The following is a 72089-nucleotide window of genomic DNA, read 5'->3' as shown; positions in this document are numbered from 1 at the left end:
GGTAAACGTAAATAGTATGGTGGTTTTATTTTATATTTTCTTCACTAAAATTCTAAGATCTTAAAACGAAAGCTTATAATGTTCAATATAAAGTCAAAAGTAGAGGTAGACGTATATATTGAATGTTTAGAACCTGTAATTTACTAGAACTTAAATTTCATTTTCTGTTTTTTTAGCCAATGGTAAGTTACATCTAAACACTTTTTAAATTGAATAAGAATGACTAAAATTTTAGTGTTGTCTGCAAAGAGATTAAATTTGCTAAAAACATCAACTCCACTTGTGATCATTTCATTTGAAAAAATTATAAATAAAAGTGGCCAATAACCCTTCCTTGAGGCAATAGGTAAAATAGGTAAAAATTCTAATAATGTGTTACCAATTACTACTTTTTGGTTTCTATCGTGAAGAATTTATTTTTAACCAACTTACTAGACCACTATAAATTTTTTATTGCAAAAAGTTTTAATGAAGTAAAAAAAAAGAAAATAGATTAAAAGCCTATTTGACATGCGTACAAATTACTTTAGTAAACTTTTTGCAACAAAAAAATGCATAAAAAATTCGATAGAGTTTTTATGAGCTTCTGCTTAAGTTATTTATTTAACTATATCTCCTTTTTAAATGTTTTATTTCAGTTCTTATTTCGTTTTTACTTACGTTATTTCGATTCTTCTTACTGAAGTAGATTTTACAAAAAACATTTTTCAGCTAAAGTACTAATTCAAGTCGTAATTAAAACATTTTGGATATAATATAAACTTAAGTAAAAGACTACGTTTACGCAAGACTTACAATGCACTTTATAGGCCGTAATATAAAAACTTTTGTATCTCAATGTTACATTTGTAAAGGATTAATTTTTAAAATTTACTTTTGTAAATATTATTCTAGCTACGTAAGTTACAAAAAAATCCAACTTAGATATAACTATAACTGCTTACTTTAAAAATTCGACTAAAAAAAGTTCAAAATACTGTCAAACGATTTAGTAAGTTGCATATAATTAAAGAATAATGTCTTTTAAAGTAGATTGAAAAACCAAAAAAAATTATGAAGTAATATTAATTAATTAAAATTATGTTAAGTTAATACTAATTAATGCTAAAACTGTATTTTATGTAACACAATAAAATCCGTATGTTTAAAAATAAAAGTTAAAAAAACTTTATTATATTAACAACTTTGTAAAACTAGTTTGTTTTTGAATTGAATCTCGAACGAAAATAATAAAAATAAACATATTCTTACTGATTAGGTTAGAAACGATCGGGTTAGAAATGATTGGGTTAGAAATGATCAAGTTAAATCGGGTTAAAAATGATCGGGTTAGAAATGATCGGGTTTGAAATGATCGGGATAGAAGTAACTGGATTAGAAGTGATCGAGGCCACAATAGATCGGGTTAGAAATGATCAGGTTAGAAATGATCAAGTTAGAAATGATCGGGTTAGAAATGATCTGCTCCTACTTTAAAGTAATAAATCTGTGGATAAAAATGTAAGAAAGTATTACCTTATCTGCTTAAAATTTATTTTCATATTTAGGTAATGAGTATTGTGCAATTTAAAGTTTTAATAAGCAAAAAAATCCCTCACAGTAAACAATAAAACAACAAAATTTATTTGATAAAGATTTTTTTTTATTACTTACTACTATTATTATTAAATAGAATCAAACTAGTTATTCAAATATCTTATAAAAACAGTTGCTATTTTGTCTACATAGGAACGAAACAGATAAAACGAAAAAAAAAAGTTTGTTTTAAGAAGTTAAAAAACAAGATGAAAGTAATATTTGGCAAAAATCAACAAGTTTTATTTTTTTCTAAATGATTTACATAAATTTAGTAGGTAAGATTAATCGTAAATTAAAAAACTTAAGGTAAATAATTTTGAAATAATTAAGTATGATTTGTGTGGTTTTTATGAGCAGTGGACATAAATGTGAAACAATAACTATTTTTACAAATTGTAAATAAAATAAAACTTGTCAAGATTTATAAGCTTGTTTAATTAAGACTTTTTTTTTAGCTTAAAACTGTACATTAAGCATAAAAAACAAAACTAATTCTTATAATTTGATAGTTATTTAGTTAAATATGAAATTAAGTTTTAGATTGTTTTCTCCTTAAATTGTTAACTTAAGTGTAAAACTTTATTCTAAAAGTTTCAAAATGTTCAAGTAAAATCGCAGTAAAATCATTATTATAATTAAAATCCCACACGTAAAAGTTTAAGTGTGGGTTTTGGTTTAAACAAACTAAGCAGTTGATAAATAAAATTTACTTTTCATACAACTTGTTTTCTTTTAATTTTCAATTTATTAATATTGTATGAGTTACTTTTTATGTTTATACAAAAAAGTGTTGAAGTTAAATACTATAGTAAAGTGAATTCATGGAACACAAAACAAAAATCAAAGCTCAAAAATATGGACATAGAACCCCTGGTGTATAGAAAGACTTTTAGGTCATCAGTGTATAAAATTATTGTCCTATTTTTAATAACTTTGTGTCTAAATCAGATACTTATTTAAATAAAGATACAAAACAATGATTTATTTACTTAGAAAACTGTTTAAGTTTTTTGCAGCTGAACATTTTTAGTACAAAGACTAACACTTATGATGTTTTAGTTTCAATGTTTGTTCTGAAAATATTCTTCACACTTGTAGTACTAGTTCAAGAACGCTAATTATTTTTTTTCATTTGAAGCTTCTTTAATTTATGTGATTTTTTTGTAAGAATGAGGTTTCAAATTATTTTGTAACTATTTTTTTGTAAACTTTAAACGACAACTTATTGATTACAAAAACAGAATGTAATTGGCTTGTGCTACTTTTGTCGCAATTCTATATTTTATAAAAATTGTAACAATTGACCGAAAAACACTTAAGTTTATTATCAAATATTCACTACTTTGTGAGGCGCTTATATCAGAAAATTATGTTGTGTGACTACTTTATTCAACAAAATTTTTTTTTATGCAAAAACCAAACTTTAGTTTTTAGATAATAATATGACACAGCTTTGTTTTATAAGCTACTAAGGAAGGAATTTACTGGAAAATTAAAAGATGCTTCAAACTGTAGTCGGTATAAAAAAGTTGTTAAAATCTCCTTTTCATAAAGAAGTGTTTGTCAGTAAAAATGAGCCCAAAAATTTAAACGGTTCTCTTGAAAATGAGAGTCTAAACTTAAGAAAGTCAAAGCAAGAAACCTTTAGGAAAGTGACACTACATCAAGTAAGAATTATAACGTTTTTAAATGAAAATCAATTTATCTAATTAAAAAAGAATTAAGCAAAAAATGTTACAAATAATTGAGATGATTAATAGAAACAATTTATTTTAATAAAGTTTTATTTAACTAGAAGATAATTTATGTTACGAATTTACTTTTTACAACGTCTTAAAAAATAACTAGGTATAGAAAAAAACATTCATAAATATTTAAAAACGTCATTAAAACATCAAGGATCTTTAACCAAGTGGTAAAATTTTGTTAAGGTAACAACAAGATAACATTTTGTAAAATAAGTGAAACTTTAATAATAAGGAAATATTAAACGATCATTATAGGTCTTAAAAAAAACTAAAACATTTTATTATATAAATTTGTCGTAAAAAATTTAGACTTAAGCAATAACCTGTTTTTGTAGATTATGAGTCGCTTTCTGTTAGACAAAATTAAAATTTTCAAAACTAACTTTCACTAATTTTTGTTAGATACAAACTTTTGGTCAAAACATACTAAGTTATTACTTATAATGTTATCAACTTTAGCAAAAAAATTATTTGTATTATTTGTTGATCGACAAAAAAAAGTATCTTGATTTAAAAACATTTTTTTTTATACGTACAGGCAGCTAATGAAGGCGATGTAGATGTGATTGATTTTATACTGCAGGATGTTTCTCAAGAAGCTAGAACTAAAAAATTAAAGCAAACTAACGAAAGTGGGGCGACTCCACTTCATATTGCTTGCAAAAATTATCATTATGATGTAATGAAAACACTGATAAAATATGAAGCAGGTTTAGAAAAGCAATATTTATACTTGATAAACTTACAATATTTCAATTAAAAATATAACTAAACATATTTTTATGTCTTAATCTATTGGAAATATGCTTTCGTTTTTTAAACTTTATTGCTTAAGGTAAAAATTAGTACATCTTGTAGTAAGGAAAAACTAAGCTTAAAAATGATGTTTTTTCATATTATCTTATAAAAACAGCAAATACTAGAATTACTTATAAGTTTTAGATAGCTAACTGACTAAAACACATGAAAGTGACTCAAGCAGTAAATAATTTTCAGTTAATGTATCTTGCCTAGTTATTGTTTGCGATTAGCTGCTTGTCTAGTATAGACTGAATTTTTATTGCAGCTATTAATGCACAAGACGAAGATGGACTGTCACCACTACACTATATTGCTAAAAACAAACCAAAACTAAAAGAAAACTTAACTAATGTAAGAAAAAATATATAATGGAAGTAATAGCCAATAAATGTTGAGTATAAACTTAATACACCAAAACAGAAAGATTCAGAAGACCAAAGTGACGGCGTAGAAAATAAGATTTGTAAAGAAAACAAGAATTGCTTACAGCTTTTGGTTGATAACGGAGCAGATTTATGGATAAACGATTTTGCAGGAAGGACTCCTCTCCACTGGGCGTGTAGTCGAGGAAATTTTGAAATAGCAGAAGAAATACTAAATTTAGATACTAAAAAAGTCATAGATGTAAGTTTTAAAAGTTAACAGTTTTCTAAATGCTTAAAAACGAAAGTTTTAGGGTAGATAAAATTGTTTTATGTTAAATAACCAAAATTAACTATTTATGATTTAAGAAAACTCTAAAAAGAAAAACTAAACTTTTTAAGACAATCAAAAAAAAGATACACTAAAAAGTTATATGTTTCATAAAACATTATTTTTATTTTACGTTTTTTGAGTTTAACTAAAGTTTTAATTGATATTTAATTTTAGATTACTGACAATCAAGGAATGTCTCCTCTTCATGTCGCTTGTTTTAACAACAACCTTAAAACATGCGATTTGCTAATAAAACACGGAGCTAATTTACAGCTAAAAGACAACGATCTATCAACTCCACTTCACTTAGCTTGTAATGTTGGAAGCCTAGAGGTAAACCATATAAAAGTTTGCTTTATTTTTTTAAATTGATAACTAACTAGACTAAAACAGAGGTTTGAAAAAGTTTACGAGAGTTATTGCAACAGTATAATTACTTTTTATATAAACGTTTAAGCTTTAAAACGCGTTTTATATGTCTCAAAGTAATTTAGTATATCTTCTAAAATCTTAATTATTTTAAACACTATTTTGTTGGAACAATTTTTAATTTATTTTTTCTTAGAAATAACATACTTAAAAATTACAGATAGTTAAGTTTCTAGCAAAGGTAAGTTACAAAAAGAAACAAGCGGTTTTTAGTACCATAGCAGCAAGTAAGAAATACTTTAATACTTTTCTTCAAGTTTTCATTGTTTTAATTTTCAAATCATTCTAATTGAAATTGACAAAACTAGCAGTATAAGAAAATATACATTACAGGGGTTGGCAAACTGCGGTCCGCGATGTACTTTTTATCTAAAAAAAACATCTGAAGCATAGTAGAAACGTTTTTGCTGTAAAAAATTAACATTGTGCTTTATAATTGTTAATTGCTAATCACGATACTATATTGTGGCTTTTTTTTGTCAAATTTCTGGTTTAATTAGTATTTTTGCATTGATCACTAAAAATATTTTAAATAAGTGCAGTTCTCAGAAAACTTTTTCTTTATACTGCGGCCCGCGACTTATAAAAGGCTACCGACCCCTCTATTATAACCTTTACTTAAATAAAATAAGTTTTAAAAATGTACTAAAAAGTTTAAGTAAAATAACTCTTTAATTGTACAGCAAGTTAAGTGTGGATAAATGATGAATTTGAAATTTAAAATATTTACCTTTAATTTTAGAAATCCAAACAGTTGATCACATGGTTTAAATGTTTATATTAAGTTTTTAAAATCTAAACTATCAGTCTTTGAGTAACACAAAAAAAAAACAACCTACTTTCAGGACAGCAAAAAAGTTCTTTTAAGAAGCTTTTCTGTCAGTCAGACAAGAACAAAAGCTTACCTCTCCACATTGCAATTGAAAATTCACATTTACATATTGTTAAGTTTATAGTAGAACTTTCAGAAAAAGAAGGTAATTTTATGTTTATATTAAAACAAAGTTTAAATAACCACTAGAAGATAAAAACATTTTTGCACTTACTAGTAAAAGTTTTTTTTTAAAAACGGTTTTGTTGTTGAATCGTCAAATAAAAATGAATATCACTAGGTTTAAGTTTTGTACAATTTCAGTATAACAAACTAGCTAACACAGAGGAAATAAAAGTACTACACTCTTTAGGAATATCAGAAATGTTGAACAGTTGCAAAGAAAACCTAATGTCTTGTTTGCACCTAGCTGTGATTTCAGATAACCAACAAATGGTTGAGTACATAATCAAAAAAGGATCAAATATAAATGCAACTGATGAAAACCTTTTTACTCCTTTAATGCTTGCTTGTAAACAGAAATTGGATAAAGTTGTCGAAATTTTAATTGGCCAGTAAGCAACATAGTACTATTCATTTTAATATTAATTTAGAATGGTTTAGTATACAATGTACATATTGAGGTTTTGACAGTAAAAACAACTTGTAAAAATATTTTATTACAATTTAATTTAGATTTTTGTTTGTACTTCGTTAGTTCCGATAAGTGGTAATAAAAATATTGCATAAACAGTTAAATCTGATAAAAGGTATATAAGCATATTAAAGTAATAAAAAAGAATTGTTTACTTACAATAACCAACTAAAATAAGTTTTATAATTACCTTTTTCTTATAAAAGTTGTCTATCTGCAGTGGAGCAGATTTAGAAAAGAGGGATAACAAGAATATGAGCGCTTTTCTGATAACCTGCAAACAAGGGAGCATCGAAGTTCTGAGGAAGTTGATACGAGCTGGTGCAAGGTCGGACAGTGTCGACAAAGACGATAAAAACTGTGTGATGATAGCTGCAGAAAACAATAAAGTCGCAATGTTAAAGGTAAAAGTTTTGTGATGTAAAACTAGTTTTGATGAAAATTTTACTGACTAAATGGTTAACCAAAGGTCTAAAAATTTTTTTATAACTAATCAATTGGAAGTATAATAACGTTTAAAGTATGATCATCGTTTAGTGTTATGCTTTTATTTTTAATTTTTATTATATTATAGCTATATTTACTTTTCATGATAAATGTATGATATCTTATTCTAAATGGGTAAGTATTTTTTTAATATTTAAGGTAAGTTATTAAAAATTTTAATTACATTAGAATATTCACATGTATAAAGCAGTGGTCTATAAAAATTTCGATAAAATGCATAGTTAATAATTACTGATGGTTCAAATGTGAAAACTATTAAAGTATTTGTAACATTTTACATTCAAAGTTAACTTTTTCTATCAGTTTAAATTCGTTTTTATGGTCTTTAAAAAAGTATAGTTTTTTTTTTTTAATGAACTAATAAAAAAAAAAGATTAGAAAAACGTTTGCTATTTATAAAATTATTTTTTCTTGCAAATGCAGCTCAAGAACTAAACTGATCTCTAGGCGAAATGAAAGCATAACAAATTTTTGTTAGATCAGAAACAAATAATATTAATCAAAACTTTTAAAGTTTTAACTACAAGTTTTATAACAATACAAAAACTAATATTTAGTTGCTGCTTAACCAACCAGAGGTTAATTCTATGATAGAAAACAAAGATAGATTCAACAACACAGCCTTGCATTTAGCTTCTGTCAGGGGTAATGAAGAAAGTGTACAGGTAAGAAGTATCTAATAAAAAGTTTGAAAATAAATTATTTTGGAAATATTAATTACTAAACATGAATGTGTTTTCAATTTTTAAATTAAAATCACTGCAATAAACTAAACTTATGTTTAAAAAAAAATTAGTATAGAAAGCTTTTTTCCAGCTTTTGCTTTCTCAACACGGAGCGCACCCGTACGCAAGAAACAACTGCGATCGCACGACGCTCCACGTGGCCGCGCTGGAAGGTCACGAGGTGATAATAGATGAGTTGCTGTCACGTGACAAAACGATCGTCAATTCGTTGGACGAGGAAGCCAACACTCCGCTCCACCTTGCGGCCACTGGCGGAAGTTTCAAGAGCGTCATCAGGTGCATTTTATTTCTGTTAAATTTATACTTTACTAGTTATGCTTTTAAAACTTTTATTGTTTACATAGATTTGTTCATGCAAACTAATGTTAACTTTTAAAACAAGCATGTTAAATGAATTTTTGATAATCAGTCTGTTTAGTAAACTTATTCAAGATGTAAAACTTTTCCAACCTAAAATGTCTAGTTTGCAGTTTTTTGTGTTGATAATTGAGCTGTTTAAAGGCTGATAGAAATGGGAGCAAGCCTAGAAGCAAGGAACAGCAGACAGTGGACCCCGCTTGACTGTGCAGCAGCGTTTGGGTTTGAAAAAGCTGCCGTTGTGCTGCTTGAAGCTGGTGCAAGCATACAACCTGCTTCAAAGTTTAAGGTTTTGCTTTTTGAGTAGTTATGACTATGAATTAAAGTCAGTTTGAGCTATTTTTAAGAAAGTTTTTTGGTGTTAAAAAAAGTAGCAGTAACTTTATAAAAATGAGTTAAATTTGAAATAAAAGATAAAACAAAGTTACAAAAATTTTACTTCACAAATTTTAAGAATCAAACTCAACGAATTTTATTAAAATTTCCCTAAATAATTATACACGTTATCATCTTGACTGACTTTAGCGAAACCTTTTATTGATTCATAGACTGACGAGAACAATTTTTTCTTACAAAACCTGCAGGTTTCAGCATTGCATTTGGCTTGTAAGCGAGGTCATGTTGGCATCGTGAAGATATTACTCGAATGGAAGGCGGATGTGAGCTTCACAGGTGCTGACGGAAAGAACTCTTTGGACTACAGCATTGATTTCAACAACAAAGAATGTGCTAGGTTACTCATAAAAAATTCTAGCTGGGAGCGTAGTTTGAAAAACGCAGTTTTCAACAACAAAACAGGTGAGAGTTTTTTGTAATATTTGAAATAAGTTTTTTAGGCTCATTAGAGAAAAAGTAAATATAAGTAATCTGTTTTTAATATAGTAATTATAAGTTTTTTATGTACAAAAATGCGAAAGAATACATTAGTAATGCACAAAGTGTCACTATAGTGCAATGATTTTTTTACTAAAATTTCATACTAACATAGAAATTAAATTTTAATTAGAATTATGGATATTATATTTCTGCCTTTTTTTTGGTTATCATAAAAGCATTTTATGAAGTACCTTTACAAGTTGCTGAAAACTAAAAAAAAATAAAAAAATACAATTAAAACATTCTTTTTTTTGTCAGTTAGATTTTTATTTCTGTTTCAACTTATATTAACTAAATGAAGTTACAAAGTATTTAGTGGTTAGATTTATAATAACTTATCCTAACTGATTGTGTCGTGACTGCACTCTGATAAATTTAGAGTGTAGTATTAGTCACTATAAGTGAAAAGAAAATCTGTACCATGTCTACAGAGACAAAATCTATGCTATTCTAATCGACTCTTTAGTACACAATACTGCATTTATGGTCACGAGCTAATGTGTATGATATATAATTTTTTTTTCAGATTTAGGTACTTCAAGTTTATTGCTTTTTATATTGTTAAACATTTAAAGACTATGTAGCAAGTACATTACTAGTTAACTAAAACAACAAAGGTTTATGCGGCTATATAAAATGTTACATTAGTTATATTAAGACAAGCAACACAACCAATTTCTATAACTACATACTCAAAACAAAAATAATTGCAATAAACAAAATTTAACTAAAATATTTGAAATTAAGTTGTAAGTAATCATAATTTTATAAAACAATCCGTACTTTAGTGTTCGCTAAGTAAAAGTATCCAGCAAAACTGTCAATAAAGTATAACAATTACACTAAAATACTTTTTTTTTAGTATAATACTTTTTAATCTATTAAAAGAAAGATTTACTTTTATTTCTATAAGGTGTAACTGATACCCCTATGCGCAAGTTGATCAGGAAAATGCCTGAAATAGCCGAAATGGTGCTGAACAACTGTTTCACCGATAACGGAAAGCCAAGCGGAGATGAAAATTTCTCTGTAAGTTTAAGCATTTATTTAGTAAATATTCATCTATTTCACTTACGTTTATTAAAAAATTGGAAAACTTTGTAAGTTAAAAAAATTTAAGCCTTACTTCTGGTTATTAGTATTCATACATAAATAATTAAAAGTCAAAAGTGCAATGATAAGTTGGTTAGAACATTTAGGTAACTAAAAGAAATCGACTGGTCTTAACCGGTTTACTCAAATATTATATACTTATACTTAAAAAATATAAAACACTAGTTAATAAAAATTAAAATTTAAAAAACTTTAGCTTTAATTATTGTGTTAAAATAAACTTTTTCTTTGTTTTTAAAGACATAACTTTAAAAACAATAAGACTTTTTTCTCTGCATTTTTTTTTTGTAATTACTTATGAATATATTATAATATTTTTAATAGCAAAATTAAAAACAGTTATAATAAGTAGACTAGATATTTATAACTAGAAATATAAAACAAACAGTTTGCTAAAAAAAATTTTTTTTTGGTGAAAGTAAAAATACTTAAAGATAATTATATGTTTCGTCTTTTGATAAAATTTAATTGTATATGGTAACTAGATTATTATTTTATTAGTTGCATTATTTATAAAGATGATAGAAAATCTTAAGAAAACAAAATATCATATAAAAGTTGATAACATATATATGTATCTTTATAGATATAAATATCGTATATATATAGGTTAAAATAAACTACGAGTTCATAGATGATACATACTTTTGTACACATTGGAAAAGTTGCAACATTCAAAGTTACAGTAGCTTATCTTCAATACCAGTAGATCAAAACTATGATGTATGCAAATTAGTTAGAATATTTTAGAGTAAAGTATGATACTTATTTTACATCTAGAGCTACAAGGAAGACAAAGATCTCAATGAAGCCTCAGAGTCGTACTGTGATTCTTCTAAAGTTTTAAAACAAAACCATCCTCTAAATATTATGGCAAGTTACACACTAGCATAGTTAAAAATAGTTTTTGTAATTAGTGGTTAAGTTTTTGTTTTCTTTGAAATCTAGCAAAAATATAAACATGTTTATAGTTTAGTTTAGAAAAGAAACTTGATGCATGACTAAACTTTTAAACTTACTTTTCGTATAGGCTAATGCAAAGACTGAAAATTTGCTAATACACCCGGTTGTAACATCTCTACTGAACTACAAGTGGAAACAATGCGGCAGGACTATCTATTTTTTCAGCTTGATCCTTTTTTTACTGTTCCGTATTCTCCTTAACATATATCTTATTAATAGTCCTAAATTTTACCAGATTGATTGGAACCGCACAATTTACTATCGAACAAGTTTTTTATTTACCTTGTCTTACTTCTAAAGTTAATTAAAAAAAAAAAAAATTTTTTAAAGCTTTTCACTTTATACCATTCTTATATTAAAGTATTTAATGTTTGAGTTTTTCTAAAAGTAAACGCATAATAATACTTTTTCTCAAATTACTTTTAACTTATAGAGAAAACTAAACGTTAAAAATGAAAAAAGTTTTCTGCTCACTCTTTAAAGTTTAAACTGTTTAGACACTGACCAAAACTAACGTTTTACAGACTCATTCAAGTTAGATAGCGATTTAAAGTAAGTTTAATTATTTTTTCTTATAAAATAAATTCTTAAACATATTAACTTTATTCAAGTGTTGTAAAAGAAAAATTAAGTAAATATGAAAAATTTAATATTTTGTAAACAGTTGAAATTATTTATTTTTAGACATACGTCATCGGCAAAAAATCTTGTAGACTCAAGCACTTTTATTAAGTTTAAATTAATCATCTGGAAATGCAGCTTAAACAACTTTCTGTTCACTAAGAAATATTTTTAGATAAAAACATATTTGTATACATATAATGATCTGTAGTTACTCTAAAAATTTTACAAACGGTTTTTTTTTGAACTCCGGTCTAGAAAAAACAGTGTTAAATTACACAGCACATCATGTTTCTATTATCGAAAAGAAGTTCGGCCTGTTACTTACACTGAATGCCAAGTACTACCTTCATACATGGATTGGATGAGGATAATGTTGATTCTTTTATCGTACGTGCAGCTTGTCATTGAGGTTGTTTTGCAATTGTACTGAGTGTTTGCAAAGTAACTCTATTGCTGAAGTACATTGCAGGTTTGTTTTGTTCTGCCGAGAAGAAGAACAGTGACAAAAGCGAAAACACTAGAAGTCTTGTTGCTTATCACATGCATTCTGGTCTGTGTCAACTTTTACGAGTATAAGTTAGAAGGGAAAGTGCTATTCCAGATGACTGGATTGAATAACTTGACAACTGGCTCCTTAGACAACTTGCAATCTGAAACTGGTCTAAGACAGGTTGTAGGTTTTATATTTGTAATACTGTAACAAATAAAATTATATTTCTTTAAAAAAATCCTTGGGTTGATTTTTATACTTTTTGTTGCAGGACTGGCAATTAAAGTTAGCAGCTTTTGCCATACTGAATTCTTGGGTAGGAGTTTTGTATATGCTGCAGGACCAACCTGTGATACCAAGTGTTGCAATTTATGTGACAATGTTCAGCAATATTTTCTATACTTTTTATCAGTTTTTAATTGTGTTTGTGTTCTTCATACTAGGATTTGCCACCTCATTTTTTATTCTTATGTCAAATCAGGTAAAATTTTTCAATAAACATAACTTAATTTTAATATTAAATTACCAAAATAACATAAACTATGTATGTGTTACTAAAGAAAAGCTAAAGTTAACTAAAATATTTTCTTAGTTTAAGAAAACTAATTAAGTATTTTTATTCATTAATTGTTGAACTTTGACATTATCTTATAAAACTTTTATTACAACATAAAGTTAGACTCATTTAGTCTAAAAATAGCCCAAGAGATCTTAATTTATATTTCAAATACCAACTTATAAGGTTAAATTAATATATTACTTATTATATTTTACTATTTTGAAGAGGTTTTTAAACATTATGCTAGTCATAATTTTTTACTAGTAAAAATGTTTTATTTAGATTAAGTAATAAAAACTTAGCATTGAACAAAGCTACAAAAACACCGGTAATAATCTATTGTTTAAAAAAATGCACTATAGAATATAAAATAAATGTAACAAAGTAGTATAAACTAATTAAAGATCATAACAAAGAATTTTTTATGTAAAGTAAATAAAAACAAAACAACTATTAGTAAATAGTTCAATGTATATTGATGATATCAGACTTGAGTTTTAAGAACATTCTATATTTTCGCGATACTATCAAATACAAGTTTAAATTGACTTCTATGATTAGTTTCATTTTAATCATTATAAAAACTAGCCAGTTTTTCATACCTTCGGAGAATCAATAGTGACTGTAGTTTCAATGATGATGGGTGAACTCGATTACTCTGATAAGTTTTATAACTCCAGCACTTCATACACAGATCAGGTTTTTAAGATAATTAACCAAGTTAATCTTTTACTTTTGTTTACTTACTTTTGTAATAAATATTTTAAGTTAACTTAATGTAATGCATTTTGCTACTTGAGCTAGCTTAGGTTTTAAATTTAGAAAACTTATTGTATAACCTCGTCAAAAACTGAAAAAGGTACAATAAAATTCGTTTAAATTAAAAAATTTACGTGAAATAACTTTATTTGAAACTTATCCATAATTAAGTAATAGTTTTATTAAACGGTTTTTCTTAATAAAAAGGTTACTATTTTTTCAGAACTACAATCGCACATCAGGATATATACTGTATCTTATGTTTGCTACTATCATGACCATTATAGTCATGAACCTTTTGGTTTGTTATTATTGATGAAAATATACTTTAAAAGTATAGTACAAACTTTAACTACCAGCTTCTTGTAGGTCGGATTGGCTGTTGGAGATATAATTGAAATCCAGCAAGGTGCTGCCATAAAAAGTATAGGAAAGCAAGTTTGCAACAATATTTTGTACTATCTTTATTTTAAAATAGTTTGTTTAAACTGCAGAGAAAATGAAATTCATAAAATAGTCATACAAAAAACAGTTTTGAATCACTTAATTTTATTTGATAATAAATAGAGATCTTCACCACACGACCAACAACAACAGCATTCTAGACAACCTACGAGACCGATTTCGTATTTATTTGGACTCGTCTTGCAGGCATAGTCGCGAAAAATCGCTAATGAGTTCTAAACATGCGGGATTAAGTAAAAAGTACTGAAGCGACTGTTATGGGTAAAGTTAAAAAATTGTTTAGCTAATTTATTCACAGCTTACGTCTAAGACATTGTCAGCTTATTGTGAGATTATTGTCTCTGCTCGTTTGATCAGTTTTAACCAGTATTTATTCGGGCCATCATCAACAAAGTTGAGATTAAATATCAACAGCAGTTTCTCGCGACTATGCCTGCCTGATGAGTCCTCATAAAAACGAAACCCTCGTAGGTTGTCTCGGATACTTTTGTTGTTGGTCGTGTGGTGAAGCTCATTATTTATTATTGATGTCGCGAAACATCTTAAATTTTTTAATGATGACCGAAACAAATACTAATTAATTTTATTTGGTAAGTTTTTATTTCAGATTAAGTCTTCATTGGATACAGAATACTTACTACCAATATACTTTCGAAGAAAGCTTTGCAAAAAACAAGATGTAATTAAAAAAGAATTAACTAAAACCCAGCAGTTTTTTGTAAAATATCTAAAAATACAGAAAAATTATTTTGTACCTAGAATATTAAAAAAATATCAAGAAAATAAAAATGATGACACTGACGTTGAAAAAAATGTAAGTAATAACATTTATATGGAATAATAATACTATTCATTTTATTATACCAAAAAAGACATTATTTATACTAAACTTCTAAAAAACTTATTCAATGTTGAAATGCATTCATATGTAAAGTTGAGCACTGACATAAGTTGTTACCAATTTGAACTTTTGTATTGTATTAATACCTCTAAATCTTATTGAATACTTAGTCTTGAAGCCGGTACTCATTTTCTAACTATAATCCAAATTTGTAACAATAACAATTTTTTTTTGATTTTTACAGGCATCTTTTAATTATTTCTTACTATAATTCAAAGTTTTTAAAAAGCGAGTTTTTTGATTTTTTTTCTAAATCAATTGCATTGAAAAAGTAAAAAGTTTGAGACTTAACTTAACATTTCCAAAGGACATTGAAGATGATGTCATATCACCAAACGACCAGATAAACTCATCACTGACTGCGTTGAAGTCGCGATTCGGTGACTTGCTTGACGAGCAAACGGACATCAAGCAGCTAGTAACAAGCGTCAACAAGTTGGTTGCTAGCGTCCAAAACGAAGCTGTCGCTCATACCGAAGTTTGTTACTTTTTATTAATAGTTGCATGTAGTTTCAGTTTATACCTTTAAAAATGTGATCAAAACAGCTTTGATAGTAACCTTTTTGAAGTGTTTAAATCTTTTTATACAGTTTTAGAAAGCTTGTAAGATTAAAAAAAAGTTATAAAAAAGCCGTTTGAAACAGCTTGTTGATTATCGAAAATATATAAATAGTTAGACTTTCTTAAAATCTAAACTTGAAGATATGTTAAAACGGTTTTAGATTTAAAAAATTCTTGAAACAATTAGTAGATCTAGACTAAACTGAAAACGAAGCAATTTTCATTAGAAATATTTAGATAAAAGTTTTATCAAAGGTTAAACAAAAAAAAATATAAAAGTAATCAAAAATACACTTAAAGGACGTAAAAACTATTAAGAGTTTTAATAATAAAAGAAATAAGCATGTTAATTTGTGCTTAAACAACTTTTACCACAAATTTGTAGTTTTATGTATACTTTCATTTTAAAGTTATACTTCTGTAGTATTTACAAATAACTGTTTTTAAACAAGGCTTGTTGAGAATATTTTTTAACTTAAATTCTTAACAGCAACTAAAACTATCATTAAGTACTGCTTCAATTGAATTTTCAAATGATATAACCGATACACAAAGTTTGCTCAAAAATACTACTGAATATTTGCAAAAAGTAAGTCTAAAAAGAATAAACGAGGTAGATGAATCAATAACTACACAAACAGAAAAACAGCTGATAAATTTACAAGATGAAATAAAAAAATGTCTTGAAAATTTTTTTACTGTTAGTTACGTGTTTTTTTTTGGTAGTCCGTTTTGATAAAGCATAAAAAATATTAATGAATCTTTTCAATTTAAGTGTTTAACTTTTTTTTTTTTTTTTTTAAACTATGTAAAAGAACCTTAGTATTGTGTTCATTAAAATTACGTTTTTGTTTGCTAGACTTATTGACTTTCTAGAAACAAACTGTTTTTTAACCTTCATATGTACAGGTAGTTCTTTTTACTTCTTTAAAGTAATAACGATAGTTAATAATTTACACAGAAAACTAAACCAATACTGACGTATATTGAAAACACTGAACATACAATTAAGAAACAAGTTTTATTGTTGAAAAATATTAAGGATGAGACAGAGTCTTGTACAAAAAATATAGAAAGCAACAGTCAAAAATTTCAAAAATTGTTTGTAAACTTGTTAAATGAAAGTGAAAATAAGTTAACCGAAAAGTTTGAAAACATATCAAGAGATATTATGTTACAGTTTGAAAATAGAGTTAACATTTCAACATTAATAGGCAATACATTAAACGATAAAAAGACAATAAGAGTAACAAAAAATAAACTCAAAAAAAGTTCAGGTAAAAGAAAGTCTAGAAATCTTTCAGGTTCCACCAAAGATCTTTCTGTAAATCAAGCTTTATCTTCATCAAGCAGATTTACAAGGTCTAGTACAAAACAGAAAAAAACTGAGCAAAAAAGTAACGAAAAGAACATAAAAAAGTTGACAAAGCACAAGGAAAGAGGCTCTGCAAGTGTTTTTCACAACACCACAGAAACTAAGAGTGAACTTGGTACATCGAATATAGAGGATAATAACTCAGAAGACCTCAAAAACAAAGATCTAATCAAAGCACCTCCTTCATCGCCAACTAAATGATTTGTAGTTTTACTTTGTTTAGCTTTTAGAAAGGTTTAAAAGGGTTTTAGAAAGGAGGTTTAAAACGAATAAAAAATACCCACTTAAAAACTTAGTCTAACTTTTGTATTTTTTAATACATTTTTTTTCAAATGTTTCTTAGTTTATTTTAATTAATTTATAACAGTTATATGTAAAAACAACATTTTTAAGATGAGAAGATAAAACTATAACAACTCTTTTTTTTGTATTATATCTCTTGCGTGAACAATTTGTAGTAGTGTTACATTACAATAGAAGCTTTTTTGAATATAAAAGATTTTATTACTTATTTACTAATTTTAAATTCCAAAATGCATACTTCAGAAATAGACCATTTTAGTTTCGATTGTTTGTCTGTAATCTTTATAAGAAGCATGAAGTAAAATAATTTTTAAAATTTTACATATGATAATTCTACATGACTTTAAGTAAAAATTTTTAAGTAAAATAAAACAAGTATTATTATAAATTTTTACTAGTCCTTTGACGCCAAAGTAATATGCTTTTGCCAACTTATATTTCTTGTCAACAAATTGTTACAAGATAGCTTGCGCATTAGTTAAAAAAAGAAGGTCTACTACATTTGTCTTGCTTGCTTTTAGACCTTTATAAAACTTGAAAAATAATTATTAGTTTTGGTGTTTAATTTCTTTTAATTGTAATAAATAGTCTTATTTTGTTTACTTCTACTGATCCCGTACGACTTAGAAGAAGTTATTATTAATATTTTCTAATAAGAATAACCTTTTTAGTTCAGTGTGTATAGAATTAATTTCCTAGTAATCTGCTGTGCACAGCATTTAAATTAAAAGAACTACTGCTTTAAAAAAAAATTGTTATTTTTTCTAAATCTAGCTTCTTATAAACTATCTTAAAACTATCATTGAAAATTAAGCTATTTAACTTTATAACCAGTTTCCAAAAATTTAGTTGCTTTATTAAAAAAACCGCTGTTAAAAATTCCCTTTTTTAAAGTTTATAAACTTCTTCAAAACTCTTATATATCTGCTGTTGAAATTTACAAAGTACTTTTATTATTAATTTTATTTAGGCCAATAGTTCGTTCATTTCTTTACTAAAGATTATACCATTAAATTTACATTAGAAAATATAATGCAATAGACTCGTTATAATTTTTAGAAACGGTAATTTTATATATATCAAATAAATTTTAATTTTGTATTTGTAATCATGTTATCACTAAATCAAAGTATTATTGATACTTGTACAAGCAATTGAAGAATATTTACGATTAACTTTTTATAAAAGTTAGATATACTCTCAACGTAGCGAAAAAGGTTTTGATTCAAATAAATAGGTTCAGTTATATACGGTAGTTAATATTTATTATCAATTTTAACAAGTACTTAAAGCAATAGTTTAGTTTATTAAAAATATAAAAACAAGATTCGTCATCTATTTAAAAACAATAAAATCTAATGAACAATGTAAAACTAGAAAGTTTTTACATTCTTGTCTAATAAAAATAAAGTTTAAAAAGGTTAAAGATACAGTAATCTTTTGATAAGTTTGCATAAACTAGAAACCACGACCTGCAAACTTTTACAGTTACTTCGTAGAAGCAAGGCAGTAAAATATTTAATTAAAAATGTTTTTTAACAAAAAAGTTTTTTTCTAAATATTAATACTCAGAGCTGTCAATACAATCTAGGCAAAATTAAGAGTTTTAAGCTTAATATTTTTGTAAAAAAAATGAGTATAAGTTTTATAGAAAAGTTCTAAAGACACAAAATCACGAAAAAAATTAAAGTTTACTATACCTATCAAAAGCAGCTTATAAGATTCACTATAAATAAGCTAAATTACTTTCAGATAATTGTCATTTTCCATAAACTTTTACCAGAACAAGATTGCTTGAAAAAAATTATTACTAAACTATTTCAAAACCTGAGAATCTTTAGTATTAGGAAACTGCATACAAGTTTAGCTTTGTTTTGGCTTTTAGTCTAGTATGTATGTTTTGGGTGCACGACCATTCAAATTCGGACAATTAAAATTCTTAAAAAAATGTTCAAAGGGCCACAACTCAAAAAGTAATGTACATATTTTCAAATTTATAAATAGGTATTTAGGTCTTTTTAATATCTACCAGCCATTTATTCTTTTTTTGCAAAGTCTTAAACATTTTTGTTTTATGGTTGAAGTAAGTTTTAATAGTTATTTTTAGTAATTTTAAAACTTTTCTAAAAATATTTAAAATTTTACAAAAAAGAAGATATGGTTAATAGATTAATAAGATCTACATACCTATTTTTAAATTTTTAAAAATGCATTTTTTACTTTTGAGATATGGTCTCTTAAATATTTTTTTAAGAATTATATTGGTCAGAATGTGAATTGTCCAAATTTCAATTGTCATGTAACCGTATGTTGTGCTGTAGTAAAGCGTTTTTAATATATAGAAAAAAAAATCGTTATAAATGTTTCATCTAGAACAGACTACTTATCTTTTAAGTTTTAAAATTTTTAGTTTTTAAAATATTAAACTATATGAAAATTGAACTTAAATGCATTCTTATAAAAAACTACAGTAACAACAAAGGTTTTGTGTTTGAGCTTTCAAAAAAACTCCGTATACTTTTTCAAAACTACAGACGCCTGTTTAGCATGAGATATTGGTTATGTAAAATTTTTCGATCTAGGTATAATATATTAGAAGATTTTAATAGCAATTTTTGGACTTTATAGTTTGATCTTAGAAAAAATTCTAACCTATCAATTTGTATAATTAACGTAGTTTTAGCTTTTTTTTGTACAAAAGTTACTTAAAAATACTTTGCAGTCATACATTGCTGGTTAGTTACGAGAAAACACTTTCTTAAAGAAGATTAAAATTCCAAAAACTTTTTATACTATTTAAGACGCCCGTATTAAATCATAATATTAAAACATACTAGTAGCAACAAGAAGTAAAGCTATCAAAAAAAAAAAAAACTGTAGAATGTTAAAAATCAAGTTCTTCTAACTGTGCTGAAAGATCATCGAACAAGCTGGTGATATTATCTATAAATTTCGTCGTTGATTCTTTATCGTTTTCACCTGAAACGATATACATTAAACTGATTTAACTAAGCAAGAAAAAGCTACTAATGCATTTCAATTTTACAAATGCGTGGATGAAAGCATTAGTTTGAATTTTGTCATTAAATCGTTTTTAGCCGTTACAAATTTTTAAATATTTTATTAACAAAATAAAACTGATATTTTTAATCTAATTGTTCTGTGATACTACAATTTCAAAAAAACACAAAACAGTTTTTAAACTACTGAATTACTATTTTTTGCTAAATTAGTAAACAACTTTTAAAGTTATGGTTTTAGAAAAGTATATACAAAATTAACTAATTGCCAAAAAACAAATAAGAGTCTAAGTATAATATTTTTTTTACACCAACTGTTCGCGTCGAAGTCGTTTATTTCAGCGTCAATTTTCTCCGTCGTCTTCTCAACTTCACTCGACGTCGAAACGTTGAAACCGTTTGAAGAAACTTCACCGCTTGTAGGCGCCTTCGAGCTCGGCTTTCTCTTTACGGTGCCGGTGAGGCCGTCGTCTTCGAAGCAAGTCGATTTTAACTCCTCTTCCTCTTTCGCCTTGAACACGTCGTCGTCGCCTGCAGCAGGCGGCGGAGGAGGGAGATTGACTTGCGGCGGAGGAGGAAGATCGAACACTTCGTCCAGGTGGGGTTGCGACGGCGGCAACGGAAGAACAGCAGACTCGTCCTCGTTGGAGACGAGCTCGTCCATTTCGTCGTCGCAAGGTGGCAGTGTTGTGGGCTGCGGAGGGGGAACTCCCTCCAAGAAACACGAGGGAGGAGGCGGCAGGTCTATTGCACTTAAGTCAAAGTGCGGGCCGCTGGCTGCGGTTTCAGGTTTTTGAATGTTTTTCGGTTTCGGGGGCACCTTGGGAGGGGGCACCGGCTTCAGTGACTTGTGCGGGACCGGAGGCTTCTTTTTGAGCTGAGGTTTTGAGTTTTGTTGTCTGTTCGGTTGAGCTGAAAGAACTTTTGATGGAGAGGATCGGTTAGTTATTTCAGGTTTAGGTTGAGCTGATTTAGTTGGCGTGTTTCTGTTTTTATTTTTAATTATATATAAATATAGCGTTTATCGTTTATAAACTAAAAATAAATAATTTCTGAATTTTGTAAAAATGCTAAAAAAAAATATAAAATTTTGAAAAATAAATTTTTTAGCATAAAGTGTTTATGTTTGTTTAAAAATACTACCATTTGTTTATATTTAAGCAACCACGACAGTTCGAAAAGATAGTAAGTTTATAGAATAAAAACTATGTTTAAACATACTCTGCTGTTATAATCTACATATGTTGCAAAAGGCAGAAAGGCATTTTTAAAAATTGTTTGTACACGGAACAGTATTTACGTTTTTGTTGACAAACTAGTCGACGGTTTTCTCGGAGGAGTCGGGGGAGGCGGCCCTCTCGACCTTCGTCTCTTTGAACCGCTTTCTGAACTCTGTTAAAATTCGTTCAATTTAATGTTTTTGAAAGTGTATCTGAAAAAACAAATAACTAATAAGGGTAATACAAGCTGAAAAGTTTTTTAGATTTAATAAGTTTAAAAAATCGAAAACATTTTTTTAAATATCTAAATTTTGTACAAATAAAATTGTTTTAAAAAAGATTTAAGTACAGTAACCTCTCGCATCTTTACGCACTTGTGACGTTAGGCACTCTCGTTTAGTTAAGTATTTTAGAATTCTAAAAAATTCAAAAAAAAAATTAAAGTTTTCATTAATATTGCACAAATTAGGTTTATTGTATATTTTTTATTTAAATAAGTTTTTAAATGCTGAGTCACCTCTCTATAACTTTAGACTTTTTCCTTGACTAATTGATAAGCATTTAGTTGTACCTCAGTATATCAGAAATTTTGTTAGCAATAAGATATTAAATTAAAACTTTGAAAGAAGTAGGACTGTATCAAATAATGAAAGTAGAAAGAAATAATGAGAGTTTAAAACACAAAGAAAGCACTCTTGCCCTATATATGAATAAACATCTAAAAAAGAAAACTAATGAAAGTTCCTAGCAAAAAGTAGCAGTGATACTTAATAAATATAGAGTTTAGACTTAACACAAATCTCAATTGTTTTTTTTTAGTAAATATATCACTAATTTTCATTTGACGTTTTTTTTCTAGTTTAAGTTTTTCTTCTGTAACACAATATATGTTTAATACAATGCAAGACAATTTTATCCTTATGTGGGCAAAGGTCAAATTAAAAAAGTTGTAGTAACATAAACAATTTTTATTAAACATTTTTCTTGTATTTTATATATTTTTGTTCAAAAGAAGAAATCCAGTACAGCACCAAATGTATATTTTTGTAAAAGGCTATAGAAACAAATTTTTAAATAGACACCACACCATTTCTTATTTGTAAACAAATGCTTTATTACAAATTGCATTTGCTAGGTAGAATAGTATATAAATGTTAAGTTTCAAATAAGTCACATACAAATAAAGATTAAGATAATATCTACTTATTATTAAAGTTAGTAAAATTTTTCTATAAGTTTTATTATTTTATATAAATTTAAATCTTTTTTTTAATATATGTAAAGAGTTATCTTTTGTTCTTATATTTATAAGTAAAGTTAACAAATTGTTAAAAGTAGGAAAGTCCTCAGTGTGCTTTTAACTAGAAGCAATATCAAAAAACCAGCCATTATAATAAGTATATTTGGTACATCTCGTATCTTTACGATATCTCATATCTTTACGCACTTTTTCTGTGGACACAATGTGCGTAAATAAGCGAGAGGTTACTGTACTTTGAGTTCTTTTACACACTATAAAACATTTATGTTTGTTAGAAATAATTTTACAACTGAAAATTAATAACCGAAATTTTTTTCTAAAAAAATGCTACAACTTAAAGTAAATATATGTTTTTTTTTGATACTTACATATTTACATACAGTTTGTAAAAACTGTCATAGATAAATTTTACGTAAACAGTTAGCAATACATGACTTTCTATTATTTTAGTTAGTTTTTGTATGACTAATACATAGAAAAGTGATTAAGCAAACATAAAACATTAATTATTTTCTTTTAAAAGTTTTAAAACTGAAAAAATTAAGAAAAAACATTGCTGAAAGTTTACAGACCTTTTATAATATCGGTAGATTACTTTAAATAAAAATTAAAAAATTATCTTGGTAACAACCCACTAACAACATAATTTTTGATAGAAAAACATTAAATTTATCATAAAGAAGTTTGTTTAGGTTTAAAAAATTACCTGAGATCCACTTGACGATTTTCTCACCTGCGAAGGCATAAGTGGCAAGGGTCGTCGACTTGGGCTCGTATCCGACCCCGAGCTCCTGCTTCGATTTCGCATAGTTACAGGCTTCACAGGAACTTTAGGTGGCTCACCTTTTTGGTTTTGTGCGCCGGAACTTATTTTACGTTGTCGCTTGTTCAAGGCGGCCATCAGTTCCGGGCAGATCTCAGTTCCAAAAGTGCTCGTTCTGTTTTCAGGCTCTTTCTTCTCTGGCGACATTGACCTCCTGTGAACCGGGCTGTGGTTCGGAGGTCTCAAGGCTACTTTTGGATAATTTGAAGGCGGGGAAAGTTGGGGTTTGTTTTGGCGTAGCGGAGGGGGAGGGGGTGTTTTTTTTTTAGACACCCTATGCTGTACTTTAAGGCGTATTTTGTCGATGTGAAAAGAGAGCTTTTTCAAGTGGCCAAGCTTCGTTATGTTCATTTCCTGTAGAAAAAATGGCATTTAAATATAGTTCAAATCCCCAAAGAGACAACTTTGTTTTAGAAAAACACACGTAAATGTCTTATTTATTTTACTTAACCATAATACCTTAATTAAGATAATTGTAGTGTTTAATAATCACTGTGTAAATTATACTATACTTTGTTTTTATGCTCTTTATAAGAGTTACATGTTAAATACAAAGCTCTGAATATTTCTTTTCTGCTAAACATAAACAAGTTTTAAAAATGTTTGCTACAACACGGTGAAGTCAACAACATACCGTCACATTTAAGTTTGGCTAGGACTTCAGTTTTTAATAAATTTAAAGTTTCAGTTTATTTGTTTTTACAGTTAAGGTATTGTTTTTCAAATAGTACAATACAAGTTACTTTTAAATTTAACTTTAACAAACTTAAAATTCTAAATAAAATCAGTTAGAAACTAGTTAGAAAAAATAAAAAATATTTATAGACTATAAATGGAGGAATTATTACCTAAAGTAAAAACCAAGTATTAAATATAAGTACAACAACGGTTTGTTTTGCACTAAAAAAGTCAAAATAGTGTTATTTGAAATAGCAAGTATCACACTTTTAGGGATTTGGTTCGATATATGTTTTGATAAAAGCCTAATATTAAATGTAAACCTAATGATTGAATTAAAAAAAAGAAAATTAGAATGAACTATAAAATATTTCCAATTAAAATAAAGTGTGTAAGCAAAACGTTTTTGTATTATTTAAACAAAAGCAATTGTTAACATTGTCTTGTGACTCATATTGTTTAAGCTTAAAGTTTTCTTGTTATGCTTTCTTATATTAAATGCAAAAATTTTACTTATGTTGTTTATTAATAATCAGCGTCTGTTTTACAAATAAACACTTTTATAAGTAAGGTTTAAATTTTGAAAACAAAACACGACTATAAGTAAATTAAGTAAAATAAAGTAGTTCTACAACAAATATCAGTGTTTTCATATTTTTATTAAAATTAAAATTGAGTTTAATATTATTTTAATACAACATTAATCACTTTGGTTGAAAACTTATCTTTAGCTTTCAAAATCAATAAGTATAGGTAACCCTGTACTAACTGCTGATAAAAGAAGATTATGGACAGGTTACAAGTTTAAAAAAAATTAAGTATTAAAAACTAGAAAAACTTTGGAACTATAATTTTTGACTTCTTAATATAAACTAGTTATTGACTAAATTAGAAACAAACTAACTAACTTAGATACAAATTTTGTATAAAGTTTTAGTTGCAAGCTACTTACCAGACACAATATTGGAATTTACAAACAAAACATAAATAATATATGATTTGAATTTAGATAAAGAAACAAGGTGACGCTAACTAAAAAGAGGTAGGTGTAGGTTGTATTGTTTATCGATAAAAACAGCAAGTTGTAAAAATTAAGTGTGGTAATAAAGAAACCGTTTCTAATCAAAAATACCAGAATAAAACTAAATATTGTTTTCTTCTCAAACAGATGGTGTTTTTAGATAACAGCACAAATACTATACAGTCCATTTTTAAATAATATTGAAATAAGTTATTTTTATATGTTTTCGACGCATGCTTTTCTATATTAGTCTTGCTTAAATGATCATTTATCATCTTATCATTTTATAACTATTAGCTTGCTTAATTTTAAAACATATTGTAAAAACACCACACACTACAGTTTATTTTTCAGATAGAGTAGAATAAGTTAAATTTAATTTATTCATTTTTAAAACATTTTATGAATTAAAAAAATTTGAATGAAAATCGACGATCGCTTGACTTATTTTATATAGATTATTTATTTAATTATACAATTTTTTAGAAAGTATAAACCGTTTTTTAATAATTTAATATGTAAATGTACGTATCTCATTTCAAAAAACTTGTAAAATACGTAGTTTGCCTATTCACTTACTTTGAAATATTTATTTTGAATAAAGGTTGTTACATAAAATAAAAATTATAAACTACTTTATTAGTTTTTTTTTAGGAATAAGTTGTTATAATGATATTAAACAGTAAATTTTACAACAAAAAGTGTGTAAACTGACTTTAAATTTAATGATGTTAAATAAAAAAAATATTATTTTAAATAAATTGCATTTTTTTTATAACCTTACAGAAAATTGTGTAGATTATAATTAAATCAATAGTACTTTTACTTTTTCAATTTACTAACTTAAATTTTCTGTTCAATTATGGAAAATATATAAAGTCTCAACAACTTAAAAACTACTTACCTGTAAGTTTTCCCAGCTTATTTCAATTACTTTTTCTATGCTGGATATATCATGTTGGATAAAGTTTTGTAAATAATATTCCATTTCTAAAAACTGAAGCAGCTCATTTACAGAAGTCGGTGTTGTATTGAGTGGTTTGATTGGATTCGTTTCCTAATGTATGTTTATGAAATTTAGTCAGCTCATACTCTTTATCATCGATAAATTATATTTCATAGGTAACGAATAGAATAATATTACAATATAACAGTAATATTTACAGTTTCAGTAGAAATTCAGAAATGATAGTAATAAAAAATATCTTGAATACGACATTAAAGTATATTAATGAAATTCTACTTTTCTTACTAAAAGCGCTGCAAAAATTAATTAAATGAGTTTCGTTTAATAAAAAGTACGTATAAAGTATGATGTGCGATAGTATTATATTACTAATGGCTTTAAGGTTAATTTAGTTATGTCTTTTAGTTATCTTTAAAAATTGTAATAAAAATTGAGTAGAAATGATACATTTTAAGATTTATTTTCTGTATCTTTAAATTTTATATTTAGTATTTCGATAGAGCACATACTGTTAAGTTGAAAAACAAACGTTTAAATATAAGTTATAAAACTTAGTTAAAAAACTGAATATCTTTAAAAAAAAAAACTAAAGTAAAATCCATTTTTTACGGAAAAGAGTAAGCAATATAATTTTAGATTTGAATTAACTGTTTCCAAAGAAAAGTTCTTGTAATTAATAATTTGTAGTTGTTTTTTTTAAGCAATAAAAAAAGATTAACTTTATTGTTTTGATGCAGTAACTTTTAATAAGGAATAAGGAAATTTGAAAACGTTTTGACACTATAACGTTTAAAGTTTTTTATCAACATCAAAATAAAGCTTTACTAAACTTATGACAATTACACATATAATATTCTCTGTTTCTATCGTTTCTACACAAAACATAGTTTAAAAATAGTCTAAAAAAGCTTCAATAAGCATTATTTTGTAAAAGTGATTAATACAATGACTAATATTTTTAGTTTAATTCACAACGAATTTACTTTTAATTTTGAAATGCTTTTAGAAATAAGCTTTCTATCCGCTGGGTTGTCTATTTCTACAGCAATCAGGTCGTCGTTGGTCGCCAACGAAAGCGTAGACAACTCGTAACCGTTTTCAATTAAGTTGTGGGAATACTTTTCCATTGAAAAATCCGATAACCACTTGTAAATAGGGTTATCCCTGTATTTCTGTTTTGATAAAGTGATTGTTAGTATTTAAGTTCTGTTAGTTGGTGTTATACACCTAGTACAAAAAACTTTAATAAAATTAAATGTTTATAAACATTAAGAACGATATTTACATTAATAGTTTAATCTAAACAAAACTGTAATTATGTATTCAGAATTAGAAATATATAATTTTTCAGCTGGTTTTAGTACAAGATATTTCAAAAACCTTACTCAAAAAAAAAACAATTAAGATGCTATACTCATTGTTGCTTTTAAAAAGTAATTAACTTTTTATTAATTAAAAGAAAAATAAATAATTCTAAACAGACTTGAAAATATTGCACTTGCATATTACAAAAATAGTACTTTGCTTTCTAAAATTGTTAAAAAAAAAAAATTATAAATACTCTAAACAAGAAAAGTTAAAAGGTAAACTTGAAGTTTGAATTTTTTTGTTTTATATCGACACCATTTTAAATGTTAAAAGAATATTATATATCGTAGCCTTACTTACTTTGTTGTCAACTTTTTTTCTAGAAAAGAACATATCCGTTTCTTTTAAGCAGTTGTCTGTCGAAACAAAAAACGTTTAGCGGGAAACAAATTATTAAAAAAAATTCTGAAGAAAAAAAAAACATGAAAAAAGTTATTTTTTTTTTTAACTTTTTTATATACTATTTCAATATTAATGACCACATTAGTATCCTGTAAGAATATTATTAAACAACAGATGCTGACTGTATTAAACAGATGGTGTGCACTTGACCATGTTATGCAAAAGCGTTAATTCGAACAAATGTTAATCTTAAACTTACTCACTTCAAATTTTTTGAAACTAATTTATAAAAGATTACAAAGGAGAAATTACAAAGGAGAAATTATAAGTTCAGTTGTATAATACTCTATAAAGTTTTAAAGCTTACATAAAACCTTTATTTAAACTGCAGATAGAGAAAAAGCTTTGACTAAAGTTGTTGTATGTAAAATTGCTATAAAAACAATATCAACGAAACAGTCGAGCCACACAACAAGTTAATACCACCAGTTTAACTAATTAAATATTCATAACTTCAGCTTGCATTTAAATTACTAATACTAATACGAAAGAAAAACACTTTAGTGTTTAATAAAAATTACAGGTTTATTAATTGATACGAAATATAAATAAATATTATAACTTTGACTTTTCCACCTGTAAATCTGTAGAATGAACTTATTTTATCGCTTTTTAAGGTATTTTTAAGTGCAGTTTAGTGATGCCGTTGTTTATTGACGATGAAAAGTTTTCAAATACTTCAGTAAGTGCAATGCACGTTTATAGCAAAGGTATAAGAAAAACCGGCACGACAAAACGGGTCAATTAGAAAAAAACTTTGATGTTTTTTTTGTTTGGAAACACCTTTTTTTACTGCTAGATGTGGTTTTGTATATTTAAAAATTTATAATGTTGCTTTGACGTCATAAATCATCAATTCATTGATTATAAAGGCACAAACAAAAAATCATATTAACATAAATGAACATATCTCTATCAAAAAAATTTCCAACTTTTAAAACGATTTTTTTAACATTTTAGTAAACTAATCGTAAAAAATGTAATTTTTTAATTAAGTTTATCTGAAAAATTAAGTAAACACACATTGTAATAAGCTACTTTTAGGAAGAAAAAAATAGACAAACTTAGATAAAAATTAAATTAAAACAACAGTTAAACTACTAATAAGTTAATATTATACATTTTGTTCTGAAAACAACTCTAGTTGAGTTAACTGTTTTTATTAATCATTCAATCTAAATAAACAATATTTTTAAACAAAACTTTACATAAAAGCCAAAAATAGAACATACAACAGCGTAGACAACAGGAACAATATAATAAAAATGTTTGAGTTAAAATTGAAAAAAATACATTCTAATTTCAACTGCTTATAAAATCTTATAATACAAAAACATTAAATTAGAACGAATTATAACTAATGAAAAACTATATAACTGTTCTTAATTTGTTAAAACAACAAGCAAAATGTAACTTAATTATAAAAATTTCTCTTCAATTTATTTAGTTATTACAGTCTAATGTAGCTAATGACCAAGTACTTTTTAATGTTTTATAATGAATGACAATATATAAAAAATAATTCAAATTAATTTGTTCCTTATAACTTATTGGTATAACTTAGTATTTTAAATTATTCATTATTCAAGAAAAAATTTCTTAAAACTCCTAAAAATTATTTTTTTATTTCCAAGTTAAGCCGTTTCGCTCAAAACTTTTGTTTGAACTTTCTACTTAAACCATTTTTTCCCAGTAAAGAAAAGTAAAGCAACACTCTTTATAAATTTTAAATGAACTAGCATTTTTTTAAACTTCTAGCAAACACAGATACGGCATTCTATGAAAAACGTTTTATGACAAAGAGCTCAATGAATTGTTAGTAATAACAAAAAAAGTTTAATACTGGTTATAAAACTATAATGTAATAATTGAAAAGTCTATAATTAATATTTTTTTAGTAAATATCAGTAAAATAAAGATAGAGTATTAACGCTCAAAGTTCAAAGCTTTTACAATAGTTTATTGTTAACTAAAAAATGTTCCAAAATTTCTAGTTAAACAAGTATTTTCCTAAATTTTCTTTTGAATTTAATTCAGATTTATATGTGTGTATATTTTTTAGTTTTACATACAAAACATAAGGCTAAAAACTTTAATAATATTCTAACTAATATTATAGCCAGCAGTCTAGTAAGGGACTACTAAGCTTCAATCTGATTTTTAAGCTGACATGTTAAGTGATAATAAAAAAAGAGATGATTTTGGCCCGCATAGCATAAATTTAAGCTATGATAAATTATAGTGTTTCTACTTTCTGTAAAAATGAGAAATAATTTTGGTTTTACCCTAAAAAGCAATGCTAGTTGTTTGTTATTATTATTGACTGCCTGCTACAAAAATTTATTTACTAAAAACTAATTATTAAATTTTTGCTAACTTAATAGTCTAAACAACAAACTCTTGCGAAAAAACTAAACATATTTAGAAATTTAAAACATTTACTGCTTTTCTATTTTAAATTTAAAATAGTAACTAACTTTGAAGTTTTTAAATAAAATTCTACCCAACAATTATTTTTCATCGTATTAAAATATCAAAACACTTGACACTTTAATTACCTAGTAGCTAATTCCTCGCTCAATTTAATAGGTTTATCTAGTTAGTATCTGTTCTCAATGAAGTGCCAACAGAGTGCGCGAAGTAAAGGAAACTATTTGATCACGTGACCCCATACAAATGTGCAGACGTCTAACTCTAGCTAGTGTATAAAATTGTACTCAAACTTTTTTTGATTTTCTAAACTAAAAACGCATTTATTCTTAAACACTTTCTGTTATAAATAGTATACTGTTATGTGAAAATAACTTATCATAGCTTTGTTTATTTTGTTAATACCTATAACTTTAACACCCAAAGAAGCGAACTTCTTGAAATCTTTTTTTACGTATAAGTACTTCCTTAACTCTAGGAAAAACTACTGTTAACTTTAACTTATAGTTAGTTTTAATCTTATAAGGAAGTAAGTTTATTGAATTTAAACGTTAAGCTAACGCAAACATTATATGATTAAGTTATAATTTCTTAAGATTAAGTGTTTTAAAAGTTTTCTTTTAAACGCAAACAATATAGATTAGTTACTTATATGCTTAATTAACTAATTGCTTAGAAGGAAATTAATTATTTTGTATGCTTTTATAGTTTTTTTTGGTATAAAAAGCTTTTGACATCTTTATATGGGTAGCTGTCAAATTTGCACGAGCGTACAAATTTGAACGAGGGGACAAAATTGCACGAAGAGACTTTTGCACGAGGGGATAAAATTGCACGAAGATAAAATTACACAAAAACTATTTTGCACGAGCAGACAATTTTGCACGGTGACATTTTTGCACGAGTTGATTTTTATTATTATTTTATTTTAATAACAATTTATTATTATTTTTTTACTATCACTGTTACCCCTAACCCTTACCCTCGGTCGGTAACTTATTTAATTTTTAATTTTTGTTTTTTAATCTTTGTGTGCACACTGCACAACCATACTTTCTTAGAAGCTTATCAATATTACCTTAAGTAATTTATTTTAGTTGAAGCCCGATATTCATTATATAATAAATTTGAGTTTTAAAAACGTCAAAATATCTGTTTTTTTGATTCTATATGTTAGTTTATTGCATATTTTATATGGTCGGTAGTTTTAATATATATGCATTTTAGTGTAAAATAAAATAAATTTGATTTCTTATGATCACAAATACTTTTATATACTTCAAAAACTTTCAAAATTCAAATATTTTATTGCCGTAGAGAGTTCTGTAAAAACTTAAAAACTAACAATTTTCTCAACAAAAACTCTTTTAATAAATTATATCGTCTGTCTTATTTTTCATTTTTTTATAACTTATAAAAATTTATTTGCCCATCAAATATTTTGTCACGCATTCTACTGTACATTGCACTGAGAAAAGATAAATTAAACCATAAATGTGAACAAACTTGGTATATTAGAAAATCAATATTTTTACTTAAAACCTCCTTTTTTTTAGAACTATATTTCTAATATTTTGAAAAGTTATGTATGAAAAATATTTCAGGTAATAAGACAAAAAAAATTACAATCAAATATATTTAGTTATATATTTTTTATGATCTACTTCTCGATACAAATTAGTTGTTCTTTTAGACTTTCTTAAAAAGACATCTATTATTAAGTAGAAATTTGATTAAATATTTTTATCTTTAAAGTAATATGAAAAATATAAGAAACGTTTATAGAAATCGTTTATTGGGTAATAAATGTTATAGACAATTTATTCTGTAAATACAAACCACCTACATGCGATTAGAATTACGTATTCTATTTAGTTTTAATTTACTCTTGCCTACCATCTTGCGATCTTTATTTGTTTATTCTTAATATTTACATTTAATTTTTTGTAAGGAAACTATACAGGTTAATAGGTGTTGATTAAAAATATGAAGTATAAAACATTTAGTTCAAAATATAATGAAGTATCTTGCAATTAGTTTAGATGTTGAACTATAAATGTTAGGTACCTACAATTTGTTTGTTAAAATGCTTTTTACGTACTTTTAAGTAGTTTGCTTATTTACAACAGTACTTTACACACTACTTCTAAATTTGAATATATATATTTTTTGAATTAGATACCATTTAACTATAAAAGTTAAAGTTAGGTAATTAAATACAACTGCTACATACTGAACAACTTGTATATTATTAGAACTGTTGTAAAAAAAGTTCGGAAACTGTACCAGATTTATAATAACTTTTTCAAACTGTACTTGCATAAAAAATCTAAACTACATTTAACATTATTTATGTTTTTGATAGAAGTTTAAAGCAATAGTTTTGTTTCAAAATTATATTCAAAACCTGATGAAGTTGAGTCAGCATTTGAAAAATAGTTTTAAACAAATGTTTTTAAGTCAGAATGTATTAAGGAGTACGTACATAAGTGAGTAATTTAATTAGGCGTAATTTTCTTACTGATTTTACTCGTTTTCGAATTCAAAATGTTTTATTTTTTCGGATCGTTTAGTTGTTCAAATATTTGTTCAACAACTAAATGTTTTTCAGAACTTTATCGACATACTTTTATGACTCTGTATTAGTAAAAACTGCTTCGATTCATTGTTTTTAAATTTTACAGTACAGTTTTTACAAAAAACTATCTAAAAAATCTAAGTAAACTTAAAAAACATTATCTATATTAAAATATGTTTTGAGTAAAACTAAATATGCAAAGCTATTTTTTACATTTTGGCCAATAATAACAACCTTTTTAATAACTATTTAAGTAGATGTAGAGAGTTAGTAAATAAAATGTAAATTAAAAGCAACTATCAAAAAATTATAATTAAAAAATTAAGTTTAAGTAATTATAAAATTAATTTATACTTTTCAAAGTCTATGTTCTGTACATTAACACTAAAAAACAGTTTTAGTCGTAAGATATTAGAAAATCAGAACTAAAGCGATCATAGAAAAAATTTGTTAAATTCTAATATTAATCAAACCTCTTAGTAACTTGTTATTATTGCTGTTGTTCAGTTGTGTTGTAAAGTTTGAACAATTCATGATATTTGGCGATTCATTAATCCGCTTGTCTAAGATAACGTCTTCGTATCTGCAAATATTTTTTTTTAATTCTTGCAATTTTTTATACTTTGTGTTAGTTTAATATACCTAATAACAGAAAAAACTTGTCTTTCAATTTTTTTATTGCTTACTAATATTTGTTCTTATATACTTTGTTCATGAACCTGTTGAACTCTAAGAACATGTAAGACATTTAGCTTGCTTTTAATTCATCTTAAAATAAAGAAATACTGTATATTACTATATAAACTAACTAAGTTATATGAGGTTTATTAAACAAAAACAAAAAAGTGTTCAATTTTTTTTTGTTCAGGGACCTGGACGCACAAAAAGACCTCTCGGTCATCGAGTTGCATACCCAACTTTAATCAAATTTACAATGAGCTAATAAATAAAAAAATAAAAATTTTAAAGTCAAAATTTAAACTCTAAAACGAAAAGCTCTATCGAATAGTTAAAGTAAGTCCTATATCTAAAGATGTTATGAACTCCTGATCAACAACTTTTCCTTTTGAAACTACTTCATAATACAAACAAAAGTTTTCACTGCGGAATTCTCAGTTGTTTTAAATAAGCCTCGGTGATCATAAAATCCATCAGAAATAGAGCATAATGTAATGAAATGTTCACAGTGAAGTCGCATTGAAAGACAAGATAAAATGTGATGATACGACTTGGCGGCAAACAATGGAGTTGTGGATAATGGCAGGCATACTTTCAATTGTGTGTGAATATATAAACTAAACAGTTTTTCATAAAAGGCTACTCAAAAATGTTTGCTTATACTTGCTTTGGAATTTTTAAGGTAGATCTAATAAAATAAAGTATAAGGTCAGAGTTTATATGAAAAATTAATGACATACACTTTCTTTTAAAATATTTTAGTTTAGAAATACTAATATTGTTTTTTTTTTAATAAATATTATTTTTCACAAATTCGGTTTAATAAAGCAGTTTGTTTTTACTTTAAATAAATTTCAACTCGTGAGTAACATGTTTTTCATTAGTTTGAAATTTTTACGATGAAAACACTTAATCTTAAAAAAGAAAACAGATCACCCTAATTAGCGATTTCGAAAAACGTTGCTGTAATTCAATGCTATAAACGCCTCATTTAGCTTGCTTAAAATAATCAGTAACTAATTTATGTTGGTAAAACCATGATTACTTTTTTGTTACGCTTTACCTACAAAAAATATAAAATACATTGATTCAAAGCATTTTGATTGTTAATTATAAACTTATAACTAATTGCATTTACAATCGAGAGTATGGTAATTATTTATAAGTTTCTCTTATAAATATTTATACACTCGCAAAAAAAAACTGCTAAATTTTAGAAGTATTATTTATTTTAGAAAGTAAAGAAGAAAAACAAAATATAACCCAGGATTGTTGAACTGATGGCAAACGGATGGACTACCTCGATTTCGAAATCGATTTACAACTTTTTTTGACTCTGGAGTTTTTCTTGTTGTTTTTTCACAACCTTTTACGTGATTTATACTTGATTGTGCATTGTATTTAATGACTGAACTATCTTCATAGCTTGGATTGACAACGTGTTTTTCCCCTTCACAAGACTTTAAACAAAAATAATTTTTCAAAAAGTTTGTTTTTAATATGCTGTTTATATTTAATAAAACATGCTCGAAAACTAATTCTTAAAACAAAAGCTGATAGTATTTTATCTAATGGAAAATTAACTTTTTGCCGCCAGTGTTTATAAAAAATTCAAAAAATTAAAAAAGAATCTGATTTAGCTTTTAAATTTATTTAGTTGCTTTTTTGTACAAAAATTAAAAAAAAAAACTATTATTATATTTAAAAAATTACTAGTTTTAAAAATGGAAAATGTACATATCTGCTAAATGAAAGTTAGTAAAATATTTTTTTGCTAGATTTAAACATGTTTAAAAAAAAGTTTAGCATGTATTTAATTAGTAGTTGTTATGTTACTGTTTGAAATATAAAGTTAAATAAGTGTAATAGCATTTAAATTTTTATGTATGTTGCAGTATAAATTGGCTGTTGTTCAAACACTTTTTGCTAAAACTGATAACTTCGTGACTAGCTGACTAACTTAGTATTATGCATTATCACTAAAACTTTAAAGTCGAAACTTTTATTTTAAAAAAGCATATATACCATTAAAAGCTTTTGATTCTTACTTTAGAGTAAAAACTACTATAATAAAACTTTTATAACGATAATTATCATAGCTTTCATCTAGTAAATCGCGACAGTTTAATACTTTATGTTTAATTTATATTTAGATTCTTAAGGTAACTAGTTTAGCATGCCTGAAAGAGCTTTATTGGCATTTAGATTATAAATGAACAAAACGGTGTAGCTCTTTAGTACTATTTTCTTTAAAAACAAACTTTCATAAAAATCTAGTTTAGTCAAAAAAGTGTGTTGTACAATGTTTATTCCAAACCATACTAAATTATTTTATAGTATTTCAATTACTCTGAGAATTAGTTGCAAAAAATCTTACTGAAGGTTTTGGCGAGCTCGCTTGGCTTGATCTGGCCAGCATTTTAGTCTTAGAAGACTTCTTTGTCAGAATTGGTAAGTTTTGAGGTCTTTGCGCTGGAGGTTGAACAAAAGGAAGAGAAACATTAACATACGAAGATAGACTGTTTTTTAATATGACGTCACAGTCAAAAGAAGATCGTGTGGAGTTTGGAGACGTCTCATCGTCGTTTTGATGTATACCACTATCATCAGAGTCTAAAAAACGCTTGTAAAAATAAACAGAAATATTTTCAAAATTAAAATGTTTTGGTAAACAGATAAAAAAGTTTAACTAATAAAGTATTTAAAATCTTAGTTTTTAAAACAAGTTAAAATTAAGTAAAAGCTGAAAGAAATTAAAAAAAAATTAAGAAAAAAATGGTAATTGGATGTTAATTTGCTACAAACATTTTTACAAGCCCAGAAAGATACGGGAGTTTTGTAACATATCTCCCATTTGTTTATATGGGTTTTAACAAATACTTTAAGGTATTATCATCAAAACAATGAAATTTTTGTTGCTTGAATAAATACGAAGGCTATTTAAATGACGAGGACATTTACTCGGCGCCTGTTACGTCAGAATGTAAGTAACTCTTAAGTGCTTAAAAATCGTTCGAGTTTTAAAAAAGTACAGCATGTAATTAGAATGTAAACCTAAGCTGACAGAGTAAATTAAATCAAATTGTTTAAGGTAAATGCATAAAATACTTAATACAAACTACTTGGTATTAGTCAAAAAACTCGACTTATATAATAATTTTCGAACACACTTTATTAACAGAAAATGGTTGGATGCAGTTTTAAATGAATAAAAATAAGCTTTTATTTATTTTTTATAACCATAAAAAAAGTTTTAATTTTGAGTTGTGTTTACAAGTGTTTTAAAATACAGCTTTATAAGTTTATGTGTAAAAGTATTTTGGGTAAATAAGTTGTATCATTTTATAATAAAAACAATTTTGTACAGTACTTTTTCTTTAGTGAACTGAAAAGTTACTGTGAAACTTGTTGTTATTATATATTTCAGCAAATTTGCTTGGCTAGGATCTGTATTTACAAATAATTAGCTTAAAATTTTCAATATTTATACATTTTATAGCCTTTTTTTATTTCTATAAGTAAATTTACAATCAAAAGTTATATAAGTTCAATTTCAACGTATATAAAGTTTTTGAAACTCATTATAAGCTTTTATTGCGCTTTTCGTTGTACTGACAACTTTTAACAACTTGAACTTTACATCATGTGCTTTTAAACTTTACACTTTTGAAACTACCATTTTGCTTTAAGTTTGATTGATATACTATGATTTTAAATAAAAACGTAACAAAGTGACTGATTTTTGAAATTTTATTGAGGTTTTTTATTCAAACGATACGTTCTAATTATTATACTACTATATATCTTTCTTTTTGGAATTAGGTTATTTTGGAGATTGTTAGGATAATTTTTGATTGATACTTTACTACTTTAAGGAGCGCTGTTTATTTTCTTTTAAAGAACACTTTTAAGTTCATGTCAAAGAAATGTTTTTAGTAAAGAATTCGAAGTTAAAAAAAATACGTAGTTAAAAAGGCCAAATAAAAAAAAAACATTCATCGGTACTTAAGCTTTGTTTTTACCAAAAGAGTTGTATATATATTGTTCTAAATGTTGTATACTATAATTAAAAATACAAACTAACCCGCGTTTGTAATTCTATTGTCGACATCATCCCTTATTACTTTTATGTATGACTGCGGAAAACTTCCTAAAACAGAATTCCCATTTCTTTCTGAATCTTCTTCTCTTGAAGATGTTGCAAGCACTGTTAGCGCATCGCTTCTATTAAAACTCAGTGGTGAAGGATCCAAAGATTTGTTACATTCTTTAAGCTCATTAACCTGATTTAGGGGACATAATAAGTATTATGCTAAAACTTCTATTTTGTAGTATTCTATTAACAGTGTTTAAGTTTTAATGTAGGATTGTATACTTTATGAAAATTTTAAGCATGCTGAATTTTACGTTTTAAACATTAAGCTTTTAAGTGCAAACATTTTCATTATTGCATGACATAATTTAATTGTTCTCTTTACATAATTTTTTTGTGAAAGTCAAAGTAATCTTTTAAAGAATTTTATGTTTTTTACGCCTTGTCTTTTAACACTAGACCGTTCAATCAAGTTTTTATTGTGCTCAACTTAAACCTTTAACAATTACACGATGATAAATTTAAGTTAAAATGTGTTTAAAAGATCTATAGTTTGAAATATGTAAAGTAACCTGCTATTGCTAATAATCAGTTTGATACAATTTAAAATAAAAGACTTAAGGTTATTAAAAAAGTAAGAAACCTTTTATTCAGTAAGTTTCAGGTAGTAGAAATTAGAAAAATAACAAACATGATCAAACTAGAAAATTTATTTGATTAAACAGAGTAAGCAACAATTATTTAAAAGTACTACGATTAAAAATAAATTTTTTAAGGTAAAATAAAGTATACTTTTTTTTAAATTTATAAGTATCCATGGTTGAGAGCTTTTTCAAACCAGCTTATAACTGTAAAACTTATAATGAAAGCTTTTATAATAACCGGTTTTAAGATTTAGAAAACATAAGTTTAATACTAGCCTAGCTTATTAATTTTAATTAAAAATTTAATATATATTTTTTTATTACAACAAGCTTAAGTAAACTTTATTTGTTTGCACAAATTTAAGTAAACAAACAAACTCAGTATAAAAATTTAATAAAGCACGAAAAACTTAAAAGAATACTTTTTAATAATCGTAGGTACTACATTTGACAAAAAAAAATAAAACAAAAACTGAAAAGTTTATTTATTTAATGTTTATCACAACAAAACGTAAACGGCAACAAAGTAAATGATTGTTATTCTAACTGCTAGCTCGCCGCTTTTTAACAATAAAGCAAGTCAAACTCAAAATAATTTTTTACTTTCAGAAATGGTGTCGTACACTGAAGTGACTGGACAATTTTGACAATAGGAGGGGTTTGAAGCATGGATTTCGCAAACTCCAGCGGGTCTAACCCATATGGATTCTCGGTTAAGTCAATTCCAAGCTTAATTAAAACATCAACCACCTGCAAAAAAGTGTTTTCCACCAAAATGAGCAGTTAAACTAAAACTTTGAGAATTAAAGCTAAATGAAATTTTAACTTTATAAATTAGTGAATTTTTACGTGGGTCTTTATTTTAATCAGCAAGTACAATTGAATTTAATCAAAGTATTTATTTTGTTAGTTAATATTAGTTTTAATTTTGTAATATTCTGATTAAATAGAAACTAGCTGTTGTCAAATTACTTATTCCGATAACTAAAAATAAATAGTAGAAGTTAAAAAGATACGCAATTAAACATATCAATAATTTTCACAAAAAAAAAGTACTTCTCAATTTTTGGAAATTTTTTTACAGTTTTTTTTACAGTAAATTTTGGAAATACAGTTGTGTGTAAAATATTACTTCTTATAAAGTCACACCACGACAATTTGTTCTATATTTAACAAAAAAAGAAACTTGAGCTTGGTTGTTGACGATGGCCTCGTAGATGCAAGTTCCGTACTCGCTAGTGATCCAGTTCACGTCCATGCCTTGTTGCACGAGCAGCTTCAGCACCTCGCAATGTCCGTTTCTGGCGGCAAGGTGCAGCGGGCACACGAGGTTGCTGTGGTGGTGGTTTCCGTGGTTGTTGGTGGGCAGAAACCGGTTTATTATCGACCTGCCGTGCTTGCTGCTGATCATGTCTTCCAAAATCTGTAGTTTTAAATTGAACTCAAATATGAATAAAAAAAAAATTGACTTGATTAAATAAAACGGTTAAAAATTTAAGTCTTTACTGCAAATGTTTGGCAAAATTAGTTTGTTTTTCATTATTACATTTTTTATAAATTTAAACTAACATTATACAAACTATACTTAATTTAAAAAATACTACCTGCTTTAAAACTATACTTAATGTTAAAGCTTTGTTTATCTTTCTAGATATTGAATTTATTATTCACCTAGGAGACAAAATATTTATAACTTTAATGAAAACACGCCAAAAAGTCTGCGCCGAATGCCATTACCACTTCCAGAAGCCCAGTGTAATAACAACATGCCAAACAAAACTGGCTTTCAATGCGTTCTTTTCCTTAAAACTGTTTGTCTAGGGTTTAATTATAACTTTTAAAACAAACATGACATGGAGTGTTAATAACGTTTTCGAAAAAATTAATAAATTTAGACAGAGTTTTAATTAACAAAATTAGTTAAGTGTTTTGTAGAACTTTGAATAAACAAGAAATTTTAAAGCAATAACAACGATTCGTTTAGGTATGTTAGCTTTCATTTTGCCAGTTTTGAATACCTTTAAAATTTAACACCTAAGTTTTCACGAGATATTTTTTGAAAACAACGCGTCACCAAAAGCTTCCGGATTTTGCTCATTCATATTTATGCACACATATATTTCTGTTTAAGGAAGTTTTTAACTTATTAAGCATTTAAGTTTGTTGAAAGAATATTTTTTTCAGCAAGTTTCTAGCTATAACCTAAAAATTTTCTGAAAATCGTTAACTTAATAGCTAGTAGCGCAAATGTTTTGCAATATTGAGAATTGGATTTGTGTATAATTTTCTTGGTCTCGTGATAGCAATGCTTTTTTTCTATTATTTCATGGTTGCCTTAACTTTCAATAGCAGGGATTATTCGCGTGGGAAAACATATAATATAATAAGGAAAAACTGCTGACTAAAAAAAAACTCCGAAATTTTTTTTTTTTTTAAGTTTAAGAATTAAATAAAATAGTTGGCGTACTTCTTATCTTTTTTGCTTATAGTTAATAAATTTTGGTAACCTAAAATTTAACTAATTTTTTTTAAATTCAAGCTAACGAGTAATAGAACCTATAAGTCAAACTTAAGAACAAGCAAACTCTATTATATTTAATAAAAAAACTTTTTACTGTGTATGAATAGCTAACTTACTAAGCTTTTAGTTTACAAGAAAAAAATAGTTTAAAAACTACTTTGTCTAGTCAATTGATAAATGAACAAACTTTAAATTGTTGCATACACTATTTTATAGCATGTTAAAAAAATAAACTAACAGGTCACACAAAATTAGGTTTTTAATGATTTACCTTAACACTTTTTTTTTCTTGAGAAATTATCAACAGCTTTTAGGTAAAAATATTACAAACAGAAAGTACTTCCAGTCGACTAATGGAAAAATTATTGTATGAATAGTCTCATTGTTATTTATAAGGTCATCAAATACATACTAGCACCAATTTGTAGTCTCGACGTTCTTAGTCATTTAATATCATTACAAGTATAATAAATTTCAAAAGAAGTTTTGAATAACATCTGTTTAAAAGAAAAAAAAATCGGTCGTAAAAGTTACTACGCGCATCACAATACAAGGAGTTTAATCTGTGAGAACGCTTGTACTTGAGCAAATTTCCTTAACTATTATTGACGATTAAACTCATAATGCTACTTCTGTTCAATTCAATAAACACTGATAAAGCACTTGAAAGTACAGAAATTTTCTAATTTTAACATTACATACGAGAAAAGAATAGACGCTGAACTTTATTGTAAACAGCATTATGGACATTGCTAAAAAACAATAATTAAAAAATACTTTTTCAACGCAATATTTTAACCTTTTTCCTGCCGTTCTCGGCAGCCACGTCGAACGCAGACTTGCCGCTCTCGCACCTGATGGAGGGATCTCCGTCGTAGAAGAGGACCATCCTGCTCACGTCTACGTGTCCCTCCTCCGTGGAGTAGTGAAGAGGGGTTTTTCCCTCTGTGGTTTGCACGTTGGGCAGGGCTCGGTTCTGCAGCAGGAGTTCCACTGGCGGCAGTGTTTCCTGGTAAACGGTTTTAATGTTCTTTAAATATTTTTTAGTTCTTGGTGCCGCTTTTGGTTATGTTTTTTGGTGTTTGATGTTTTTAAAGGTTACTAGAAAAATATTTATTATTTTATTTTAGTATGCTTAAAACTTTTTAGAACATCCAATAAAAGTTTGGTTTAAATTAAAAAAAAAGTTTATGAAAATTTTAAGAATAAAAAGGTGTTTCAATAAATTAGTGACTGTAATCTACATTAAGATACTTAATAACTAAAATAGCAGTTTTTTGTTGCCTTTTTAAAATTAAAACTTAAAAAAAAATTAGGTTTTTATAACTTTTGTAAAGTGTAGTTTTGTTATTACTGTTTATAAACATAACTTAAAAAGTTCTTGTTTGATTTGATTTCTGCCAAACATTTTTTAAGAATAAAATAGTTTAACTTTGTTTTATATTTTTATAACTTTATTTTCAAACGATTATCAATACTAAAGCAAGTTTGATGCCAATTTAGCTTGGAATTAAAATTAGTTAAAAATAGCCAGTGTTTGGGTATGCGTAATTACCAGATGAAATTACACGCGACTAAATAGGGCAAGGTTAAACGATAATCGAGCAAATTACTCATGAGAAACATAAACGCAAAAACTCGTGCTGAATATGTGTCTAAGCAGCCCTCGAGATAGCGTTATACTTACAGATAACAAAACAACCAGTTGCAGTGAAACCAAGCACCAAACCAAACAAGCTAGCTCGCTTGTTTTTGTAGCAGGCCACATTTTTCTAGTAACGTTATTATCATTAGAAATGTTATCAAAGGACGCTAATACTTGAAATCCATTGATGTTTAAGAGGTCGTTATCTTACTGCAAGTTGTTTTTTTTAAACAGCTTGTTGTTTAATTATTTCGTTTTTACTAATAGGTTGTTTGTACTAATGTCATTACATGCAACGCGAGTACAAATGTAAATTGAATATAAATTACTTAGGATTTAAAACTTTGACCTTAATTGTAAAACAAAGTGACTTGTTTATAAGTTAGTAAGTAATAAAAAAGTTAAAATAAAAATTAATCTACTTCAAATTAATCCTTTCAGTAGTAACCTGAGTTTGACTCATGTAAATTAAATTAAACTGCATGTAAATAGCTAAAGGCGTTTTGTTAAATTTAAAAGAATGCATTTGCCCTGCAACTTTAGCAGGCGTTCGTTTTTGTAAACATTCTAATCTTGCACAAATGAAAATCTATCTACAGGAAGATTAATTACTGACAGAAACGAGATACACTTTCACCTTTTAAAAAAAAAATATATTTAGTTTAATCGAAATACTTCGAAATTAGTTTGAATGTTTAAATTAGTTAACTTAAGTAATTAAGTTACATTGGATACGTTTTTAACTTTAAGCTATAAAAAGCTTAACACTTTTTAGGACTTTGTTACAGTTTTTAAACTTTATAAAAGCTTAAGTTTTTATTTGACATACAAAGAAAATATAACAACAGCTGTTTATTTTTATTTTTACATTTTACTTTAAAATTATAGATTTCAACCTGTTGACAAGCATAATGTAATGGAGTCATTCCACTGATGTCCCGAGTGTTTACATTGCAATTGAACTGGAGTAGCAAACGCAGTATATCAGTGTTAGATACAATAGAAGCCTGGTGCAAAGCTGTTGTTCCGTTGCTTGTCTGATTAATAACAACACTATTAGTTTAAGTTTATTACTAACATAATACTTTTACTTTTTCTATCGTACTTTTAATTGGAGCCGAATGAATTACATTTGTTTTGTAGTTTTCAAAAAATAACTTCTGTCTATTTTTTAGTTTTATTTTTTTAAAGTTTCGATAAGCATTAAACTAATAACAGTTAAAAAAAACTTTAATTTAAGATATGGCAGTAAAATCATTTTAGGATAACTTTTAATAACACTAATTATGATTGAATTTTGCAAAAAATAAAATTTTTACAAAAAAAAAAACTTTTTCAAGCTAAAAAGAACTTAAAATTTTTGATAAGTTAGTAACTTTGTAAAATCTAATGGCAATTAAAATTAAAGATTTTATTCTGTCGCTACTTTGGAGTAAAATAGAAAAATAAAGTGTTTTTTAATTTTATTTAAATTATTTGTAAACACCGAAGTGGATGTTAAAGTCAAGACAAAAAAATTAAAAACATTAAAAACGAAATACTCACCTGATAGTTTATGTTTAACTTTTTACTGCTAAATAAACCACTTTTTTGACTTTTTTGCAGAAGCTTCTTGACATTTTCATAACATTCATTTGCTACTGCATTTATCAAGTCATCGTTTTTACCCATTTAGGTTTTTAATTAACAGATTAAAAAAATTCTTAAAATATAAACTAGATCAAGAACTTTTTTTTGTTGTTTAACATAAATTTAAAGTTTAAACAAACGTTTAGTAAGCATAAATAATAAGAATATGCAAAAAAAACTCTGATGTAAGTAACTTAAACTGCTTATAATTCTAAAAGATCGTAAATTTTTCATTACTTTACAAACTAATTACACTTTAAAACATATTTATATTTAAAACAAATATTATATTTATTTCTAAATTAATACGTTTGCTTGTAGTTCTTCAGAAAAACGAGGTAAAAATAGTTAAATACATGAAAAACAGTTAGCTTAATATAAACTAAAATGGTTAAATTTTTCTAAACACAACTATCCTAAAATCTGAAAACTGTTATAAAGTTTTTTATTAGAGTTGTAGATTTTCTAAGTCACACACCTTCATTTTAAGTATAAAATTGTTTTGAGTGTTACAACTAGTTTTAGTACAAATAAACTTCACGCATCAAAAACCTCTGTATTTTTTCCTTGTCAAATCGCGCCAATACTTTCGCACCACTCTTAAACATCACCTTGCGGTAACCATAAAAAAAAATTGACTGAATTCTTAAAAAAATATTATTTTGCTACATAAAAGCCGCTTAGCTATACCACTAATGAAGAAAGTAAAAAATGTTTTGCTGCCTACAAATGCTTGTTGTAATTAATTAATGGTTTTTTGTTGTCGGTTTAATTGTTAATAAAGGGATAAGCAAATTTTAAAAAACTATTTAAAACAGCAAAAATATTTTTTGATATTTATATTCAAAATAACAGTTTTAACGTTTAGGTTGGTATCATTACTGATATACTTTCATATTTATCATTTTTAATTACATAAATCAAATTCTTGAAACTTGTTTCCTTTTTAAATATATACAAGTTTAAGAAATTATTTCTGTAACACGAGACAAAGAACTTATCGTAGTTAAGAAAAGTAAACAAGTGTTAAAAAGCGTAAATTTTAGTATAATTTGTCTTGTATAATAAACTTGACTAATAGCAAACTTGCTTAAAAGAACATTTAGAATTTGACTTTTTATCATATGGCTGCAAATAAAAATAGTCTACTAATACTATTTAAGCTAAGGTTCAAGTTAAGCATTTTCAAATTACCAAAAATAAGATAATTTATTGAACAAGAAAAGTTATAGTATAGAGTAGGGGTTGAAAAGTTTTTGATTTGCAAGCTATACTTACCACAAAAAACCGAACTATTAAAAAAAGTCTAATTTCAAATAGTATTTATAAATAGTTTAAATTTTTCCGTTAGTTTGATACACGTTTTCTTTTTAACTACTAAGTTCTAATGCTATTTCAATACTTGAAAAATAGGCATATAAATTACATGTATCAAGAACTTCTAAAAAAAAATATATATACACTTAAGTTTTTAATATTAATATTTTATTGTATTAGTTTCGTTCATTTTTTTTATTAATAGCTTCCTTATAATGCATAAAAATAATAGTCATCTACCAGTTTGTACGAAAATAAAAGTATATAAGATCGAAAGTAAAGTATTATAATGCTTAATATATAAAACGTTAAATCCAGAACTTTTAAAAGAAGCATCTTTATCAAAGTTTGTAGTAGTTTTTATCCAGCTGTAAACGCCTGTCACTCTAGTCCAAACTCCTGGACTTTTAGCCAAAGCGCACTTTCCAAATGATGTGATTCCAACTAAATACCAAGTGTTGTCATTGTGTGTACAAACCAACGGACCACCAGAATCTCCAACACATGTCCCTTTGCCGTCAGTTGTTAAACTTCCAGCACACAAGTGTATACTTTCTTGAATATGGTAAGATGACAAAAGCGCGGAGCAATGTTCAAAATTTATTAACGGAAGCTCAACTTCTAGTAAAGTGTCAGACAAACTTCCCTGACTGCTAACTTTCCCCCAACCTGTTGCTACGCATTTTTTCCCTTCCGTTCCTTTTTTTGTAGTGTCAATACCTGTCATTTCGGGCGTTGCTAAACAAACCGGCCTAACATAATCACTAAACTCAATGAGTTTATTTGTTTGAATAACCCTTACATCGTAATAAGTTGCTGTTGAATGGAGGTACTCCGGGTGAATGATTGTTTTATTCATTTTATAAAATTTAACATTTTTATTATAATAGTCCGTTCTACCTTGTAGTCCGGCAAAAATTTGTGTTCCAGGGTACTTGTCAACAAAACAATGTCCTGCTGTTACTATCCACCTTGACGAAATTATACTTCCACCACACTGCTCCTTTCCATTTTCCTTTGTAAAAACTATTTGAACTTGCCACGGCCAAGATCCGTAAACAACCTCTTTTCCGCCTACTACTCTAGGTAAAAGTCTTTTGTTGAGTTTGGATCCTATAACTGGGTTTCCGCATTGATTTTCAGCATAAACAACAGCAATAAAAAGTACAGTTTTAAAAGTCAGAGACAGATAGCTATTCATTTTGGTTTTATAAAAGTATTGTTTTCATATCCAAATTGAGTAATTACATAAAAATTGTATTTAATTTAATTTCTATTTAGCATGACTAAGGGCTTTATGACGTTTGTTTTGTTCCTCAAAATTCAAATTTTTGACAGTCTCCTATTTTATTTTTATTTTTCGACTACAAAAAATGCTAGACTAACTGAAGATTATAATTCCTTCCCATTTAAATGATATGTCAACTTATGCTTTTTTCATTATATTTACTAAAAATAGTTTTTTTTTGTGACAATTTTTAATATGTTTTTACAAATACTTTTGTGTCCGTTTTAAAATGCAAAAATGTTAATTGTAATTTGAAAAAATAAATCAACAAAATCTAGACCGTAACAATATTTACAAGAATAATAAAATTATGATAATATGTACTTGAAGCTCAAAAGAAAAATTTAAAAAGCGGATAATTTTATTTAAAAGTTGTCGTGTTAAAAACTCATTCTGTAATCATTTTCGATAGTTTTGTAAAAACAATGAAGTTTAAAAGTTTTAAAGAAAAACTAAAAATGGGAAATAGCGAATTAAGTAACAAAGGAAGTACATCTGGAGCAAAGGTTTTTCAGGAGTCTGACTTTAATGGAGAAAAGGTAAATTTTTATTGTGTAATAATTTTTTTTGATAACTTTTAGACTAAAATAGTTAGAATAAAATAATTACATTAGGTTTCAACTTATTCCATTACCAAACTTTAAAGTCAAATATTTAAACTATGTGAAAGTTTAAGTATGTCACTTACATATACTGAAGTCAGCGTTAGTGCTATGAGTCAATCATATTGGAAAAAAAAGTCACAGTAATAAAAAAGCATCAAAAAGTTTTTACTAGTTTTAAATTTTTTCATAATTATAAAAACTTTTTCTTTAAAAGGTTCAGAGCTTTATCCAAAAAACTGGTTTTTAACTGATAAGGAAAAATTGCACTTAAAAATATACCAGTTCATAATTAAAAGACCTGGTAAAATTAAAAGGCTATAAATTTTTTGAATACTTATTTCAATTTCATTAATACATTTAATATTTTGTAAATCTTACTTTAAATAATATTATTAGTGCAAATTAAATACTTTATTCACTACCAAGTTTCGGTGGCGAAAAAAAAAAACTAATTAAATTTAATAGTTAACTGCATTTGGCAATGTGGCTTATCTCAAATTTTATTCAAAAACTGATTCGTGCATGAAAGTATAAGCAAAACTAAAATTTTGCATGCTGAAAAATTTCAAACTTTTAAGTGTATAATTAGCTAAAATTTATACTAATTCTATAACAAATTGCATTAAATTTGTGTAATGAATCAACATTTTAATGGAATTAAAACTACCTAAAAAATTATCTAAAGATATATCTAAATTGAATTAAAAACTGTTTAAAAATTTGAATTTAAATTAAGTATCAACACAACATTCACAAAACTCAAAAACAAAAGAAAAAGTCTAAACATATTTTGTACTAGTACTGTATACTTATTTAATTCTTGTCTGCTTTCCAGATATTAATAAAAGTTTCTTTTTGTGTCTGCATAAATTCATTACTTCTGTTCTTTTGTTGATGCAATTTGTATGGAATTCTAGTATTAGTAAAGCTTCTTTAAAGCACAACCTGCATGTTATTGTTCGTTCCTGGTTTAGATTTTTTTCTTTTTTTAGTATTTTCCAAAATAGTTTGTAGTTCTTGTTTCATTTTTTAATTTTTGTGTTAGTTTTGAAATTTCAGTGGCTTGTTTGTTTTGAAGGTTGATTTTGTAATCTGGTTTGCGACTAAGTGTGGTTTTGTGTGTTGCTATACGTTTTTTTAGCTGGTTGGCACTTAGACCAATGTATAATTTTGATTCATTATCTATTTTAGATGTTGCCAGGTTAAAAACTTTTTCTGCCCTACATTCTTCTCTTTACAGGGGACATGTTTGTTTCGTTCTGCAATTACATGATTCGTCTTTATTTAAACTGTTGTTCTTAATTTGTTTTTTGTTGTGGTTTTTTATCACATTTTCGATATTTGGCATGCAGCTGTAACTTAATTTTGTGTTGTTTTTATTTAAGTAATTTTTTAGTTTACTATTTTCTCCAAAACATTTCTTTATTATTTTAAGTAACTTTTTGCCTATGTTTGTTTTTACATAGTTACAGTATGGGGGGTTAAACCATATAGTTTTTCTTTTTCTGTTTCATTTTTGATTTTAGCATTCTTCTGTCTAATTAATTTCATAATTGTAACCGTAAATCTTATTTTAGAAACAAGCTACATCACAGTTTGTTTTGTAATATTCAATATGCAAGCCAGTACACATCTTTTAAAGTTTTTAAAGGACTAAAGTTTTTCACCTAAGTGAATTCTAAAGTGTTTAACTAAACTGATCTTCTTCGCAAACACCTTCTTGAGGATATCACACTTATGAGCTTTTGAATTTGTGTGAGCCAACATATGACGTTTCAAATCACTTTTGTGGTAAAATCTTTTGTCACAAACTTCACATTAAAATCCCTTCGTTTCAGTATGGAATAACTTATGTCTCTTTACACAGCCTCTGTCACTAAAATGTCTGTCACAAAAATCACATGTAAAAGGTGTGAGTAGCTAGATGACGCTTAAAATGACTTTTTTGGAAAAAAAAAAACTATGACAAACATGACATTTAAAATATTTTTATTTTTTACCGCTATGAACAAGAGTGTGCCGTTTCAAATAACGTTTTACTGCAAAAGTTTTCGTACAAGTGTCACACCTATATGTTTTTTCTCTTGAATGAGTTTTTTATGTTCGTTTTAGCCAGATTTTCTTGCAAATTTTTTGTTCACAAACATTACAAATAAAAGCTGGAGTTTTAATGCTACTTTTGCTAATTTAAAAAATATCCATGTTTCAAGGAAACAAAACTGGAAACCTAAAAATATTTTAAACTATAAAGTGTTTAATTTTTATAGTTATAACATCATTTATGAGGAATAACTAGCTAAATTTAAAATAAACTGAAATTTTTAGAGTGCTTTAATACTTTCAATGAAACTGAAGCGCAAAAACTGATTAAATTTATCTGTTGTCCTCAAAAAGTTAACCTTTGTTTACGTCTTAAAATATTAAATATTTATGAGTCAAACTACTCAATAAGTTTTTAACAAAATGCTTTTATTTTTTTAACTCTTCAAATTTTTTCAGATTTTTAATTAGTTTAAAGATAAACCTTTAAAAACAGTAGTATTCCTCTTGAGCTCGCACTTTGAACAAAACCCATAAGTGTAAACTGAACGGGAAGAGCAAACAAAAGAAATCATGATTAATTGTATTTTTACAAAGTGAATAATTTTTTGAATATATTAAGGCCAAACTTCTTGTAAAATGATATGAAATTCCCTTAAACTACAATAAAACACAATTTTTTTTTAAATCTATAAGCAATTTGATCTAAAACCAGGTTACTATTACAGACATTTTTCAAAGTAAACTTCACTGTTTGTTATTTTTGTTTAAAATTTGTTTTTATATTTTGCGGTTTGAATAACTTTTATTTCATAGTTCAATTATAAACGATGCTGATACAAAATAAACTGTTTGTTTTTTAAAGTAAAAGTTTTATTAAGGGATATTTTTAAATTCAATTATGAGGTTTTTAAATATAAACTGAACTGTTCTTTTTTTTTTGGTATCTGGTTTTTGATTTTACGGCATTTCTACTAGTATTTTTAAACGTTTTCTTACTTTTTTGTTCAATTTAGTAAAATGTGAAAAACCTTGAACAACAATATGTTTTTGATTAATACTTAGCTATTATCAAAGTTTTTAAATTAAATTAAAAAAAACACAAATTTGCTTTTTGAACACAATGCTGCTAAGTAAAAAGTTCGAACTCAATGGGAAGCGTGAGCTTAAAAACGGGAACATAAGAGGAAGTTTATTGTACAGTGCACTTTTTTTTCTGAGTTTATAAGCGAGAGTACAACATTAAAACTTTTAAACATTTTTATTTTACAACTCTACAACTTAAAAATATACTTAATAGGTTGATGATTTTGTAAACTTACCTAAAGAGTTCGCTGCAATGTTCGAAGATAAGAACTTGTACAGTTTAAGTGCACTCGTAAAAAAGGTAAGATTAGATATTACTATTTTATAAATTAAAAAAATAATATTATTTGAAGTCATCTACTATATATTTAAATAAGTGTGGACAAATCAAAAGCAGAAGTAGCAAAGGTTAACACTTTTTATTTTGCACTTTGCATAACTGTTTATTATAATCTAACTTTGACTATCTAGGATTATTTGTTATAGCCAGAAAGTATTAATGAAACACAATGATAAAACAAACAGTTGCTTTTATAATTTACAAATGTTTGTTTGCATATCATTTATTTAGTTAAAGCTTAAAAGTTTTATTCTAAATGTTATAAAATTGGACAACAGTGTTTTAAAATGTAAATTTTACAATCTTAAGTATTGTAGTTATAAATCAAAACAGTGCTAAGACTAATATACGTATGGTAGTTAAACTTTTTCTGTTAATTAAGTTTTTAAAGTTGAAAGTCAAATTAAAGTTAATATATTGCATAGAAAATCTTACTTTTGATATTTTATTTATCTTGTTAAACTGCTTTGTATAAAAATAAACTTGCTAAATTGATGAATTATGTGCAATGTTATTAAGTAAACTAAACTTGTTTTCTGTTTTATATGAACTTTTAAAGCTGTATTTTACACTTAAAACTAAGAAATATGTTTTTAAATACAAGTGTTGTTATGAATATTTTTATACTGTAAGAGAATTTTTCATAGGTGAAAGTACTTGAAAAGCTTACTAAAGAAAAATGTAGTCTAGCTGCTAGACTCTAGCATTTATTTTTTACAAGTGTTAGTACGAGATTTGCATTACCATACCATAGTGAACTACATAAGTTGAAATTCAAGATTATATTTATCAATTAAATTAAAAAAGGTTCTTAAAATTCTATAAAAACCCTTGAAGAAGTATCGGGCATGTTTTAAAACGCTCTTTATTTTTAAAGCTAGCTCACTCAAAGAGAAAAGAATGCAAAGGAAGATAGTAAAATTAACAAAAAAAAAAAAAAAATTTAAAACAAAAGTTTATAAAGTTCATTTATATGATTTCATAGTTTGCTCGAAAAATCTAACTAAATGGTTTAATTTACTTATAATAGTTATATATTGTAGATACTAAATTTGGCACTAGTTTAGCTAAATATATATAATGAAATTGATTTCGTCTGTACTCTTTTGTTTTATTTTAAGAAAAACAAACATAACACTTCAGAATGCAAAATTTACTGACAATTCCGGACATTAGAAGTTTAAATTCGTTTGACAGCATACTGTAGCTATATTGTACTCATTTACTACAATGTGAACAATCTTAAATTATATAAACATAAACAATTGTGTATTTTAAAGCAATGAATCTTCAAAAACCCTGAACTACTAAATATAAGTTTAGAAGTAGCTTATTACAATACTTAACCTTCAACTTAAAACTGGTTTTGTTTCAAATGTAATGATGGTTAATAACTTTTATATTTGAAGACCTTAAAAAATTTAAAAGTGTACAACGTACATACAACAATAAAATACAAATTAAAAACAAGTAAAATAAAATTTTGTTCAGACTGCTTACATAAGTATATATATAAAGTATAGTGAACTAAAGTATATTATTTGTTTATTGAACGATTAAAAAAAGCGCTCAAAAATTTCGGTGTAAGGACCTGGTGTACAAAGGAACCTTTCGGTTATCGAGTCGTCTTATATGACTTACATCCATTGATTTTAAGGCTTTAGTTCAATGGTAATACCAAGTTTTTTTTCCTATTACACATACTAAAAACATAGTTTTGCTACCAATTGTTTTCAAATCTCTACATAAAATTACCTTTTTTTATTTAAAAAGTATCAGTTTTTTAACAAAAGAAAAATCATTTTAAATTTTAAGTTAAGTACTTAACTAAATTCATATAAAGAAAGTCTTTAGGCTAAGAGTTTTAAGTTCAAAGGTAAATTATTATTAAAAAAGATTTTACCAATTTAATTGAGCTTAAGTTGTTTTAATGTGTGAAAAGTTTCCCTTTAATTTTTTTTTATAATTTCAAAGCTAGTTTTACTGATATAATCTTTAGCTTTTGTATCAATACCAGTGGTGTTCGAAAATTATTTATAAAAATATTATCCATAAAAAGTATACGTGTGTACACAAAATTATCAATTAGACCGGTTATAAATCATTTATTTTAATGATCACATCTTAATTATTTATATACTTCTGTTCTAAGGAAATGGATGCAGTAGAAAAATACAAAATAAGAGAACAGCAGAAGAAAGACAATGAAGATAAACTGCTAGCGAAAAAAGAAAGACTAAAAAACTCGATACTATCGATGAGTAGAAGTAGTAATTCTGTCATGATTATTGTAAGTAAAAGATTTTTTTGAATTTATTAAAAAAAAATTTTAGAAGTACCAAAATTTAAATTTATTATCTTTAATTTTCATACTTTTATTTAAAAAAATATATATTACTATAAAAGATTTGAAACTCTGTGTCAGACCTTTGAGCTGAAAAAATGTTAATATCACACAAACAGTTTCCAAAATATTGAAAAACTATCATATTAAGTTGTTTTAAACCTTTAAAACATAATTGATAAGTATTAAGAAGTATTTAAGCATTTTTGTATACACTGTACTATTTTACTTTATTAACTTGTAACAATCAAACTTCAAAACGATGAACATACTTTTAATGATCTGCTTTTAATTAGAATCAATGTGACAAGGAAAATGCTTTAAGACTGTTTAAAGAACCAAAAGCTAGTGAACTTCTTCAACCGGAACAAATTGAGACTGCATTGCTCAATTACAAGCCAGAATCTACCGTTTGTAAAATAATTGTTAGTTATTTGATTTAAAGAGTGATCTATAATTATTTTTAAAGCTTTTTACAAGTTAACTTGTGTTTTTTATATTTATTAAAGCTTGTATAGACAACTTTTTTCTAATGCGTATAGCTTAGCTTTTATGTTAAAGGTTATATTAAAACATTTTATAATTTTTGCTGTAATATACAAGATGTTATAAAATGATCCATAATGATTAAAACATTTGGTAGTATATTTTTCACAAGTTTTAATTAACTAAAAATATAATTAGACTATTATTTAAGATTGTTAGTAATCCATAACAAAATATAAAACAAACCTTTTTGAACTATTTGTAAATTTTAGTAAGAACTAATTTATACAACGTACATAAATAAAAGGTAAACACTTAAATCCCATAATATCTAAATGAAGACACTCTTTCTGTAAATTTTTTAAATGGTAAAAAATTAATACAGGTTGATAATGAATCAGTAAAATATAACTTTGAAGAAGCAACAGGATTAGTAAAAGTAAAAGATGAAACTACTTATGATGAAGAGTATTCAGAACAATAATGTTGGACAAAACTTATTAGTTTTTTATTAGTTTAAATAAATTTAAAATTTCTACATTATTTATACTAAATAAATTATCTGAAAGATAAAGTTGCTGCTTTGTTTTAATTAGTGAGTAAAAATAATTGCTAGAGCTTTATAATAAAAAGACAAAGATGTTTAGTGAGAATTGATAAGTTTTAAATTTTAATTCAAATCTGAAAAACGTTGCAAAAAATTGTACTTTATTTTTTTAGAATTCAACACTTTATTTGTAATGATTTAAAAATAAATTTAAGGCTAGATATATGCTAAGGAAAAGTAGTTAGGCTTAGTGAATTTTACTTTTGCAAATAAAGTAAAATATTAATAAAAGGGAAGTAAGCAAAACTATAAACTACGTAAATTATTAAGCTTAATCTTTTACTGCAGTATCAATTTTTATATGAAGTTAAGAAGTTTCGACAACACTTCTAAACTTGTTATTATTCATTGCCTAGAGGAACAAGATTTATATACTTGTCGTCTACTTTGGTATTTTATTGTAGTTTTGGTCTTAAAAACTAAACTTTAACTACTTTTAAACATAAAAGTTTAAAAAAAACCTAGTCATTTATAAAAGTTAGGGTGCTATGAGTTTTATGTTTTCATTGAAGTTTGAAAGTTAATAATTTGAATGTACCATAGTTTTACACATCAAGAAAACAGTTTAGAAATTAAAAATAGTTTCTTAATTATACTGCTTTTAAACAGGGGTACACAGTCATTTGGTGGTCGCCGGTCGCAGTTTTCCGACCCCTCGTTTTGAATATAAAATGACAATATTTATAAGCAACTTATAAACACAAAATATACTTTTAATTTAAAAAATTGAGTTTCAGATTTTTAATTCAATTATTTTAACGTATTTTTATTATTTTATTGAAAAGGAATATCAAAAAGGTTACTTTTTAGTAAAAGAAATCTACGACTTTTTTTTAAAATTTAAACCGTAATTTTGACTTCATTAGTTATTTTATTATGTAAATTATTATGTAAAAAAAAAAATATGTAAAAGTTTGCGGTGGTTGAAGACAGATTTTAGTTTTTTTAATTCATTGACCTAAAATTACCATTAAAAATTATTTCTTCTAACGATATCACTATTTTCAAAACAAGCTCATTTGTTTTTGGAGTTGATGTTTAAGTAAGGTAATTAAAAACTTAAAACTAAACAAAGCTTTTAAAAGTAAGTTTATTAAACACAAAATGCTCAAAAAACTTTGGTCAACGGGTCTAGTGTACAACAATAAATTATCGATTCATACACCACAGCTTTTAATTTTAACCTATCGCTTCATTATTTACAAATAAAGTATGATCATGCTTTAAAAAATTTTTTTTTTTTTTTTAATTTAGTTTACAGCTATAAATAAAAGCAAATAAATAAAAACAAATTATACAGTAATCTTCCTTTATTCTACCAACATATGTTTCTGTGTGTTAACGAATCAACACACTTCAACTGGGTTCTGTAAAAAAATATTTACTGTAATGAGAGAATAGAAGCATAGAATAAAGTATGTATATACATGATTTCATAAGATATTTTCTACATATGTGTGTTGATTCGTTGACACACAGAAACATATGTTGGTAGAATAAAGGAAGATTACTGTATAATTTGTTTTTATTTATATTCCAGTGAAGTTACTTCACTAGGATCTTTTGTTAGCAAACAATTAAAACTATATTTGAACAGTTTACATCTATAATAAAGATGATACCTGAAAAATGAGAAAATAGTTTGCCCACATATATCAAGCTTGTTAAGCTTTGAATTATATTATTTATAATTAATGATTATCAGAAAAGATTTTTAAATATAGTATTGAAGTTTAGGACCTAAAAAAATTTTTGCTTTAGTTACATGTTTTAAACTTACCTACTAGTGATTATTTAAAGTTTATCAAAATGGGAAAGTAAACGTAAAGCTTAGTCTGGTTGTATACTTGTTGAAAATTATTCGAAAAAATAAAGTACTAATGGTTCAAATAAAAATAACAACTAAAAAAGGATTTTATTTTTGCTCACTCAGCATATATGAGTGACTATTATGGCCACGACTGAGCTTAAAGTTTGATAGCAATCAGATTGTAAGTGGAGTTTAATCAAAAAATCAAGTTGTAGTTATATACATCTTTATCATATTTATAATATAAAAAAAAACAACTAATTTTCGAACTGTTTACTTAGTTTCAATGCTTTGTGCATATCCTCAGAACGAAATAAAGAACCGCTGTACATCTTTATCATATGTATATACTTCTAGTTTCAATAAACTTTTATTCAAGTTTTAATATCAATGACGACTACTAAATATAATAGAAAAATCCTTTTAGTCAATTTTATTTTTAAAATTTTTCAAAAGAAAATAAACAGATAAATATCATATCTTTGTTACAGCTTGAAAAAAGGTCTACGTTCATAAAAACTACTTTGTCGGTTATGTGTAATAATAAAAATTAACTAAAACAATGCATATTGATGAAAATGTTATTTTTTGTCATAATTTAAAGGTGTACTAAGTAGTGCTGAAATTTATAGGAGTTTTAATAACTATTGCACAAAAAACTATAACTCTTTAAAAATTCACAAAATCAAGTTTGTTAAAAAAAAGTTAGTTCTAATCAAAAACTAAGTTCAATAAAATAATATGCTCGAAAATACGTGTCAAAAGATTTTTATTGAAATACATTTTTATTATACATTTATTCTTGTTTGTTCACAAATGAAACAAGTTTGTTAAATTGCTTTTAAAATGAATTCAACCTTATTTCTAGTTATCTTTTTAACCAACGTTGTTATCAAAAGATTAAAAATAGTTTTATTACTTGAAAAGTTATTTTTTACTTTATATATTGATAGATTACTTAAAATGCTTGTGTAAAACTTTTAATACGTATAACTGAATAGAACACCAGGATTTAATGCAGTTGTCTAATAAAAGTATGTACAAAGTATATACATATTGGGTTTTTTACTAACATTTTCTTTAGGCCTTTAACAGATATATAAAATCAGTAATTAAAAATGGTAATGATCATAACAAAGATAAAATTACTATTGATAGTTAGGTGATTTAAGTAGAATAGAACTTGTCAAAATTTTTCTATACTTTTAGAACTCAATAAAATATACGTAGCTAGCATGATACCTAAAGAAACAACTTGATTCAAAAAAGCAATTTTAGCAGAAAAAAAGCGCTTTTAGGTAGACTAACTTGTCTTAAATTCACGATTAAGTTTCAAATTTAACATGTTTTGCTTACAGATTTTATCTAATTAGTTAAATAAAAAATTACTGAATCCAGACTTTTGTTGACGTTTCATGAAGCGGTTCCTTTTCTTCGTTCTAAAATCAGTAGTTGTATGAATTAAAACTGTTATCCTAACAATAACAACAAAAAAACCTTTTTGCATATGTATTGTTGGTTTAGACAAATTATTTTGAAGAAAGTATTGTTATTAGTGTATTTAGAAATCAAAATTGAACATGCTTCTATTCGTTTCTTCGACCATTAAATTATGTTTTGTGAGTTTAATTATCTTTTCATTTATACAAACAACTAGTAATTATTTTCGATATTTGTTTTTTTAATTTTAAGAGAAAGTCAATAATTTAATTTCATGCGAATCATTCAATCGTTAGCAATTTATATAAAACCTACGCATATTCTATATAAACTTTTTGTGAATAATTAAAATTTATTTCAAAAATTAGTTTAGTAACTAAAATCGATGTATGTGAAATTAAATACTAAACTATTACTCTATAAAACTACTTTCTAAATTTAACTCGATCACATAGGGCTGTAATGTGCAAGTTAAAAAAAAAAGTGTAATTAAAAGTTTTCACGTTCATTTCGTTACTTGACTAAAGTAAACTTTAATTCTACAAGCTATATATACATTGTAATAGGGAACGGGTCACTTTTGCACGAGGGTACGCTTTTGTAAGCAGGGTCACTTGTGCATAGCGTCACTTTTAGGTACGCACTTAAAGAGGTACGCACCCGCTTCGGTTTATCTCGAAATAAATGAAATATAAAATAACTATGTTGTACTTTACGCGGGTGTATACTTTATGTGGGTGCGTACCTCTTTAAGTGCGTACTTTATACAAAATTGACCATCCGTGCAAAAGTGTCTTCTCGTGCTAAAGTGACGATCGTGCAAAAGTGACACGAACCCTTGAAATGTTACTACTTTCCTAATCTAAAAACATGTAACTATGTATTCTTTATAACTGTTTTGGAAAAAAATCTCTTGAAAGATGTTATGATAAATCAATTTCATAAGTTAAGTTACAAAGAAAGTAAAGTTGTTAACTGTTTTATAAGAAAACTACTTTACATTGTTTAATAAAGTTACAACGTGAACTTAAAAAAAAAAAAATTGTATTATTACGTACAAAAGTAAATTATAATACTTTCTGAAATTTGAAATATTACAAAGATTAATAAGTTTGGAATTTAGTATCTTAAACCTAAAATAAACTGTTGTTATCTATACCAAACTTAAAACTACATTAGCATTTTAAAAGTGATTAAAAATGTATTGAAAACCATAAAACTTTTGAAACCATATATAATAATCAATACATTATAGTTTCAATATAAATATTTTGAAATGACCTAAAGTTCTGCACTGAAAAGTGTTTAGATGGGTTTGTTAAATATTCAGTAAAAGTTTTTTTTATCTTATTATAACCAATTTAAAACTTTAATTATAATATTTTTATTTTTATTATTAGTAGGGTAAGATTAATTTTTTTGATTACTATTTAGTAACTGTTTATTGTTTTCATATAAAAGGTTGAACTTTTAATATGTAAACTGATTACCAAACATAAATTTTCACATAACATTTATAAAATATAAGCTAAGGTTATTGGATACTTAATAAAATGTTATGATATATAAAGAATGATGATGGTAGTCGTAAATTATACATACGTATCTACCTTATTTAAAATTAGTTTTCATGAAATGATCTCATAAAAATAGTCGAAAAGTTTATAATTGATCAATAATACAATAAACTTTTAAGAAAACTTAACTTAAATTTTTAGAGTAAATTTGTTAAAACTATAAACTTAAAGGCCTTCAGAAGTAAAAGCAGTAAAGTGTCCTACTAAAATATTTTTTTCTATGAAAAATTTTTACATCTACGTTAGCTACTTTCGATTACGTAAATCTAAAAGCAACCACTCGTAAATATCTCTTTCTACATTATCATTCGTTTCACCAAACCATTAATATTAGGCTGCCCCGCCGCACGACCATCAACAACAGTCCATGAATATGTAACCTTGTTTCGTCCTTGTGAGGAGTCACCAGGCAGACACAACCACGATGAACCGTTGTATCAGGCAAAGCACCGGTCGTGCGGTAGAAATAGCTACTAAATTCACCAAATTACTAAAAAGGATGCAAAAAAATCATTCGAAAAGTTACAGTAATTGAAAGTTCTTTATTCTAAATTGATCAGTTGTTTAACTTAAGGCATACAAAAAATAAAACACTTAAGTAAATAAAACAGTAATCATGTTTTATTGATGCAAAAATCTTTGTTAGTTTACAAAACACAGTTTCTGAATAAATAAGCAGCAATTAAAACCTTAGCTAGACATAACAAAACACCAGCAGTTAAAATTAGTACAAAAATGGCTAAATTCAGGTAGAAATGGTTAGTTTTTACTAAAATTGTTCAACAAAAGCATTCTTTTATAATTTTAAATAAAAAAGTAGTTGATTAGGTCTTATAAAAACTCTACTTAGAATTGTTAACCTTGACCTCATCTTGACATTTCAGCTTCCACAGTGGTATGTGTGATTGCGGATCAGAAAGATTGGGATAGTACTGCAAATAAGTAACGAAAGCAATGGTCATTCCTAGTGTTGAACCAACTAACACGTCTGTTTAATGAAGTTTGAGTACATATTTTAACTTCGTAAACAAAAAAACAATAATACTAAAAACACACATTATAAGTAACATCAAATTAAGTTGTAATTATCTGGTTTTTTTATTAACTTTTACATAATTTGTTATTTTTTTGTAATGACTTTTTTTTCAAAGTAACAAATTGTTATCAATAGACAAAGATCTCATGTTTAATTAGTAGGTAGTATTTTTTTGCAGATTGTAATAATACTAGTATAAAAAATTATTTATACTCTATCCTATTAAAAATAAAAAATATTTGATAAAATAGCAAATTTTCTTATAAAAATATTTTTTTGCAAACGCACATAAAATAATTAAATTTGGAATTTGTCACACTGAAACAGTACCAAATACTGACTAAAGCTAATAACGTTATTCTTTAGTTGTTTAAACCTTTGTTATAATTAAACCTCTAAACATAATTTTTAATACATTTATAAAGATGTTGAAAATTAAACAAAAACAATTTTCAATGTAAAACAACTGAAACCCTCCCAATGATGCCTGTAATCGCTTGTTCTAGTGATGGCAATGCAAGTGGCAAGCAGCAGTGGCGTCAGTGCCATCAGAAATCTCCATGAGTGACCTCTACCCTTACTAGAGAAAACATGCAGCTTCCCAGCAATGTACAATGAACACCACCCGAACAGGCAGAACGACACTACAATTATTAAAAAAAATAATACTTATAAAATTTATGATAGCAAATTACTTTTTTTTTAATATTTATTTATTACAATAAACTAAAATACTTGACGAGTGTCCGCTCGGAAAGCTCTTTCTTCCCTCCAGAACGAGATCGGCGTCTCCGGTGCAGATGAGGTTGCTCACTGAAGGCTGACCTGCCGGCACTGCTCCCGTTGGAAAACATCTGCAACGTTCAGTACTTGAAGTTTCTTATTTATTAAATTAATTCAAATTACACCCAATATTTATTACACAAAGGTGTTTGTACACTTATTTTTATTATTGCAAGTTCATTGCTCTACGCTGGACCTTTAGGAAAACCTCAATCACACAAACTTATTTAAAAATGTAAGAATTGCAATTTAAGGAAGAAAACTAGATTTTATAGTTTTTATTTTTTAAGTCTAAGCATAAAAGCAATTTTTTAATATACTTTTACAAAGAATCACATTTAATAATTAAAAAGTAATTTCCTTGGGGAAAAAATACCCACGCATAAAAAATACTTATTGAATTTTAAATTAATGAGTAATTAATTTTCAACCCTTTTAATTAGTTTTTGAAAAAATGTGAAATAAAAAAAATATAGAATACTTTTATGTATCATACGAAAAATTAATTAAAGTTCTACAAGTTTAGTTTGTTGGCTTTTTTTAATAAATACAAAACTAAAATTAGTTTCTCATAAATAATTTAAAGAAACTAAAACTAGAGTTAATTTTCACAAAATATTCTAAACTATAACGCTATAAAAAATAGGAATAAACCAAATTTCGACTGAAAATACTTACTCGTTTTTCTTATATAAAAAACCATCAAGTTAATCAATCTCTACAATGTTTTGATTAAATATAAGCTAATTTATATTTTTTAAATTTGAGAAAACTATCTATAAACAAAGTTAAAAAACTAAAAAGTAAAATAAAACTTAATGGAACATACATATAAATTAGTAAATAAAACTTTTAAAACACATATTTATTAAAACTGTAAGACTCCTTACTAAAGCAATTTTTTGTTAGTACACTACAACAGTTGTTTAAAAATATTTTAAAAATTATACAAAGCAAATCACAAAAAAATCTGTGCGCCCTAGATAAACACATTTATATAAAGAAAATGGTAATGCTTTTCTTAGTTTTTATTTCTACTACTAAGAATATTAAAATTTGTTTACCATTTTTAAACAAATTTAAACAAAACCATTGTTTGAGAAATTATTTTTTACTTAATTATTAATAATAACTTTTAATTAATAGAAACTATTGTGCACTATTTGAGAAGCACTGCTCTAGACATTTCTTAACATATTCAACACTGTACAGTAGAACACTAAAAATAACTGATTGTACATTACATACTAGATTATTTGGCTATTAATGTAGACTTTTTTGATAAAATTTTCGCTTTTTATGATCTATTTGTCTTTATTGGATTACTAAATCTAACAATTATAAATTAATAATAAAAAATAATTTGGAAACAAGGAATATTGAAATTTTTTATAATGATAAAATATGCTTACATAGAACTTTTGAACCTAAAAATTTTGAAAGTTTATTAAAAGCAAAAATAGAATATGTGGAAAACATTTCATCAGTCGAAATTTCATGCATAATGTTAAGTATTTCATATCCAAATTTAAAGGAGCTTAAGTTTTAATTTAAAGTAAGTAAAATTTCTTATAGATAAATATTTATTTACATATGTAATATCAATGTCATTATTTTTTTGAATATGTTTCAGACTAATCAAGAAAAGACACTAAAAAAATAAAGGAACTCCCCAAAAATATTTAAAAAATTTTTATATATAATTGATGATTTTAATATCAGCTTTGTAGGTGTTAAGAAAATAGAAGCAAATGAAAAATACATTTTCAAAAGTTTACAATTTTAGACATATTAACATTTAATTAACAAAACAAACTATAAATTACTTTATTTATAAAAATATCAAGACTTGTAAGTACAGCAGGTTCTCTTTAAATGTTTAAGTATGTTTAAAATAAAATTAAAATTACAAATATTTGAAAGTATTATCTAAAAAGTATAAAAATTTAGCTTTTACTATGTTTTGTATAAAAGAAGAACTTAGTTTTTTATTTTAAAAAAATCGTTTAACAAACTATAAAACTAAATTTAGAGTTGAAAGACTTTTTTTTTTGAAGATTAAACAGAAAAAAAAGCTTATAAACAGTGACTTATTTTTTTACTAAAAAAAGTTTATGGTACATTATATGTAACTTTAAATATTATTTCTAAAATGTTGTATATGAAAAAATATAAGAAACATATGTTTTATATAAGCTAATTGTATTACACTCTGAATTTTTAACTGCTTTTACTGATTTTTACTAACCCAAACAAATTTCAATTTTTTTTCCTAAGAATACACAATAATTTAAATTTAATTAAGCAGTAAAGATTATTATACAGCCTAAAAAACTAATAATGTTAAATTATGTAAGACTATTTCTTCTTAAAGTTTGAATAAATTACACTTTAAATGTTCAAAGTAAAGTATAACACATGCATAACTGCAAAGTACATCATCTACAACAATTAAACTTAAACACAAACCTTTTAAAAAAATCAGGTCTAGGTCGTCCGACATAAACTTTAATCAGATTTGTTACGATTCCATTTACACAAAACGCCAATGTGGCAGACAGAAGAGCATATTTTGAATCATTATTTTTTTTATCTCTCAGCAGTCCAGACAAAATTGCAATAGTTAAAGTTGGACACACTACAACAAGAGTCTATAAAAATGATAAGTGAAGTTTAAATAAAGCCTTCAAAAAAAGTCACTTTAACTTTATTTGAATGTACATAGGATTTAATAGTTAAAAATATCAAAGTATAGGATGCTTTTATTTACTTAATTCTTATGTTAGGATTACAACTATTTGAGGCAATAAAACTAGCCTGAGTTTATGTGCAAATTAGTAAAAAATGTATAGTCAAAACATTTAAACAAGCTTAAATACCTAAAAAGAGTACTAAAATAACAACATAGGGTTTTTAAAAACCTTATTTTTTTAGAAAAATAAAACATTTTAAGTATAAAAACTAGCCAGAGATTAAAAAAGAAAATTCAAGCCTGGAACTAAAAAAAAAAGTTAAGCCTGAATTTTAAAAAAAGTTTAAGCTAGCCTTTGTTAACCATAGTTAGCCTGAGTTTTGTTTTTTAACTTCAAACTAGCCCGTGCTATCATAAGTAGCCTGCGTTTGGGACCCTTTTTATGAACTAAATTTACATACTTATTTTTGAAATTTAAAATACATTTTTCTATAACCTTAAAATCACTACATAATGTAATCTGCCATTTAGGTACACACTGCCAGTTAGGTATCACTTTTTAGTCAAAAAAGGCTGTGTTCAAAACTCTTATTTTTTTTTACTTTGAAATAAATAAAAAACCTAAAAGTAGTAATACATAAGTATCATTCTTCTAGTATTAATTACACAGTATTAATTTTAAATAAAATAAAACTAAAGGATTTTGAAAAAAAGAACTTACAAGTTGTATATCAAACTTGATATTTAAAACAAACATATTACTGTTTATTTAATGAATATAATGAACAGTGCAATTCAAATTTTCATAACCCAAAACACAGGAATAAAAAATACTTAAGTGGTCATACAAAAGTTATATAAATAAAAATGATGAACAGTGCAATTAAATTTACATACACCATGATTAAAACAGAAATGTAAAAAGTGTTTATACATCTAAATTAAGCTTTAAATAAACAAAATAATGAACACTTTAATTGACATTTACATACCCCATGATTGAAACATAAATGGAAAAATATTTCAAAGTTAATTATTTGAAAGTTATACAATTATGTGTGCTTCTTCTAAAATCTAGTTTTATTTTGGATAAATATATAGTACTTACTATGTACAGAATCAGAGATTTGGTAATTTTAGTTTTCATTATTTTTATAATTTGTTATTATGATGGTTTTATAACTAATTCAACATGTGACTAGTATTGATAAACTAGTTGTGAAATATTATAAATTTTAGTAATACTAGATCAAAGAAAGCATTATGAATTATAGCTCTACTTTAAAAAATAAACTTCACTTGACCCTAAAGTTTTATTTAGAGAATGACTTTAAAATTTGTAAAAATTATTAAATTTCAATATTAAATAATGGCATAATGTAATATAAATACAATTATGATTATAATTTTTGTTTATAAATAATCAAGAATTTAGTTTAACTTGTGTAATAAAAAAAAAAACACATAGATCTCTTACAATGAATTTAAAGTATAAATGAATGATTTAGTCATTATAATCAAGCAATTTTATAAGCAATTTTATTTCAAATAGTTTATACTTACATATAGTGACTTGGTATTTACAGCAGGTCTTTTAGTGTGTGGAAATGAATAAAGCCACCACTCTTCTTTTTGTATTAATCTAATAAATGGTTCAAGAGTTTCAGTATACCTGTCATGTTTAAGTGTTATAAGTTGTTTATAAAAGTACTATCATGTAAATCTAGCATAACAACAAAGTACCAAAGATTTTTAAAATTATATTATTGGTATTATTTAATTAAAAGAATATTATTTTATTAAATCAATACAACCATTTTATATTCTATTTCGTTAAGTTCATAATTCATTAAAAAACAGTAGATATATTAAAATATTAATAAATCTAATTTTTTAATACAGTAAATGGTTTCTGCTTTCTAAAGCTTGTGCTCAAAAAATGTTTAAATTTTATTACAATATAAATGCTTTAGTTTATGTAGGAATTTAACAGCATAAAATGAAATACAAAAGTTTTTTTATTTAGTTTATATTATGGCATACATTTTTATTGTAATAAAAAAATAAGTACTTATTTTTAGCACAAGCTTTAGAAAATTTCAAATTGTGCACTAAATTAGAATTATGTATTAAAACTTACAAGAAAACAAAAAGAAGGAATATTCTTAACACTGTTTCAACAAACATTCTACGCTCAACTAAAGGCATAGTTTTATTTTTGTTTGACAGACACTGATAGAACTATTATACCATTATTAAAATACCTGGTTCATTGTTACTATGATAAAATATATCTATTGCAGTGGTTTGTTATGCTTTTTGTTTTGAATTGTACATAATGGTAGTATACGTCATTTAAAATCTCCCTAAGATAAACTAAAAAATATTTTTATCCTTAGCATAGTACCATACCAGCTTCTTTAAAAAGTTAACCAACACCAATCTCGAAACTAAGTAGTAGTATTACAGTTTAAATTACTCTTTCATTAACAACGTATAATTTTTTAAATAAAATTAAAACACTAAATTTGTTTTTTAAGTAATTTTATTACTTAATTTTAAGTAAAGTCTGATAGAAAACATTAAAACATTAAATAAAAAAAAGTAGCTTTAAGAAAACTAGTAGTTGTAGTTAGTAGCATCTTCAAGAAAAAAATTAACAGTACTTAAACTTGAATGAAATTTTAAGTTCAGATCATAAAAATGTTTAGAATAATGTGACAGATTTAACAAATAATAGAAAAAATAATAACATTTTTATTTTATAATAACTTTATTTTTTAAATATAAAAAAAGTTTAAACCTATTCATAATTTAAATTAGTATAAAAAAGATTAAAACAACTTTTGATAGCTTTGAAACTATTTCAGAATTGAAAGTGTGCTTACTATTTTGTTGTCTCAATCATATACTTGAAAACTTTGTAATATATGTTTTAGAGAAATATTAAAACTTTTTTTTACGTTTTACAAAAACTAATTAGTGAGATTTCATTATTCTATATTTGAAATTTTAAGTTTAGTGAGTTGTTTTCCTTAATAGTAGGGTTGGTTGCCTTTTGTTTATAACGTACTAAATTTATAAAAACTATTTTTTTGCTTTAATATAAAAAATTACAATTAAAGAATCAAAATTACTCTTTAAAAGCATTCTTTTAGTAAAATAATTATTAAACATAAATAAATATTGCATGTTTACTCAGATTCGAATTAAGTGCACATTTGAGAATAATAGTTATGAAAAGTTTAACTTTAGTTGTTTTGGATATTGTTTTTGCGGTTTAGTTTATTCTTATTCTAATTTATACTTTTTAAAATTATAATTCTTTTAGAACTAAATTGTGTTTAAAGAATTTTACAACAGTCAAAGTAAATTCTAAAGCATAACGTTTTTATAGTTTTTTTGCACATTGTTCTTCAATACAATATAATTATCGTGCCTAATTTTTATTAGTAGCTATTTAGTAAGTTAAGTTTAAATTTACTTCTGGTTTATTGTGTGGTTGTACAAAACATTATAACCATACGCATACAAGTTTACTTTTTTAAGTAACCCACATTCTCTATCGGTTATAAAACAATTCCAAAAACACAAAAGAAATATTAGTACTTGTTCGAATTAGTACAGTTTAAGTAATTTTTTTAATTTAAATGAGTTAAAGAGTATTTAAAAAACAAATTGATGCAAATTTTGCAAGGCAAGTTAAAAAATATGACATCTCAGTAACTTTTGGAAAAGCTAAGAACTTCAATTTTTTAAAACATTTGTTTATCGAAAAGATCAGCAGTCGCCCGTCTTACTTTAATTTAAGTTCACATTTTTAGCTTTTAAAAATTGTTTCTTTATCATTATTTTTTAATTTCATAGCAAAAAAGTCATTTGTTTTATAAATTTATAAGTTGTTAATGTTTGTGCTTGACCTTTTAAAATAAAGGATTTAAAAAAAATTGATAAGAATTTTAATACAATTATACAATCTTTGACTTAAAACGTATTTTTGTTACTAAGCTATTTGTAACAGCTGTAGAAAGGCCTAACAAATAATTTATAACATGCTCCTGTTATTACCAAGTATAAAACTAATTAAAAAAAACAAGTTAAAACGAGAAGTTTTTTATTTGAAAATCTAAGTTATAAAATTGTCCCTTTAAAAAAGTAAAAAAAAAAATTTTTTAGTATATATATGCTTTTAAATTTAAGTTTATTCTACCAGATTTCATTAATACTAATTTGCTAGTTTTAAAAATACTATAGAATATTTTTCTACTTAACAAAAACATTACGTTGGAATTTTTCATTGTTAAATTTTGTTAAAATTATTTTACAGTTTTAGTCACACCATTTCAAATCCTGTGTAACAGATATATTTTAAGGAAAATACGAAATAAACACACTTAAAAATTGCTTCATATGACAGTGGTTGTCAAGTTAAAAAAAAATTGTGCACCCAAAAGCGCAAAGTAAAAAAATCTGTGCACCTCAATTTACAATTTTCTTGTAATGTATAGTGCAGGGTTACCCAAACTTTTTTTAAAAGGCCCCCTTTTAATAAATTGAAAATATATTGCCCCCTCAGACAAGATTGCTAAAAAAACTACCATTTAAAACGCTTAAGATCTTTTTCCTTTTTTTTTTAAATCTACATCATTAACTACAGAATATCTTGTGTAAGTTTTAGAATATAGCCTTGTGGTCCCCGTTTTACAGCTTGTGGCCCCCTTAATTTCCTGTAAATATTCCATAATGTCAAGTACAAGTTTCAAACCACCATTAAAAACACCTAGAAACTTTTTTTTTGCTTTTCATCCATAATGCAAGTTTCAAATTTTAAGATTATCTTTTATGTACACCAAAACAAATTTCTTGCATACATTGACGACCATTGAATTATAAAACTAGCTTGTCTTACTATAAAGAAACTACTGAAATTATTAGACACAAACAAAACTAATTTTTGTTGAAGACTAGCACCTACGATCTTGTCAAGTATAATAAAGTAATAAACTGCACTTAAATTTTAAAGTGCAATTTACTAATTTAATAAAATACTTAAATTTCCACTGATATTATCATTTATTTATACTCTTTAAGTAAGTTGAGCGATATTTTTTAGTTAAGACAAATAACTATATAACTTTACTTTTAGAAAAATTTTTCTTAACTCTAATATTTATTGGTTAAACTAAAGAGATAATAGATATTATAACTCAATTGAAACCTAAAACTTTAAAATTATATTACAGTTCAAAATTTTAATTGTATCCTACGTTTACTATACATTTGAGACTTAGAAATGTTTAATTCTGCAAATAAAATGTTGTTCAACATAATTTTGTCAAACTAGCAATGGTTTTAGCTAGCTTTGCAATTTGTCCTCAAAACAAAGTTTGCACTGGACAAGGCAGTAAATGTATTCGTAGTGTATGACTTTATGACCAAAAGGTTTTTTCTTACGCCAGGTCTTTAGACCAAACTTTTTGAGCGCTTTCTGCTGTAGTTTAAAAACAATATTTAATATTGACTTGAGTGGTATACTGTTCTTAGTCTTTTATGTTTGCAAAGTTATAAAACTTTTGAATCGAAATACTGTCTTAAAATCAATGTTTTCGTAACCATTTTATATGGAAGACTATCGAAGTAAAATTAAACGTATAACTGACAAAATAGTCAAATTGCATTTAAACCAGTTATATCTTATTTTTATTTTATAGTCTAAACAAGCTGTGTATTAGGACAAAGTTTTAAATTAATCTTTAATTGTGGTATGTTCAAAGCATGGGTAGCTGTCAAATTTTCGCGAGCGTACAAAATTGCACGAGGGGACAAAATTGCACGAATGCACAAAGTTGCACGAAAATACTTTTGAACGAAGAAACTTTTGCACGAGCAGGCAATTATGCACGGAGACATTTTTGCACGGGTTAAATTTTATTCATTTTTTATTAATCTTATTTTTTTTAAATTTAGTTTTATCTTTTTTTTTACTATCACTGTTACCCCTAAACCTTACCCTCGGTCGGTAACTTAGTTTTTATTATTAAATTGATTGTTTTTTTTCTGTTTTTTTTACTCTCGTGCAAAAATTTAAGTCGTGCAAAATTGACTCTTGGTGCAAAATTTCTTCATGCAAATTTGTTCCCTCTTGCAAACTTGTCTTCGTGCAAAAGTATCTTCGTGCAATTTAGTTCCCTGGTGCAATTTAGTAACCTCGTGCAATTTTTTCTTCGTGCAATTTAGACCCGTTCACTCAAAACAAAGCTACAATGCTCAAAACTATAATATACTTTGCAACCATATTTTTTCTGTTATTGTAAAACAGCTTAAAAAACAAAAAAAAAACTTTTAAGTTTTGGTGTATCATTCAAAACGTTTGCTTACTCACAATAAAAATTCACAAACTATAAATATCAAAGCTACTTCCACTTTACAGAAACTTATTAATTAAGTAATAAAGTTAAGTATTGCTAATTTTATTAGTTTAACTAAAATACTAAATACTGCTAATACAGTGCTTTCTCGCTTATCTGGCAGTGTTGGGCAAGCTTTTTTGTAAATAAGGCCGGATTAACCTTTGGCCGGATAAGAACTAAACATTTTTTTTTATAATCTACTTCATTAATATAATGCAATGCATATAATAAAACGAATACTTAACTATTTGTTAGTTTAATTTGTTTTAACTTTCTTCAACGAAGTAATGAACTAAAAATGACAAAAAAAAAACGAAACTAAATGTTGTAAAGTAAAAAATTAGTTAAACAAAAACAAATTACATCATTAACAGTTTAGCTTATAGCAGAACTCTTTCTGAAAAAAGAAAGAATGGCGGTTAGATTGACATAAATTTATTGTTTCTTAGCACGAAACTCACGGAATCGGGTAAGTTGTAAAACTCTTTCTAGCGTGGTGTCTGTTTTTTTGTTTTATCCGGCCGGTTGTGTACTAATGCTAAGGTTTGTCCTAGCAACATTTCTAAATACTAACTGGTTTCATCGTAATTAAAAAGTGGATGTATGGCGTAGCCCTCGATTAAATGTTCTTATATTCGTATAGAGCAAAAAATATGAATTATAGTAAAAAGTTTTTTTTTTAAATATTGCGTTATTATAAATTGTTTGCCACTTTATTTAAATCAAACTAGACATGTCTTTATAAGTAAAGCGTTGGTTTTAGCTGAAAAAAATAAATCTGCTTCTCGATTAAACAGGCCAGATAAGTGAAGAAGCACTGTACTTTGGTTCAAAAATTTATTTTGATACTAATAAAACTTAACATAGCTTATGAATGATTAGAACAAATTGATACTACCAATAATTTTGTTCAGATTATTTTCTGTGGAAAATGTTTAAATTAAATTTCAATTAAAACCATCAAATAAGCAGTACTTACAAAAAAAAAACACCAACATATGTAAATATAAAACTTTAAAAAGTTTAAAACTTAAAAAAACTTAAAATGTATTTTTTCTTGATTTTCATACTTAAATTTAAGCTCTATATGATAGATTAAAGTATTTTTTTAAACCTTGTTGCTTAGTTTATTTTTGTAAACTATGTTATTTGAATTAACAAAGGTTTAGTTGGTATCTTTTTTCTGGTTCCATTTTAACTGAAGTATCGCCACAAAACTTCAATCTGAAATAATTGTAAGTTAAGTAAACATCTATTATCTTATAAAATATATTGAATAAGATTTATTTAAGCACTGACGAGGTCTTTGACCGAAACTAAGTTTGTAAAATAGATTATTAAATGAATAAATCCATCTTTTATCTTACTCTTTTTGAAATTAAAACTAGTCTTTAAATAAAAAACATAAACTTATGTAGTTTATAAAGTTAGTAAGAGTAATAAACTTTTACCAACATAAACAAGATACTAAATAGATAAACTTAATGAGAACACAAAAAAAATATACAATGTGTACCTTTTATAAAAAGAAGTTTTATAGGTCTCTTTAAAACAAATATTTAAAAAAAATTATGGACCGTGTAAGTTTTTGCAAAATTATAGGAGTATGTGGATGCTAAGACTTCAATAAAACTTTAAGATTAAAAAGTTATGTTAAAAAGAAAACACTAATTTAATTTATAATACTTAAAAAAAAGCATTTAAAGTTTCATTTATTTATTTAAATCTAAATTTCATATATAAATAACCTTCTTTTCAAGCTTTTTTTTACAACAAATGTAAGTAACTAAGGTAACATATAAAATTTTTACTTTGTTCATCTTAAATTGGTGTTTTTAACTTCTATCGAAACTTTAAGTTTTATAAACTATCTTTAAAGAACTTCAGTTTTGCAAAACAATTAAAGCTTGTTATTATTTCAAACTTTTAAAAC

The 72089-nt window shown here is 25.8% G+C and overlaps 3 protein-coding genes across 4 annotated transcripts; all 3 read right to left on the bottom strand.

Annotated features, from left to right (window-relative positions):
* Positions 1–18603: 18603 nt before the first annotated feature.
* On the bottom strand, positions 18604–44362 carry LOC145831304 (uncharacterized). The gene is made up of 16 exons (XM_082938504.1): positions 44212–44362; positions 43563–43703; positions 41821–42030; positions 39687–39923; positions 39104–39250; positions 37848–38046; positions 36141–36376; positions 35027–35223; positions 33559–33668; positions 27976–28031; positions 27291–27479; positions 26245–26397; positions 23525–23995; positions 21638–21729; positions 20653–21323; positions 18604–20296 (listed from the first exon to the last, which is right to left on the bottom strand). The coding sequence occupies exons 1-16, from the start codon at positions 44335–44337 to the stop codon at positions 20202–20204; spliced, it is 3330 nt and encodes a 1109-aa protein (XP_082794630.1). The 5' UTR covers positions 44338–44362; the 3' UTR covers positions 18604–20201.
* A 454-nt stretch (positions 44363–44816) lies between these two features.
* Positions 44817–46813, bottom strand: LOC145832279 (venom protease-like). The gene is made up of 2 exons (XM_082939597.1): positions 45920–46813; positions 44817–44906 (listed from the first exon to the last, which is right to left on the bottom strand). The coding sequence occupies exons 1-2, from the start codon at positions 46811–46813 to the stop codon at positions 44817–44819; spliced, it is 984 nt and encodes a 327-aa protein (XP_082795723.1).
* A 9940-nt stretch (positions 46814–56753) lies between these two features.
* Positions 56754–66043, bottom strand: LOC145831255 (phospholipid phosphatase 5-like). 2 transcript variants are annotated; one of them, XM_082938427.1, is made up of 7 exons: positions 65887–66043; positions 65310–65418; positions 63524–63705; positions 61007–61125; positions 60745–60915; positions 60096–60223; positions 56754–57657 (listed from the first exon to the last, which is right to left on the bottom strand). In XM_082938427.1, exons 1-7 carry the CDS (start codon positions 65952–65954, stop codon positions 57604–57606), a joined length of 831 nt encoding a protein of 276 aa, XP_082794553.1. In that variant the 5' UTR covers positions 65955–66043; the 3' UTR covers positions 56754–57603. The 2 variants fall into 2 exon arrangements, with proteins under 2 accessions (XP_082794553.1, XP_082794554.1); XM_082938428.1 differs by having other exon boundaries at positions 60102–60223.
* Positions 66044–72089: the final 6046 nt, after the last annotated feature.

Source organism: Thalia democratica, chromosome 3, assembly GCF_965202585.1.
Source record: "Thalia democratica chromosome 3, ktThaDemo2.hap1.1, whole genome shotgun sequence".
NCBI lineage: Eukaryota > Metazoa > Chordata > Thaliacea > Salpida > Salpidae > Thalia > Thalia democratica.
This window is presented reverse-complemented; position numbering and strand designations above follow the sequence as displayed.

What these genes read in the sequence shown, in the direction of transcription:
- LOC145831304 (XM_082938504.1), bottom strand. Translation starts at nt 44,337, where the DNA reads ATGGGTAAAAACGATGACTTGATAAATGCAGTAGCAAATGAATGTTAT. An exon ending in AATCGTCAAGTGGATCTCAG is followed by an intron (nt 21,730 to 23,524) that starts GTAATTTTTTAA and finishes GAATTTTAACAG; the next exon opens with AGTTCAGAAAGCGGTTCAAA. An exon ending in ACTAGTTTGTCAACAAAAAC is followed by an intron (nt 21,324 to 21,637) that starts GTAAATACTGTT and finishes AAATAAAAACAG; the next exon opens with AAACACGCCAACTAAATCAG.
- LOC145832279 (XM_082939597.1), bottom strand. Translation starts at nt 46,813, where the DNA reads ATGAATAGCTATCTGTCTCTGACTTTTAAAACTGTACTTTTTATTGCT. An exon ending in TTAAAAGTTCTGGATTTAAC is followed by an intron (nt 44,907 to 45,919) that starts GTTTTATATATT and finishes GGTTACCGCAAG; the next exon opens with GTGATGTTTAAGAGTGGTGC.
- LOC145831255 (XM_082938427.1), bottom strand. Translation starts at nt 65,954, where the DNA reads ATGCCTTTAGTTGAGCGTAGAATGTTTGTTGAAACAGTGTTAAGAATA. An exon ending in TTCCTTCTTTTTGTTTTCTT is followed by an intron (nt 65,419 to 65,886) that starts GTAAGTTTTAAT and finishes TAAACATGACAG; the next exon opens with GTATACTGAAACTCTTGAAC. An exon ending in AGACCTGATTTTTTTAAAAG is followed by an intron (nt 61,126 to 63,523) that starts GTTTGTGTTTAA and finishes TGAACGTTGCAG; the next exon opens with ATGTTTTCCAACGGGAGCAG.